General features: G+C 44.0%; 1 protein-coding gene across 2 annotated transcripts; it reads left to right on the forward strand.

The window, feature by feature from the left end:
- The first annotated feature begins 13,197 nt into the window (after positions 1-13,197).
- GRPR (gastrin releasing peptide receptor) lies at positions 13,198-35,982 on the forward strand. Of its 2 annotated transcripts, XM_033053087.2 has the most exons (4): positions 14,284-14,361; positions 25,232-25,314; positions 32,067-32,418; positions 34,912-35,982. In XM_033053087.2, exons 3-4 carry the CDS (start codon positions 32,089-32,091, stop codon positions 35,302-35,304), a joined length of 723 nt encoding a protein of 240 aa, XP_032908978.1. In that variant the 5' UTR covers positions 14,284-14,361; positions 25,232-25,314; positions 32,067-32,088; the 3' UTR covers positions 35,305-35,982. The 2 variants fall into 2 exon arrangements, with proteins under 2 accessions (XP_032908977.1, XP_032908978.1); XM_033053086.2 differs by lacking the exon at positions 25,232-25,314 and having other exon boundaries at positions 13,198-14,361.
- The last annotated feature ends 35,904 nt before the right edge of the window (positions 35,983-71,886 follow it).

The following is a 71,886-nucleotide window of genomic DNA, read 5'->3' on the forward strand; positions in this document are numbered from 1 at the left end:
GTGCTTATGGTTGTTCATTTGTGGTTCTTTTTAAGGAGAATAATCTTTGCTTCCAGAGTGGTTAAGAGTCTTATTCATTACTTCATTCTGTCCACTATATAACAGCACTTCACTACTATTTCTTTCTTTGAATCATAGAATCCCAGGATCAATCATGTTGGAAAAGACTTCTGAAATCACTGAGTCCAACCCACGACCCAACACCTGCCAACTAGACCAGGGCACTGAATGTCACATCCCATCTTTCCTTAAGATTGTCACCACCGTGACAGTGACTCCACCACCTCCCTGGGCAGCCCATTTCAATATCTAATCACCCTTTCTGTGAAAAAACTCTTCATAATGCCCAACCTAAACTTCCCCTGGCGGAGTTTAAGATCACGATTGTCCTCTCGTCCTGTCATGGGTCACCTGGGAAAAGAGGCTGATCCTGTCTGACCACAACCTACTTTCAGGCAGTTGTAGAGAGTGGTAAGGTCAGTTCCTCAGACAGAGCACTCTGGTGCTCTAAGAGAACATTTCTGCCAAAGGGAACATACCAAAGCTTGCCAATTGTCTTGTAGGAAACGGGTTTCATTCCAGCTGTGTCTCAGCTCATCCTCACTGTCTGCTTCTCTCTTCAATGAAAGAAAAGTGAGTAGTTACGTACTTCATAGGGCTCTGCTCCAACAGCCATGAATTTGCTGGATGATTACACTGATAAGGAGATGATTATCTATCTAAGGGCAGTGTTCCTATAAATTGTTAGTAACAGCAATCCCATGATTAAGCATTTCTCTTCCTTTATCTGGTAAGAATTGCATTTGTAATAGAAGGTACTTAATTTTCAGGACGTAAACCATTAGAAACCAGATGTTTACATCTTTCCATTTGCCTTAGGCTGTGATACCTAAACATAAAAGGAAGACAAAAACCAAACCCAAAAACAATGTAAAGGAATATATAACATATCCTGCCTGCATCAATGAAGGACCCCCATGCTGCTCAGGTGGGACCAATAGCATTAATCTAAAAATCTGAAATCCTTTCTGCTATTTCTAATAAATTATGAACTTGGGGAAGATGAAGAGAGAAGTAGTTTTTTTAATCCAGGTATCTATTACAGAAACGGTGGTATTATTTCATCCCTGACAGGCATCTGCAGGGAGTCTGCCAGTTTGCCAATTCCTCTTGATTAGGCCATTTGGGTCAGCTCCAGTGAAAATGTTAATTATTCTATTGAAGTAAGTACAGGAAGGAAAAGATGGATGGGTTGGCTGGAGCAATGACCGCTGCATTCAAAGGTGTAGAGCCAAAGGCATTACAAGGAGTGCAAGGCTCAAGAGAGGGAAGGAGATGAGAAGCCAGGTTGAGAAAGGTAAGGAGGGCCAGCTGTGGCAGGGGCTATGTGTGTGGTTTGTGTCCTCATTCTGGGAGGGAAGTGGGAGTCCTGCCCCACAAGAACATGCTTACCTTCCCCATCTTCCCACTTGTTCACTCCTTCAGTGAGCAGTGGATGAACAGCACAAAAGCGTCTGAGCTGGCAATGTGCCCTGGTGGCCAAGAAGGCAAATGGAATCCTGGTGTGCACAAGGAAGAGCATTGCCAGCAGGTCCAGGGAGGTGATCCTGTCCCACTACGCCGCCCTGGTGAAGCCACATCTGGAGTGCTGTGCCCAGTTCTGGGCTCCTCAGTACAAGAGAGACTTGGAGATCCTGGAGTGGGTTCAGTGGAGGGCAAAAAAGATGAATAAGGGATCTGAGCAACTCTTATGAGGAAAGGCTGGGGAAACCGTGCCTGCTCAGCCTCAAGGAGAGATGACTAAAAGGTGACCCCACCAGTGTTTATCAGTATCTGAAGGGACAGTACCAGAGGATGGAGCCAGGCTCTTCTCGGTGCTGGGCAATAGGACAAGACAACAACAAAGAGTAAGAGTCTTTGAACTCCACTAACAAATTGATAGGTGGTTTCTCAGAGTGAAAAAATTGTTGCTCATAGCTTTTTATTGGCTAGTGGTTTAGTTTATCCTCATGAAACATTGAATGAGCACTCTTAATAACATTCTGAGTGAAAGAACAGCTTGGGCGGTGAGGTGAAGTGCCTCCACCTGCTGTGCTAGCCCAGACACAAAGAGCACTTGGACTTGCCTTTATACACACAGAGCTTACTGTCAAGAAAGGTATTTTCATTTATCACCTCCCTCACAGAGTTTTCATAGTAACATTTTCTAGCTTTTCTGGTTCCTTGGTCTCAATTTAGAGCTATTCAGATGGGAAATGTAGGGTGCCTTCCCATGTACAAATATTTTGATACTTTTTAGTTTTCAGTTAAGTTAAAGTTTTTATGTCAGGAAAATGGCTGTGGTTAGACATTGGCCAAGAGTGTTCCCAGTGCAGCCTACTGGTATTAATGGAACACCTATTTGACTACTGAGGTTTGGAAAATAATCACAAAATATGTACTGAGTTTTCAGATGTGACTGAAACTATACAGCTGTGTTGGGTTGAGTCTGCCTCAAAATTGTTTTAGATACTGTTGAGGAATGGTTTCATTTTACCTTCATCATATTTAACGTGCCTGAAATTTGCATTTGCATTGTACATTACAGAGAGCAGCCTGAACTGTTACTGCTGTTAAGTTTTATCAGTGCTGCTGGGTTCTTTTAATCTAAGAGACAGAATGGTTTTCAGATTTGGATGGCAAAGCATTTAATTATTTCTACTCTTTCTTCCCCAGGATTTTAAATATTAATATGATATCTGTGTTTTGGCACACCTGAAAGAGCAGCCCAGATTAGGCAGAAAAATTTAATCTCACAGAAGGTGGGTGAAGGTGTTTCAGTCACTGCTCAGGTTCCTGGAAAGAATTTTCAGTGTGATAGTATAATTGGTGTGTTGCAGATAATTGTTGATAATTCAGAGTTCTCTGATGACTTTCATCTGTGTCCAACACCCCACTAGCATGGCTGTTCTTCTGAGGCTAGCTAATCTCTCTCATTTTACTGACAGAACCTTTGCAAAATAAGTGCCTGCTGAAAATCTTTTCTGTCAGATTTGTAAGGTGGAAGCTGAGGACCTCAATGTTCTTCATGTAGTCCACAATGTGTTCATATTGCCTAAGGTTTAAACTTCTTTGCTGAATAGAAGAGAATAATTTCATTTCAGCTGCAAAGTTATTGACAGCTGGAACATTCCTTTTGCCTTTCCTAGTGCTGCATATAGCATCCAAATTAACAATACAAGCACACTAGAAGAGAGCTAATACATAGATTTCAGGGTGGATGAAAAGCACCCCAAAGTTAAAAGAAAGGCACATGTCCAATGTGCATGTGTCCCAAGTAAAGGGATCAAAGCAAAGTGTCACAACTACAGCTCCAGTTGAATGACTGCAGAGTCATTCCTTGGTACAGGATCCTCAAAGCATTTGTCAGATGCTTTGTCTTTTCCATATTCAAATTTTCACTGAACTTCCAGGATGATGTACTCACTTCATACTTGAATTCTCCTCTCCTCTCTTCTAACAGTACAGTCTGACAGATAATAGGATTAGTTCCATGAAATGCAGAAAAAGCAATAGTTATACTTGTGTTGTTTTAGAAGTCTATTATTTGGGATTTCTATGAATAGAATGTTTGCTGAAGCACAGTGATATGCTAACAAAATATTCAAAAAGTAATTTATTTTTCACACACTTGTCTGTCTGCCCAGAAAACCAATAATTTGTTTACTCAGTTAAATAAGATAGGACACTGACTTGCCAAGACACAGAAATGGGTTCTGAGAGCTGTCAATACATTCATGAATACAGATAGTATTTTACACTGACTTTGATTTAATTTCAGCTGAGGGCTTATGCATCTTTCTGAATGATTTTTTCCCCCTATGGTATTAATGGTGAGAACCATCAGGGCTGCAAACTCCAAGGTTCTTCCAGCTCTCTCATTTCATATGGATAACATCCATCGTGGGAAGAAGAGCTGTATTTTATTGGAATGACATAACTGAATTGAGGTCCTAATAAATCATATCCATTGGCACATTCTCTACAAGCCTTTGGCAGTCTGATTTCTGAGTGACGTTTAGGAACATGTTTATCAATGTACTCTCCACAGATGGAGTGGGAATTGCACACTGTGCCTTTCTTCTCCACATAGGACGGACAGCTTTCTTCTCCTGGTTCAGGCTTGACTTTTCCAGCGTGCTCATAGTTCTGCATCTCAATTTTGTCTCTCCCTGCAGTTGCTATAAATGCAGAATTGAATTTGCTGAATGCTGTTATGTGTCTTTTTCTGGCAAATCAAGACAACAAATCACTGAGTCCAGGGAAGTTACGCCGTTAGAAAAGCAGTGTGATATCAGAATTGGCTGTCTGTCTCATCGCAAGCAAAGCAATGCTCCAAATCAGACTAAGCTTTACCTATTTCACACTTTCAGGTTTCCTTCTGATGCAGTATTTTTCTGGGGATAAAAGTCCAGTTATTTCAGCATTGCAAAGCCTTTTATCCCTCTGTCTTCATTGCAGCTAATAGAATTGCTTTTTGCAAATGATTGATTTCCCCCCCTTTTTCCCTTCATTAGTTTATCTTTTGTTAGATGCTCAGAGAATTCTGAACACCCACCTACCTGTATATTTTCAGAAGTTGTTTATATGAAGCACTCTTCTATTTTGTAACCTTTACTAAACCCTAAGTTTATGAAAGCTTTCATGGAGTCCGAGCACATCCTCATTTACAACCTCACTGACTCCTAACTCATGTAGCATTAGGTTTGAGGGCAATGGCTTCCTATGAATGTCGATTTTCCCATATTCTTTGTATTTCTTCGCATTCCTACTGATTTTATGGTTTAATATGCTATCTTCTTCAGACACCAGAAGCAAGGTGTCTGCCCTGCAGCACCCTAGCTTTCTCTCCACACTTTTTGGACATCAGTGTAACATCTGCATCACCTTTCCTTCTACCACCATTTGTCAGAGCAAAGTCATTACTTGGCACAAAACCAGCACTGCAAAATTCCCAGGAGGTGTTTTAAGACATGGAACTACACTGGTAGATGGCTTTTCTTTCAGGAAAACCCGATCCTTCCCTTGCTTCTCAGACATCGGCTGGAGTTAAGCAATGAAGACAGAGTCAGATGCTCTGTTGACATGGCAAAGCCACTGTAACAAATCCCGTGAGGGGGTATTGGGGGCAGCACACAAAACTAAAACCAGAGCTAAATTAAACTGAGAAAAGAGCAGAAGCTCTGCCCAACTTCTGCCTCTTCCTCTCCCTGCTGTAGGAAGACCCTCCGAGTGTGTCACTGTCTGTCACTCGCTGGCTTCTCGCCCCTGCGGAGGCCTGAGCGCAGCACAGGGCAGCTCTCGGTGTCGGTGCCCCGTGGGGGGGGGGGGGGGGGCAGCGGCCCCTCACGGCCCCTCCATGGTCCCTCCATGGCCCCTCCATGGCCCTGACAGCCCCTCCACGGCCCCTCCATGGTCCCTCACAGCCCTTCACGGTCCCTCTCGGCCCCTCCACGGTCTCCCACTGTCCCTCTATGGCCCCTCCCGGTCTTTCACTGCCCCTCCATGGCCCTTCACGGTCTCTCCATGGCCCCTCACTGGCCCTGACAGCCCCTCCACGGCCCCTCCATGGTCCCTCACAGCCCCTCCACGGCCCCTCCATGGTCCCTCACAGCCCTTCACGGTCCCTCCCGGCCCCTCCACGGTCTCCCACTGCCCCTCCATGGCCCCTCCCGGTCCTTCACTACCCCTCCACGGCCCCTCTATGGTCCCTCAGGGCCCCTCACGGCCCTTCCATGGTCCCTTGCTGGCCCTGACAGCCCCTCCATGGCCCCCCCATGGCCCCTCACTGGCCCTGACAGCCCCTCCACGAACCCTCCATGGCCCCTCACTGGCCCTGACCGCCCCTTCACGGACCCTCCATGGCCCTGACAGCTCCTCCACGGCCCCTCCCGGCCCCCTCCCCGCCCGGCCGCGCCGCCGGCTCAGCGCCGCCCTCTGGCGGCCGCGCCCCGCAGCGCCCGGGGGAGCGCCGGGCTCGGGGGGTTCGGGGGGCTCGGGAGCTCAGCCTCGGGAAGGGGCGGCGGGGTCCATCCCACCGGCCCCCAAAAAGCACAGATTTGCTCGAGCAAAACTGCCCTCGGAGCTTCCGCCAGGGTCCAGAGTCCCCCTGCCCCGCAAGCCCCGGAGCACAGTGCGGGGATGCAAGGCTACGGAGGGATCCCGCTTAACCCGGAGCATCACCAGGACCTCGGCTTGTCACAGCTACGGCCGCTCCCCCTGGGAACGTAAAAGGGAAATCACTTCCCTCAAATATTTGAGAGTTGCTCTCTTTCTCCTGAGAGGGAAGATAATGCAAAACAAATCAGATACCAGATGTAGACAAAAACGATTTGTTTAGACTTATCATTACTGCATGACTCTATATTGCATGATTTTCTTCTTGAAATATCCCTGAAGTACAATATGAAGATGGGAAATGGTAATATTACCTTGCTGTGTTTCTCCAGCACATTTCTTGGTGAGTTATGCCAGGAAGCTTTGGAACCATTTGTTAAGAAAAAAAGCTTTAACAGCCTTGTTGATGATGGGTTTCAATATATTTTTCTTCTCTAAAGTATGTATTTGACACTGAGTTGTTTCATTTGTTCCAGTATTCGAGAGTACAATTCTTATTATTAATAACAATATTTCCATTTTTGTGTTTTTCTCTTGGGTGGGGAACTGTACTTCCCTATGACAATCAAGATGGGGAAAAAAAGAGTGCATCTTACCTTATGAAAGGAAAAGAACAGCATGCATTCAGCAATAATTTATTCCACCAGCTGCTTGTCAGTGACAATATTGAAAGAAAAAAATGGTCCTACCCCAGGAGCCCAAGGAGGATGCTGGGATGATTCAGAGAAGGAAGGGAGAGAAATTGGGTGTGAATCCATCAGCACTGCTTAGCCCAAGGAAGGGCTGGCACATCCTAAATTATACTTCTGGCAAGCCAGAGGTCGGGAACAAAGATTTAGTCTCTTTAAATTGGCACCGATATTTCCTGTGAAGTGACACAGCTGGGATGCTGATGCACACAGGGCTGATGCTCACAATTCTAGGTCTCATCATAGACCTTCTGGCCTTTAGTATTCCTGCCTGGCCTTGCCAGAGTTAGTGTTTGACTAAATTCTCAGGCTGATTTTGCCCAGGTTTCGCCAACCAAGTAAAGTCTGAGGTACCTGCAATGGTCTCATTGGAGTTCAGTGCTGTCTGGCAGTAGGTCCTGAAAAAAAAAAGGGTGTTAGTAGGAAGGATTGGTAACATCGAGGGTGGTGTTACATTGCCTGTTTTGCAGTGTGTATTCCACTCCATGCTCTGCTCTCCTCAGCTGTCTTGCAGGGAAATGCTTCCACATCCCTGCTAAGGGCAGCAACTGCGGGGAAGTGCTGGCTCTGCTGATGGCCAAGAGCAGGAGAGCTTTCCAGGAGAGTTTGACCGAAGTGCCCAGTGCTATAAAGTGCCCAGTTCAAGGTGCTCATCAGGAAGAATTAGCAAACTCAGGACAAGCAAGAGTTATATGCACTTTTCTTGCCCTTCTAATGCTGCTGTCCCCAACCTTCTTGCACCCAGATCCTTTTATTCACCTTCTGTCTTGGAAAACAGACACATGGGAAAAGAGCATCTTCTTTTACAGCTCCAGCCCAAACTTTTAATCTGGTTTCCACAGCAGTGAAGTTTCATGCACAAATGTCTATAATTCTTTAAGGTTTCTCTAGCCCAAAGTGTGCTACTAGCTTCACCTAACTTGGACATGTAGTTACACAGGATGATGTATTTGATTACACATTTAACCAAAATCTTGGCTTCCCTTGCTTTTCTCATCTGCCTTTGCTTTTTCTGCATGCTTTTTCCCTTCTGCAGAATCTTTGATGGTTTCTTTTTGTCTCCCCTCTGCTGTTTGCAGGATGATCTTTCCTTTGTACCCTTCCTTGTCCCTCTGAGCTCTCCTTATCCACAAATGTGTCTCCTTTCCAGGCAGATGACTTTCAAATCTCAATGACTTTGCCTCCATCTCTCAGGATGGGAATCTAATCCTGCAATATTTCCACGGGAATTATTTGTTGCCAACATGAGCTCAGCATAGTTAAGAGATTCTAATGTTTTCTCTGCACCAAGGTGGCAGCACTTTCCTTGGCTGCTTTTCACTCAGTCCTGCTTCCTACCTGTTGCTCTCCCTGCATCCCCAGGTCTTTCTGTCTTGTAGGGTGTGGGGAGATGTGTGTCTGTATAAAGTATGTGAAATAAAACTTTTCCTACCTCTTTTTTAGCTAAGATTTCTTTCCCATATCTTGCCTGTTACAGCATTCTTTGCTCTCAAAAAATGTGTTGTTGCTTCTTGGAGGGCTGCCAAGATCGTTTTTCCTTGCATTTGACTCACATCAACACTGCATCTTTTCTAATGTGCCCTCCTTAAAAGTGGCTCACACAGGCAGCTCTCTACATTCTCAAGTCCCTTTTCATCCCTCATTTACCAGGTACAGGCTGGTTCCTTGCTTCTGCTGGCCTATCACGCAACCTTTACTTTCTCACTGCATTTTCAGATGCTGTTATGGCTGCATTACTCTTCAAGCCTGGCAGAAGATTCCTGTAAATATACATCTGCAAGTGTCTCTTTCAAACAATTCCTTCTCCTTGAGCACATACCCAGTGTGTTAGACAGTTCAGACATCCCTTCCAGCTGTGTCAGTTTTTGATGATTGTATGTCATGATGAAATGCTGGGAATAAGTAAGGGATTTGTGAAGCTAAAAACACACTGAAGGAGTTGCCTAATTTAGAATGAACAAGCTATTTTCAAAGTCACAGTGGGAGCACTTCACATTGTATGGCCTGCATCTTCATTTGCTTCACTGTAGGCTGTGCATCAACAAGGCTGCAGGATGGAGAAAACTTGACAATGCTTCATTTCCATTTTTACATATGCAGAAACCAGCACATTGTATCTTCTCAGGGGACTTTTACACTGTGAATTATATTCAGTTCCTTCCCCAGCCCCTCTGACCTCCAGTCATGCGGGTATGAGTACAGATCTTTGCTCAAGAAAATAAAAAGTTTATGTCATTTACTCTCTGTAAAAGCCTGGTATAAATCTGCTCTCTGTAAAACCCTGGTATAAATCTGATGCCTGGAATGAAATGGGTTGGAAAATCAGCTTTTTGTGAACAGTTTCTGTTAACTTTGGTGACTGAAAGGGAGTGGTGAACACAGAGAACAATTTGGGCACGTAGGGGTGACAGCAATAAAAATGAACAATTTGCTTGAAGAGATTATAGGCAGGATGCCTTACACTGCTTTGTTCCCTCTGGGAGATGAAGAGTTTGCAGAAGGAGGATACTTGGTAAATCAGCGGATGTTGTGCTCCACAAGCTCAGCAGTGAGTAATCCCTGGTTCACTGGTTCCTAGCCCCAGTAATCCAGTTATCAGGAAATAGCAGAACCCTGAGCACAGGGAGTCCTCTCCTGACTCTTGACTGTGGATGCAAGTTTATTCATCTCCTCTGACTTGGGAAGTGATACAAAGGCAAGTCACACAAGCAACCATGACACCCCTGGCAGAGAGCCATGCTCCAAGGAGATGATTCCCATCACCCTCACATTCCCTGCATGCTGCAGGTGCCTGGTGTGGGGGATGCTGCTTGGGCTGCCCACCCTGGTGCAGCAGGTTACTCCTGCTCTCCAAGGTGATGGCTGGGCCAGCCTCAGGGTCTGCTGGTGGCCACACCAGCATTCTCTGGCTCCCATCACCTGATCATCTCCTATGGAACCTCACAGGGCCTCAGAATCCTCTGTTGCATTAGATGTTCCAAAGTAGCCCATTTGGATATGTGGAACACATGATCAGTGTCTTTCAAAAGACCTCAGCTGGCTGTTAGGGCTCTGAATATCTTCCTGGAATTGTGATTGTGGCAGCTGCAGCTCCCCAAGCACCTTTGAAAAGTGTGCACTATTGTCAATGCAGGCTGCATTTGTTTGAAACTCTGGTTGCACTTCTGGTTGGTGAGCTCATAAGCAATTTGGAAGCCTAAATTTCATTACCTTTCATGTGGGTTTAAGTGCTTTTGAAAATTTTGCCCATCAAACTTTTACAAATCTCCCCACTGTGCACAGTTAAGGAGTAAAAGAAGGTTGTCCATTTGCAGCTGTCATTTGGAGGTTGGACAAAGTTGAGAGATGACAAAAAAAGCATCCAGTGAAAGTATGTGTGGAATCTCTCATTGTCCAACCAAAAACCATTATAATGCAGGACCAGGCTCATGAGCCCTGCATTATTCTATTCACAACTCTGCCAACAGCTTGTTAAGTAACTTTGTGCCAGTCACTTTTTTTTTTTTTAATATTCATGCAGGTTAGTCCAGTGGTGAAACAGGGGTGATGATGCTTACCTTCCTCTGGAGAGAGGTTTGGGATCTTGAAATGAACACAGAGGTGGTATGCATTACAAATGCCCAGACATTTTGCCTGCTCAGGGAAGATAAATGCTAGAGTGAAATGATTAAAAAGGTACACCATTTATTACAAACAAAACCTCTCAAATGCAATTTATGACGAGACAAAAACATGTCTGGGAAACATCCTCAGCATTTTTACTTCTGGGGTACATCTGGAGGCCAGGCAATTGTGAATAAAACCTGTGTCCTTCATCTTTCCTGAAGCAGTCTATTTATATTTGACATAAATAATGAATATTTTTTGTAATCTACATTTCAAACATTATTGGATCTGGTTTTGTTCAGTTTAAAGTTTCATTTTTTAATCTTTAAAAATGCTTCTCATTTCTTCCTTTGCTCATAGCTTGCCATATAAAGGGAACAGAGGTTTCAGTGTAGAAGAGCTCAAATGGTGAAGAGGGATGACTTGGTGGTTCTATTAGAGGATTTTTGTCCAACTGACCATTTTGTTCTCCATCTGGAAAAATAAAGGCTCGTGATGAGCGCTAGAGATGTTATGTCTCTGAGTGGTGGGTTCACAAATCCCAGTGCCAAGAAGTAATTTGAATGGGAAAGGAGACAAGAAGTCCCCACCTTGTACTCAGGTTAGGTCACTGCCAACTACTGACCAGGCTGCTGGGCACAGGGGTCCATCAGGATTACACCAAGTGCCTGCTCCCACTCCCAGAAGTGTCCTTTCCCCTTCATCCCCATGTCCAGAAGGCAAAGTGGGGGGAGGGAGGGGGAGGTGTGCATCCCTCTGTCATGCAGCCCCTATCACCAGGCTCCCAGATATGCTAGGGGCTATTCTGGGAGAGGTGTCCCACCATGGTGTGTGGCAGGGCTGCTTCAGTAACACCACAGCTCCTCTCTGTGCCTTGGGTTCTGCTGTGCCAAACATGGCATTGCCTCCAAATGGCATCCACCCAACCTGGGAGCCCTGCCCAGAGCTGGCCCTGACCCACAGAAGTGCCTGTGTGCCCTGATGAGAATGTGCACAGTTGCTCTGCATCCACTGCTTTTAATGGTGGTAACCTCCAGCCTATCCTTAAAAGCAGATTGAAAGGAATACTAGAAAATTTGGCTTCTCCTCTGCACTCTCAAGCTCTCAGCACAGCACTTTCATGGGTGCTTGGCTTGAAAAACATATGTAAGTAGCCCTACTTGAAGTTAAGGGTACACATAAGTCCTTTGTTGACTTAGAGTGGACAGCAGAAAAACAGCTGAAAACACTGACCCAGGTCACGAGAATGAGGCAGAAAAACAGCTATAGAAGCCTCCTGCTTCGAATCCCACCCCTGGGACACCACTTTCAAACCCCTGGAGGTTTTCCAGATTTTGTCCTGAAATGCTTCTTTTATGCAGAAACCAGTGATCACACTTTAATGCCTGCTTTGAATCACCTCCCCTCTCACTTCCAACTAACTCTAGCAGTTGATGTAACATTCTTTTGCATGCAAAAATGAGCAGTTCCAAGAGAAAGTGTCAAGTACAGCTTCATTTAACTGTGCAGGTCGGTTTCCAAATTGACTGTGTATCTCTGCAGTCCAGAAAGTCCTCATATATATTCATAAATAGCCTTTTGTAAAGCACTAAGGCATCAATAATAGCTGTATCTTAATTCAGTTCCAAGAAGGAGTTTTTTCTGGCTTTATAAGCCAAGCAAATTTCTTTCTGCTGCATCTCAATATGTGTTATCTATGGATGCCAGTATGATGGCTACCTCATAAATAAAAATTATTGCATGGAATGGTGACCTTTGTCTCTTGGCATTGCTACCTCCAAATTAAAAAATTAACATAAACATGTGCAGAGTTAAGGCTTTCCTGTATAACTTCAGGCTCACAGTGCTAATATTAATTTGCCTACCTTAATGACAATGTTGGGTTTTATCCTAATAGGCTTTATTAATTTCACTTGTCTAGGGAAGAGAGTGGAAAGTAAATTTGGCTTTATATCATCATTCTCTTTCATTGGAACAATTGAATACCGGAGTGCAAGGAAAATAGTTGTGCTTTTAAGTGAAGAAGGTGGGATGGCTTTTCTGAACACATCGTTTGCAGTGTGAAATTAACTGGGTTGGCTTTTGTTTGTTTGTTTGATTGGTTTGGAGAAGAGCTGTGGGGGCCTTGGGGCTGGTTTTTTAGTTGTTGTTTTTGGGGTTTTTTGTGGGTTTTTTTTGGTTTTTTTTTTTGGCAGGCTGGAGGTGGGTGGCGAGCCGGTGACGCACGTCGGGAGCCCTAAGTGAGCAGATGTGTATTTTTTATTTTTTCAGCTAAAGAGTTAAGGGCGGTGCTGGCCGCCCCCTCCCCGCGCGGCGCTGCCCGGAGCATCCAGCAGGCGGCCGGAGCTCCCCGGGGCTCCCTGTGGGCTCTGAACCCTCCCCGGGGCTCCCCGGTGCTCCCTGTGGGCTCTGAGCCCTCCCCGGTGCTCCCTGAGCCCTCCTCGGTGCCCCTCGAGCGTTCCCGGTGCGCTCTGAGCTCTCCCCGGTGCCCCCCGAGCGCTCCCCGGTGCTCCCCGAGCGCTCCCTGAGCCCTCCCCGAGCGCTCCCCGGCTATCTCTGAGCCCTCCCTGTTGCTCTCTGAGCCCTCCCCGGCTCTCCCCGGCTATTTCTGAGCTCTCCCCGGCTATTTCTGAGCCCTCCCCGGTGCTCTGTGAGCCCTCCCCGGGTCTCCCCGGCTATCTCTGAGCCCTCCCGGCTCTCCCCGGCTATTTCTGAGCTCTCCCCGGCTATTTCTGAGCTCTCCCCGGCTATTTCTGAGCCCTCCCCGGTGCTCTCTGAGCCCTCCCCGGCTCTCCCCGGCTATCTCTGAGCCCTCCCTGTTGCTCTCTGAGCCCTCCCCGGCTCTCCCCGGCTATTTCTGAGCTCTCCCCGGCGCTCCCGAGACGCCGCCGGCAGCCCGCGCAGCCCGTGGGAAGCAGCGCAAGGACTGACGTCCAGAACATCCTGCCTATAGGATCCGAGCTGCCAGCCGAGCCCCGCTTTCCCCCCTCGCTTTAAATCCGGCTGGCGAGGGCAGGCACGGAAAGCGGGAGAGATTGGCAATGCAGCGTGGCAGCAACTCCCGAAAGTTCGTGCTTTCTGTAACTCCCTGCTTTCGGACTCGGAGCTGCCGGGCAGACCTGAAGCTGGGAGTTTAACGAGCCCCGTTTGCGAAAATGCCTGCCACTTGCTGGGCTTTGAATTTGATAATTGGTCTTCCAGAGCTGAGGAATACTTGACAGCAAGAGAAGTCAAGAAGGAAAAGGCAAGTTTCACAATTCAAACCATGCTAAAACATGTTCTCCTTTCACCTTATGGAAACAGACTGTGGAGAAAGCTGCAGGTGCTTTTTGGTTTGGTTATTGACAAGATGTGTCACAAAGTAATATGACTTTTAAACTCTTCTCTTTAAAGCCAGCAAGGAGCAGCAAAAATTAAAGCAAGAAATTAATTTGAGGAATTTGAGGACTTTCAAGAAGAAAGCTGTTTTCCAAGAAGAGCAAAGTAGGACGATGGCATCTGGAGAGTGCCTTCTGCTAGACCTAGAAACAGATAACTTCATTTTCTATAACATCTCTGTCAACCAGAGTGCAAACGTCTCCCTCCTTGGGGAAGACTGGTTTTACCCAGCGTTCCTCTACGCCATCCCCACGATCTATGGGATCATCATTCTGATAGGTCTGATCGGCAATATCACTTTGATTAAGATCTTCTGTACTGTGAAATCCATGCGAAATGTCCCTAATTTGTTCATTTCCAGTTTGGCCCTGGGAGACCTGCTGCTTTTAGTGACTTGTGTGCCTGTGGATGCCAGCAGGTACCTAGCTGACGAGTGGCTGTTCGGCAGAACTGGATGCAAACTTATCCCCTTCATACAGCTCACCTCTGTAGGGGTGTCAGTCTTTACTCTCACTGCTCTCTCAGCTGACAGGTAAGCTTGGATGCTGTTGCCTTAAAAAGAAGCCAGCAGAATTATGACTCCATGAAATGCACAATTATAAATTAGTATTTTCAGGTAAAATGTTTCTTTTTAATGCAGTGAGGGAAGAAGAATCACTTCAGGTGATTTCTGGTGGATATTAGCATACAGGAGGAGGATGCAGACTGAACACAGGATACTTTTTCTAAACGAAATGTTTGTGCAATTTAGCTAATAGGCTACATTAATTCAAAGAGAGACAAGAGCAGAACAAGCTAAAGACCAGAGACAGAAAATGCCATTAATGAAGCTCTGTTAAAAGATAGCATGTTCATTTTTGCCAAAAAGATAATTGATCCATACTTCATGAAGTGTGAAGGCACTGGAGCAGCAATTCAAAATGCAGCGAGAATCAATTTTTTCTAGTGGCCTACTTCCTTAAAGTTAATAATATGTGAAGCAATATTTAATGAAATATTTTTCAAATATTCAAATGAGCTTGCCAGGAATCACAGTTGCCATAGCCAGTGTATTTCCCTTGGTTAAACAGTTTGCCCCTTATCCAGTCAAAACTGATCTGTGCTGTTGGTTGAGAAACTTCATTTTCCAATAATGTTGAGTAAAAAATAATGTGTAGAAAATATGCTGGTTTATTTTCTGAATTCTTCCAAAAGAGATTCAGGAATACATTGTCACCATGCTGAAGTGACACAGAAGTACTGAGTGAAAAATTATTTCAGTTTTGTTGTGAACAAAAAAGACATGGGGATTGTATCCTTGCTTACAAATAGTTGAAACTAGATTTGCTTTGGGTAGACTCTTGCATGCCACTGTCTCTTGCTAAGCTGCTCTAAAACATCAGACTACTTTTGTTCATATTTCAATGTAGTTCACACACATATTTCAATATACTTTTTGCAGTTTCAACGAAAGCAGATAACTCCTCAGTGTTTCAGACAGAATAGTCAATATGTTTGTCCTCTCCTCCATGTTGGGATATATAAAAATAGCACTGTCTGTCCCACTACCAGATGACAAACAGACCTATGTGTAGATAAAAGTCTTAAAGCAATATGCTTTAAAGTGCTGTGAAGATAGGAAAACTGCACTAGTGGAAGACCACATGCACTTTTGCTCCTGAGTTTGATGTGGTGTCTGGATCCCCTCTGACTGCTCTGAAGAAAATGCTGGGAAAACAATAACTATCTCTCCAGGAAAATACATCTTTCTAAAGCTGTAATGTAAGTTGTTTTAAGGGGTGTAAGGAAAGGAAAAATGCATTGTAAAGAAGTTTATGCTAGAGATATTTATTGCTATCTGATCACATGTTGCATAAACATTGCAAATGCTTTTACTGAGCAGCACATCAATAGCACTTTTTGCCTGAAGTGATAGAACAGAACAGAAAACAGCAGCTGTGCCAAGGTTTGGGTTTGGTGACTTCAAGTTCTGAACTTCAGCTTTATCAGGAACCTGTTAACCATCATGCTGCACTGATGATCAAGTGTTTCCATTTCCAAGGGATCATTTTACCTTCTACTAATGCATCTGTGGTCCATTGCAGAAGGAGATAATGAAACTTGTAACTTTGTTAGGTTTATGAATCTAATATGCTGTGCATTGAAACACAAGTGTCCCTTATCTATTAAGTTTGCTGAACTTTCTATTTTGATAAATTAACAGCTGTGCTGGGCTAATTTTGTTATAAAATCATACAGTCTATATTTTGTCAACTCACAGCCCATTAGTCTATTTCCTTAAAGCTGTCACCCTGAACTCCAGACCCTAGTATTAATCGTGTCAGAATCACTAGGGAAAGAACCTTAAAATGTAAAGGGAAAACTTCCAAAATGTGAGTTGAATGTGATCCAGCATGGTGATGCTGGCTGGGGGCTGTGGAGGGTCTGGAAGCCCAACACCCTGCTGCAGTGAGATGCTGAGCCTATCGGGGGGTGGTTTCTTGAACACCCATTTCTGATGACAGACATGGCAGTGCATGAAGGGAAACAGAAGAAGGGGGAGTGGTGGTGAGATGATTAATGTTGAGTGATGTGAATCCTACCTGAGGTGCTCACATGAGGCATGTGAATGTCTCTGTTCTCATTAATCTAAGCTATAGACCATGTGAGAGAAAAGCCTCCTAAACCTCCTGTTCTGAACAGCATTACATGGCACTGTCTCCAAGAAAAGGGAAACTTTGTCAGTGTACTCAGACCTTCTGTCTATAATTCATCATCTGCAAAAAATTATCATAAAACCCTCTTGGTTTCAGCATCCTTCCATTGGTGAAAGCAAATGGAAACAACTGCTGGCATTACTGAACATATCGTGGAGATGCCTAGAGAGATGTCCCAGGGAACAGAAGTCTGATGTGTAAAGAAAAGCATTGGAGTGTGATACAAGAGGGTCATTTCCAGGGACATGACCACAGAAACGCAAGGTGAAAGGCAGTGGGTAGGTGTGATGGGCAGATAGAGTATGTGAGAGTGTGTGAGACACTTATGCTACATTACAATGATGGTACAAATCATCCTGGCTGTGTGAGATCACCTTCTGAAAACAAGGGGTCAAGTTTCAGTAAGTTTTTGCACTCACATCATCAGTGCATGGGTATATGCCTTCTTGGGGTATACTTTTATTCTTTCCACCTTGCCCCGTGTTAGGAATCTCTCATCTGCCAGTGACTGCAAGCACTTGGCTGAGTGCCAGCCTCCAGCAGAGAGCACCAAAAGCTACTCAGTGGTTTGACCACCAGAACGAGAGGCTGTCCAGAGGATTGACTGTTTGCTTGCAGACTTCTCAAGGAGAAACAAGGGACAAACTGCTGACCTCAGCTTTTCCTGCATGGGAGCCTGCAAATGCTCTGTGTACATATGGACACAGCTGAGCATGCCTGCACAGGTTTGAGCAGGAAGGGGCAGCCAGAGCGTCCCTGGGTGCTTAGAATGGGTTTGCGTACAATCATGAGCTTTCCTTCAGATTTCATTATTTTTTCAGAAAATATGTAAGAAGGGGCAAGAAAGAGTTAACAATATTGCAAATTTGTTTCCTTTGGGACAGCTCCACTGACTGCACAGCGCTTGCATCTGTCTGGCTGCATTTGCAGGAGCAGTGGGAGCTGTCAGAGGACAACTGTTTTCCTGCCTGTCAATTTTTCAGAGCAGCCAGGAGAGGGTTAAGGCATGTCCTGTGCTTCCAGCCACCTTCCACGAGTGATAAGGCGCCAGTGCTGAGTATACAAGAGTGAAGAAACAAGCAGTCCATGTGTGTGTGTGATGTTTGTGTGTTTTAGAAACACTGTAAATGAGGTTGGTAGGGGAAGGACATCTGTCTGCCCTGCTGCTCTGAATTGTCGATCCAGTGGTTTCTTCAGCTACTGCTTAGTTTATCCCAGACAAAAATGGGAGTTTGGGTATTGCCCACCTCCTCCTTCTTCTCCTCCTCCTTCTCCAGTGCAAGGATAAGGGGTACAGAGGCACCTGTGAGAGCAGTGACACTTGGGCTTCTAGCCCAGGCAGAAAAGCCAAGGCTGCCTCAGCAAGGGACAGGAAATTAAGGAAAATCTTTGCACAGCAATAGGAAAAGCAACTACTTAATTGCCCATGTCATGGGAGAAGTCTTTATTTAATTGGCTTTCTCCCGTGACTGACAGGGTATATACATTTGCATTTGAATTAACCAGGCTGTCAAGCATTGATCATAGCTCCTCGCTGTTAGGCTGACATCGTAAAAGATCTAAATGTCCTGGTGCTCAAGCAGTGAAACCTTCCTGAAGCAATGCTGTTTTTACAAGCACACAGCAGAGAAAGTCTAAAATGTAATTGGAGTTTACAAGCAGCATCTTTACTTTAAGTACCTTGGATTAGGCGGATTCTAGTATTGGAAAACTGCAGCACGCCTGGCAGCCAGAGCTGCCTTCAGTCCTGTGGTGAGAGTGACAGTGTAGTGAGATATGTGGAGTGACATTACAGGGAGATTAGGTGACTTACGGTGGTAAAACCAGCTGCAGACAGCAGGGATGCAGTCATGTGGGACACCTGAAATGAGGATGTATTTGAAAATGTTGACCTCAGTGCCTTGGGTGCAGGGATGGATGCAGGAATGCTGCAGGGCTCCCAGCTCTGCTGGGTCCCTTGGAATGCGCCACGAACACAACTTTCAATGCTCCTCTGAACTCATGTGACAGTTTGTTTATCTAAGAAATTAAACTTTCAAACAACACTTCTAAAAAAAGCAGCAGTGAAAGAAAATAAACAAATCCAGAATGTCTACCAACACACTTTTAAACATGCAAACTTTTAAACTTTGTTTAGTGGACTCATCTCTTCTGTGATTTAGATGTCTCCAGCCCCTGCTATTAATATTACCTACAATACTACAGGAGGTGTAATATTCTGTGTGCCAGTTCATTTATTTTACTTTACAGTCACTGGTTTATATCTCCACCAGAGGACTAAGGGAAGCATGCCACCCTAATAAAAAGCTATGAAAAGTCAACCCAAATTTGCGTTGAGTTGATTTACATAATGACACTTTTTTTTTAAAACACTATCAGATGTAAAGTGCCAAGTCCACAGCAGTTAAGAATATATTTTTGGCATTCTAGTCACAGTATTAATGAAACACCTTCAGGTAACTAAGGCACTATTTTGGAGCATTTTACTTGTGCTATAATTTACTGTGCAGCCCCAAGAGGGTTTGAGCAGGTGGCAGAGAAAGCCATTCTTGAACGACCAAAGCAGCTTCTAACCCAGTCAATGCAAGTTGACAGAATGATACCCCACATGGAGAGTTTGGATCCACTGATAAAATCTCATGATCTCAACCAAAACATTGGTCCTTCCAAGCCAGAGAAGAAAACTGGAGGGACTTTGGGGCCCAGCCCAAAGCCTTCCCCTGCACTGAAGCATCAGTCAGCTCTATCTCCACCTTTGCCACTGGCTGGGTGTCTGTGCTGCTGCCCTTCACGTGCTGATGGATGCAGGGTGATATTCACATATCTCCTTCAGCTGATGTACAAGAGTCTTAGATCCTGGTTGCTGGCCACTGTGTCAATATAATATAAACACCCTTTACACCCTTAGTTTTAGCTCTCATTTCCTCAGCCCCTGAATCCATCTGCACCAAGAGCGACTGATCAAACAACGCAAACTTTCTGAATGTCTTGATTGACCAGAGCAGATGGCCAAAACACAATAGATGCATTTCTACAACCAGGAAGATTAGAGTTCCCATTAATAGCAGTGGGATGGAAATCTGAGTTTAGAGTCAGTGCTAATGTGCTGGAGACTGTCAATATTTAAGCAATCACAAGGAAGAAAAGTCAGATTACCTATTGTTTACATTTCAGTAAAACCTGAAACCCTCAATCAGTTGTCATGGTCTCATAGTATGAGGTGCTGTACACACTGTCATTAAGGAGAGCAGCCAGCTGCAGAGAATTTGCTGGCTGTGTGTCCCAGCAGTGGGCTGGGATTTCACCATCACTGCAGGGAGATGAGCTTAGGGTGGACCCATCACTTCATGCCTTACTATTTGATGTTCAGATGTGGACAACAGCCTGGCTGAGAAGAGTAGGAGGTAGCTGAGCTGTAAAAGTAGAAGCAGGCACAACCATACTGTGAAGCATCCAGTAACTGCTTTGCTCAGAGACGACCCTTGCAATAACCTGTTTTCCTTTGTTTTGAAAAGCCGGTTCACCACTGTCCCTATGGGGTCTGCTCACTTTGTTTTTCAGCAGTTTGACCCCCAGGTGCCCACCTCATCCCATACAATCCAGGACACCCACACAGTGTCTGCTGTGTAGGATCTCAGGCAGAGCAAGGGCTTTAAAATCCCTGAGCCATGGGGCAGAAATCGGGGACAGTCCATGGGCTTCTCACAGTGCTGAGGCACCTGAAGGCATCCCAGCAGCAAGCCAAGTGCTCTGCTGTAGAGAAAAGCAGAAAGCTGGAGATGCCTTGCAGAACTCCCCTCCCGATGCCAGGGTAGTGATCAGTTTAATGGGCTGCAGAAAACTGTGGGCAATCAAAGGGAGATTGTCAGAGCTCTTCCCGTCCCGTCCTCACTTGCCCTCTGTCCACAGTCAGTCTCTGCAGCTTTCTAGGAAGGCAGGACAGAAAACAGTAGCGTGACACCCTGAGAGAAAAATAAGTTTCTTCACACCTTCAGGCAACCCTGAAGCATGAGATTTAGACATGAATGTTCAAATGAGCTGGAAGAACCAGAGATGTGGATGTAGGGCTGGGAGATACCATCAGCTCAGCAGTATTTCTTGCCCACACCTGTGCACAGAGGCTACTGAATATCTCATAGGATTTGGACTAAAAAAAAATCTTTCCAGTGACATGAGGCTGCTTTCTGAGTATTCAGACTAAAGGAGCATATATCACTCTGTCACCTCTTGTGTGTCTGGCATTCTGCTACCCTCTCATTAGAACTCATGTCATGTTTCAAATTGAAATTTGTCTGACCTCTAACCACTGCATAATAACCTAATTCACAGCAAACCTGAAAGGCTCAGAGAGTTGGGGTTGTTCACCCTGGAGAAGAAAGGTTCTGGGGACACCTTCTTGCAGCCTTTCAATACTTACAGGGGTTTATAAGAAAGACAGAGAGGGACTTCTTACCAAGGCCTGCAGTGGAGAAGGAGCAATGGTTTTAAACTGAAAGACAGGGGTTTCACATAAGTTACACATAAGGAAGAAATTTTTTTATGATGAGGGTTGTGAGGCACTGGAGGGAGCTTGCCCAGAGAAGTGGTGAATACCTCACCTCTCAAAGTGTTCAAGGCCAGTTTGGATGGGTCTTTGAGCAGGCTGACTTAATTGAAGATGTCTTTGCTTATTGCAGGGGGGTTGGGCTTGTTGATCCTTTAAAGGTCCCCTCCTAAAAAAGCTATTCTGTGACTCTATGATTGGAGCAGTCAAGGATTAGATAATTAATTAGGATTAGCAGTAGATTGTTCAGCCTCTACATGCTGCTGAAGGTTCATACAGTGGTGATGATCTCTTATCACATCTATGTTTACTGAAACCACAGAAAAGACTTAAACATCATATAACTGGCTTAGCTTTATATTAAATTACACTAAAGCCATGACATGATGAGAATCTCACAGGATATGTCATTTTGTCACATGCAGAAGAGTCACTCTCATGTCGCCTTTTGTCTCTTCTTTCCTTAACAGAGTACTAATTTCTTGCATCTCCTGTTCACTTGGCTCCTGCATTTACTATTTTATACTTAACTGAGTTCAAATGGTTTATTTTGGACTATGGCCATTTACCCCAATGACTCTAAAACATTCTCAGTCTGGTTAGCCACTGTGTCATCTGCAAACTTTTCCAGCAAAGGTTTTATAGCCTGCTCAAGGCAGGTGATACACACAATAAATAACACTGCAGCTGGAGAAAGTTCCCAGGACCCAGGCTATGAATGGTTCCACACACTGCTTTCTACCAACATGCTCAATGCTCTGCTAGGGAAGCATGGGGCTCAGGGTCCTCACATGGAACAACCCTTTTCCAGACCAGGAGGCCTAATTTTAACCCTTTTCCTGTGGGAGTGAGAAACGAATTGCATGGATAGGAGAGGGAGGACCACATGTACCCTGGTTCACATATGTACATGTGTACATGTGCCAACATGCCCACAAAAGCTGCAGCTCCTCTGTGCACCAGCATGGCCCACATCCTATTTACATACCCTATCATGTTGTGACAAGACAAAAACCCCCGGTATCTGCTGTGTGTTAAACAAGACAGGTATATTATCACCTGTTAACAGGATTAACCTATCTCTTATTCCCACTACAACTGGCCTTGGGCAGTACAAATATTTGCAATTTTCTTGGTCACACCATCCAGCTTTTCTGAATATCACATACTTGAAGCCAGTTCTCCACTTCTGAGGAAATTCACCACTTTTTCAAGATTTGTAAAAAAATTAGCACCAGCTGTTCCTCAGCTGGTTCCTTTAGTACTCCTAGGTGTAAATTATTAGGCCTGTTGGTGGGAAATTCGTTTGTATTAGCAGATGTTGGCTCACATCTTCTCTAATACAGCTCACAAGTTTTTTGCTACATCTGTAGTACTGCACACATGGTATAGAACCACATACATCTCCTGCTCATTTGGTCCTGAAGACAACAATTGAATTATTGCTTTTCACTTCGTCTCATCATTGTTCATATCTTCACTATTTATGTGTATGCCCAACTTACTGATTTTTTTTATTCCTGATGTATTTAAAAATGCACATTTGTCTGTTACAGAGTGACCTTTGATAATTTGTTGGCTCCTTCAGCTCCCTTATCAGTCACCAACATTTTAAAACTCCAATACTTGCTATCATTTACTTTCGCTTTTTTTTCCCATCTGTTGCATATTGATTTCTGTAATTACTTCTTAGAGGTTTTAGCATGACTCCTCCTTTTCTGTTATACAGGGCAGCTTTTTGCCGTGCTTTTTTCATGGTAAGGAGGGAGACAAGGGAGCAGGCTGGAAGTCAGCAACTAATACATAGCTAGTGATGCCCCTTTAGATTTATGTTCTCAGTCAGTTGATTTGGAAGATGCTTTTAGCTTTAGGAAATCTGCTTCTCTAAAGTTAACAGAATCATAGAATCATAGAGTGGTTTGGGTTGGAAGACACCATAATGACCATCTACTCCCAACTCCCCAGAAGTGGGCAGGAACACCTTCCAGTAGACTAGGACGCCCAAAGCCTCATCCAACCTGGCCTTGGTTCTAAATATATATAGCTTTTTATTCTATTTCCACAAAATTAATATGAGCACACCACAGCTGCTATAGCTTATGGAAATGCTAATTTTTAGGTCAATGATGAGCTCTTCTTTCTCTGTCAAAACAAGGTATAATATTGATTTATTGTACTTCACGGGCAGGACTTTTTCTGTTGAGAAACTGCCATTTTTAGAAACTCTAATGCATTTCTATAACTGGCTCTGTGGGATACCCAGCAGTTATGCCACCTGTTTAGATTGCTCAGTGATTCTGTCTGAATGCATCAAAGGTAGTGCTTTCAGCAGAAATAAGGCAAGGGTCCATGTCTGAAGTCACAGCTTTAGTTGTCCTGGTCTCAGTTCAATCCTCAGGCATGTAGATCTCCCACTCCCAGGCTGCTGACATCCCTGGAGACTTGGGCTGAGGCAGTAAAGCCTTGGATGGAAAGCATCCCTGGGGCTTGCTCCTTCCCATGCCTGGTGGCCCCGGTGTCAGCACCAGTTCTCCCAGCTGCACTCCAGATGCTCACCACAAGGCAACCCCAACACCTGCGTGTGTTCTGGTGCCACATGGCACGAGCAGGCACATCCCTCTGGCTGTAGCCAGGCACTAAGCTCATAGGAATGTGTGCTGGGGCTGGAGAGCTGTGTGGGATCTCGCTGGTTTTGAAATTAAATGATATTTCCAAACTGTGTCTGGGGGGGCATCAGGCACAGCATGGACAGCTGGACAAGGGAGGGGATTGTCCTGCTCTGCTCTGAGCTGGGGTGGCCTCACCTCGAGTGCTGGGGGCAGTTTGGGGCACCACAATGTAAGAAAGATATTAAACTATTGCAGAGCATCCAGAGGAGGGCAACAAAGATGGTGAAGGGTCTGGAGATGAGGCCATGTGAGGAGCCTCTGAGGTCACTTGGTCTGTTCAGCCTGGAGGGGAGACCTCACTGCAGTTACAACATCCTCATGAGGGGAAGAAGAGGGGCAAGCACTGATCTCCTCACTGTGGTGACAGGGACAGGACCTGAAGCTGTGTCAGGGGAGGTTTAGGTTGGATATCAGGAAAAGGTTTTTTTCACCCAGAGGGTGGGTGGGCACTGGGACAGGCTCCCCAGGGAAGTGGTCACAGCACTGAGCCTGAAAGAGCTCCAGAGGTATTTGGACAATGCTCTCAGGCACATGGTGTGACTCTTAGGGTGTCCTGTGCAGGACCAGGAGTTGGACTCAATGATCCTTGTGAGTCCCTTCCAACTCAGCATATTCTGTGGTTCTGTCAATGAATGGGTCCCAGCCCTGCTTCAGACAGTGGCTCTCACATTTGTTCACGAGGAACCGTGAAGCTGGCCCCACTGACATCTTTCACTTGGCATGAGGCTGAAGGTCCCCTTCTGGGAATAACTACCCTGGGTGTAAAGGGGGTTTTCTGATGTCCATAGGACTCACACTATTTCCTGCAGTAACCTTTTAATCCATTGTTTTTCATATGTATAGTTAATTTCTGAGATATTTTAGGCTGTGAATGGTTATGATTAGTAATAACGCATTTACTGTCAAATTATTAGTGTTTAAGCTCTCCTTCCCCAATATTTAGTGCAGTTCAGTGGTCTCTAAAACACTCTGTCTCAATTCTGAATTTAGGCATTCCTAGACTGAGGTTCTTATTTGTCCATATTCCAGGATAACATAGCAGTATGCAGGTACACAGATTGAATTTTTAACATATGCTTTAAAAGTAAGAACTATGCCGCTTCCATCAATGCCTCCTTTACTTTTCATTTAAGTGTTAAATTAATAAAAAGATAAAGTAGGCAGTACCTGCCAATGTATTTAAGTGTTGCCCATTAGAGATGTCTTTGTGCCCATACGCAATTTACTGAAGATCTTAATAACAGATGTTCACTCAAGAATCATGCATAATAATGATAATTTAACTAAGTATGCAGAAAGCAGATAGACCCAGAACAGGTTGTCGGTGTGTGTTGATGGGTTAGACAGTCTAGCAATTTTGTGGATTTACTGAATTGTCTTCAGAGCTATAAATATTCATAACATACATGGTAGAAACAATAAAGAAAGTTTTTGGTATTGCATTTGTCATAAATTTCTTGGTATATTTAGTAAGACTGTTTTTTTGCTTTCCAGGTGGAGCTTCACACCATCTTCTTCATTTATGTAGTTTTTCCATAGCATCAATTTTTCTCTGTTGCCTGAGGCTTTTTTGCATGGTAATTGAGTCAATCCTTCATATTATGTGGGCAAAACAATAATGTGGTGCTCGTAGAACATAATTGCACAATCTTAATGAAAGGATTTTTGTTCAGTCTGTTCTCAGGCCAGGACCAGACCAATGTGCCATTAACCTTACAAAAGGGAACAGATGATTTGGGATCAGAGGGACTGCAAATTGCACTTTTCTCACTATATCAGTTACAAGTGGGAACAGAAGTATGAGAGACAGTATGAGAGGCAGTACTTCCATCATTACCACAGGAAGTCATGGCAATTTCAGGCAATCATTTTCTAGCACTGAGAGGAACTCAGTGTTTTCACTTCTCAGCAAGTTACGTGACTGTTTCTGCAAGACATCAGTCCATTCCAGCCAATCCCTGCTTTTTAATTTAAATTTCAGTTTAAAATTAGTTCAACTTCTCAAAATAGAGCACAGTTTAAACAGATTCAAAACTTTGTAAGTGGATTTCTCACTTCAGAGAGAAAAGTGGCAATATGTACATCTTCCTCCCAGACTGATGCAGTCTAAACAGTGGGACCAGTAATGAAGCGGGGGTGGGCAAGGCTTCTGAACAGGTTTCTTGTTTAAAAAGGTTTTAACACACTTGGGTTTTAAAACACACAAATTCAGGAGTGGGGCACAGATCTTTTTATGTAAATTATGTAGGGCATAGTAACAGATGATACTACTTGGAGGAAACTTCCCTTGACAGTTAAATACTCCTGCAAATTCATTTTTGGAGGGTCCCTTTACTCTGGAGGAAGGCTGAGCAGGCCTTTTTTCCCTCTTGTATTTCTTGGAAGTGTTAAGCTGCAGAAAGATGGATGTGCTTGGAAGGACTGAGATAGAAAAGGGCAGTACTCTGTGGCAGAGCCTTTTCCAGCCATTTCCTCTCCCTACATTCCTGGGTCATCTACATTAGCTTTCCTTGCTGACATAAGGGAAGGGAGAAGGACATTAATACAAAGCAGTCATAGAGGAGGAGGGCAGGCTGAGGCTGCCTATAGCACCAGCTTCTCCACACAGCATAAAGTTACTTCTCCCAAAAAAAACCCAAAAAACCAAAACCAAAGTCTTAGACATATGGAGCTAAATTAATTTAAAATGCCAGGGAAGCATCTGATTTTCCTCCGCATGCTTTAGTTGTTTTCATTTAACTTTTGTGGCTGTTGTAGCAGGCCTAAGTAAGTGGATGAAGGTGACAGAAAAAAGCTGTGAAGGAAGCACTGAGGTTGTACTCTTTGTGTATAATGTCCTTTCTTGCCTAGAGAGCAAAACTGCAGCCCTTCTATGCTTACAAATGTATGGGCAGTGTGGCTTTGAAGGCGATGCCTGTTTATATTTCAAGTGGTGTGTATTTTCTTGGCTCAGCTGAGGAGCACAAAGATGGATTAAATATTTTTGTACCAATAGAGAAACTACACCCAGGAACATTGACATCCACTTGGGGCCGTATTCTGGTTGGTATCTTTGGACAATATATCTGTAACTGTCTTTTTCATGCTGCAGCTACTTCTGTGTTTATATTTGAAGCTGCAGCTTTGGGGCTAAGTGGATGGTATTAACCAATGTTTGCATACTCCAAGCTTTAGAGTACATTAGGTGATACTATCATTAGTTACATTATTATTAACACAGGAACAATGACACAGTTTTCCTGTTTCCCTGGCATAGTAACCTCAGTGGGAAAAGTATTTACCACAGAAAGACCTTGGGTGTGCCACATTTTAGTGGTTTATGGTCATTTCAGTAGTTTCAGTTGTGAGAAACAATTACTCTATGAGCACAATAGAGATCCTAAGGGATGTGCAAAAGACGCTTTCAGGGATTCAGTGGAGATGCACATGCTCTGTGGGTTCATGCCAATCCACAAGGATTTGGGATTAGGTTAAGAAGTGATCAGGTGTTCTGGGTGGAAGCAATGCAATTACCAGCTTTCTCTTGGAGGCTTGGATTGACCTGGAGAAAGGGACAGCAACAGAGTCACAGTGGCTGGTGTGGGGAGGATTTCCTTAGCAGGGAATCCTCACAGTGCCTCATGAACTGCAACTATATTAAGCACACTTAGAATAGCCCCATGAGTTATTTCTTTTGAGGGCTTCTTTCAGGTAGACTGTGATCCATCCTGGCTGAGAGGTCATTGGCAGCTGCCAGGACACAGCAGGTTGCTGCTTCACCTGTGGGAACACAGAAATTCAAAGACTGAGCAGTAGTAAAGGTCAGCACTTCTTTTGTGTTTCCAACCAGATCAGCAACCATTCAGCATTTTCATCTGGGCTGTTTGGCCCATATGTTTTATTCAGCTGAATCTTCAGAAGGTATATTTTGAACAACTGCTTTGTTGCAGTGCATGAATTGTACCTCTATTTAAAAAAAAAAAAATTCTTGAAAAGCTGATAAGGAAAGGAGTTTAGCTGAAAAGAATATATATATTTCAAATAATAATTCAATAATTAGAGACTGAATTGCAAGCAGCAGAGGTGATCAGTCCAAGATCACTCTAGATGTACTGCAGACAGTTGAGCATGCAATGTGACACATAATCTCAGAGCCCGTGTTACAACCCAGGTTAAAACTAAAGCCGTAATAAGACCTTTGCATGAAAGCTCAGTTCCATGAGGTCCATGGCTCCTCTAAGGTGTGTAGGTATATTCATCAATGTCTCCTTCAAAGTGGATCGAAATATTCTCATGCTGGATATTAAATACGGGAAAGTTGCATGCTTCAGGCTAACTCATTGAAAAACAAATTGCAGGGGACAAAGCTATGGAAAGCTTGAAATATTATTTGACATACAAACTGAAAACACACGTCTGAAAAGCAGAACAAACTGCTACTCAAATCCAGTCTACCTTGATGAAGTTCTGAGGAAAATGCCAAATAAATTATATAACCCAGACTTGACCCTGCCAGGGAAATGGTATGAAAAAGTGAGGGAGTGGAGGCATTTCTGAGCTCCACTCAGAAGCCAACCAGCTTTTTCACACCCTGAACACCAGCAACAGGAAAATCAGTGGTGTCTCAGCCCAAGCACCAGCCTGGGGGTCCAATTCCTCATGCCCAGCACCTGCTGTGCCCTCAGCAGGAGCAGCCCCTGCAGCTGCTGTGCAGAGCCTGAGCTGGCATGCCAGAGTGGAGCTGCTGAAACACAGACTGGAGAGACCCACTGACACATCAGCAAGGCTGACTGGAGATGGGGAGTCCTACCAGATCAGTACTGATCAATCACACGTCAATACTCAGAGACCAACAGAGTTTACTAGAGATTTCTGCTTAAATTAACCCGCCAGCAAGGAAGTCATGCAGATAGTCAGCAAAACAATTTTATTTGATTGTCAGGCTGTTGAAATATCTACCTGTGTGTCTGCACCTGAGAATTTATATTTTCAAAATCTATTTTCCAACTTTGTTTCTTCTGTTTTATCTTTCTGTTCTTTCACTCCCATCCTGTGGGTCTACACTGAACCCCTTGCAAACAAAACCTCTCTCACATCTTCTCTTCCATCTGCTTTAGGAGGCTTTAAAAATACACTAAAGGCCTAGTAGTCAGTGCGAGCATTCCTAGACATTTCTAATGATGCTCTGTTCAAATTAAATTGTTTTTAAATGCCATCTATAATTAAAATGTACCAATACCTTGAAATGGAGTAATTTTCTGGCTCCTCCAACTCTGTTCGCATTAATAAAAATTAAACAGTTTCTCTATATTCTTTAACTTATTCATGTTCCTGGAACATAATACTAGAAAATATTCTCTCAAATGTTTGTGTTTTGTAAGACAATCCCTGAAATAATCATGCTAACATGTCATGTTGATAAGCATACAGTAAACATCTGCAGAAAGACCTTTGAATCAACTAAATTTGCTAATACCTTGATATATTATTAATTTCCTTTTGCATTTCTCTTCTTTAAATTTTACTGAAGACTTTCAGTGAGCTCGTGTTTCTGTCAATAATCTGTATCTGGTCAATGAGACTATAAATTGTGCTATTTCAATACCACTCCTTTAGTAATCTGCCTAGCACTTCTGTTTTATGGCTGCAATAGGCAGAGCATCATATTTGTTTAAGAGCTGTGACGTTCTTTGCCTGAGTTTATGATCTGGTCCTGGAAGATTGTGCTTTGTGGTATGACGCCACTGTGGTATGACCCAGTTTTCAGAGTGCATGTTAAAGAGGTGCTAAGCAAGCCTTAAAAATACTGTGTCTGGCCACTGCAGCTGGAAAAAAGGAGAGCTGCAGAGCTTGGAAAATAAGTGGTTAAACAGCAAACTACTGAGCCCAGTGTTTGTAGTACATGAAAGGAAAAGTCCTCTGCACAAGACATCTGTATGAAGAAATACCTGCAAATGACAAAATGTCTAGATACAGTCTTCATAAAAATAAGTTTCTAACTGTGCATGTAGCTATGTATGCATGAATATACATGCATATAAATATGTGCATGTATTTAAAATACATACAGAGTTACATAGACACATACATACCTACATGGAGGCAAAGTTAGGTGTGCTGAGCAGGATATTGCATATAATCAGAAGTTGAACGCATGCTTACCCTGCAAGTAAAGCAATTGCCCAGGTAAAACAGTGCAGGACTGATGGACTTCTCTTTCAGATGTTGAGCTTTAGGATAATGCAGGCTGTGGCAGGTGGGGGTCACAGGGTGTCCTCAGAGTGTCCGTGTCTGTGCTGCTGGATGGAGGGGCCCCAGTGCCTCTGCTCCCAGCCCAGTGCCCAGCTCAGCTGTCTGGGGGAGATTAGAAATGGACCCTGGAGCAGCTGATGGGATGCACCCTGCCATGCCAGAGAGGGCTGGCACAGCCCAGGACCCAGGCAGAAGTGACCAAGGGGAGCCAAGTGCACCGTGGGCAGAGTGGGCAGATCCTGGAAGAAATATCCAACAGTTTGTAACTGTTATAATAATTACAGTAATTTCACGATTATAAGCCGCACCATTTTGACTAAAATTTTGGTCCGAACCCAAAGTGCAGCTTATAATCAGGTGCGGCTTATATATGGACAAAGAACAAAAAGTTGCTGTTTTAGTTTGGAGGACAGGTGTCTGCTGAGAAAGGCAGGAACTTCTCTTTGAAATGGAGAATGTAAACCCCCTCTCTCCAAATTATTATAATTTGGAAATCAAGGGGCTTTCAGGCAAAAATATGGAAATTAGGAATAACAGTTCTTTGCTAGGGAAATTAAAATAGAAATACAGTACTACAGAGAAACAAACTCCAAACCCTGACAAAGTCAGAGTACAACCTGACACCCCGTCAGGCAGGGTGTTGGTGGCAGTCCCATTAAATGGTGGCTGCATCCTCCTGCAGTGACAGATGTGGCTCAGTTGGAGCAGTGCTCCTGTAGAAGGTGCAGTTTCCCTCCGGAGGTCCAGTGGTGATGTGGAGAAATCCCGTTTTCCACTGGAGTCCAGTGGAGAAAGGGGCTCCCTTAGTGTCCCAAAACCTCTGTTTTTATCTTGGTAAGAAATGTTGGGCTCTTCCCTCTGGCTGGAGCAACTTCCAATGGGATGCAGTAATTTTATCAGTCCCACAGTGGGACTCAATGGGCCATTAGCAGAAAATGACTCGCTGGAGGAAGGATGGGTTGTGAAAAGATAAAGAACAATGCCCTGCCTGGTTTCAATGGATGGCCCATTAGCAGATTATCTACCATTGAGATAAGGATCACTGTCCTCACCCTCAACAGATGGTGATAGAATAGATACCTTTTATCACACTCTGTATTGTAACGTGCGGCTTATAATCAGGTGTGGCTTATATATGGACAAAAAACCATAAAGTTGCTGAAATCCAGAAGTGCGGCTTATGCTCAGTGCGTCTTATAATCGTGAAATTACTGTACCCTCCAGGCTAATTTGTGAAACCTGTAGATACTCCTTCCTAATTACCTTTTTTTTGTCTTCTACCATGTTCTTTAAATGAATATGTGAGTTGTGGCTTGCTTGGAGTGTCAAATCCTGCCAGAGCAGGCTCCAACATATATGAAGCTCTGATAAGACCTTCTCCACTTCTCTCATTAGCCACACCAATTTAAAATAAGTTTAATTCTTTGATATTCTTGGATTCTAAAGTAAAATTTTCTGAATGGCTGAAATCATGAAAGACAAAATTTCACATGAAAAAAATATCTATGCGTATCTAGAATAGCATTTCTGGCTGCTTAACCAGAATGCATTGAGTTAGGGAAAACTCTCAGCTACACCACCAAACAGCAATTAAGCAGGCAACATACTTTTTGTAGCTTGAGAATAAATAAGATTTGCAGGAGACCACTATTCTCACAGCTTGAAAAGTATGGCAAAATCTCAGCCCAGTTTCCTTCAACACTATTCTGTGAAGGGGTGTAAGCTGCTGTACACTTTTGAAGAGAAGTGTATAATTGCACTTCCTGTCTTAATGCTATTTGGATGCATATTAATGTCATTAATACTAATTAGCATGAGAATGTCACAGAGCCCTGGGCTTTGTCAGGTCAATTACAAGTTAAATGAACTCATAATCAATACACATGAAACTGAATGAACTGCTGACAGGTGGCTCTGGTTTAAATTGAGAAATCTATTGAAAATACTGAAATTAAAAACACCAGAAAAAAATCCGGTCTTGAGTAAAGAATGATTTTGTTTGTGTTTTTATTTCTGAATGGAAGGGAAAAGCAGGAATACTATGCTTAAATGTTGAGGTCAATAAGCTATTTCCTTTTTTTTTTGTTTGTTTTTTTAGGTATAAAGCTATAGTAAGGCCGATGGAGATCCAAGCCTCGCATGCACTGATGAAGATTTGTGTGAGAGCTGCTATAATCTGGATTGTATCCATGTTGCTTGCCATCCCTGAAGCAGTATTTTCAGATCTGCACCCTTTCCATGACAAAGAGACTAATAAAACCTTTATCAGCTGTGCTCCTTACCCTCATTCAGATGAGCTGCATCCCAAAATTCACTCAATGGCATCATTTCTCATATTTTATATTATTCCCCTGTCTGTCATTTCAGTGTATTATTATTTTATTGCTAAGAATTTGATCCGGAGTGCTTACAACATCCCCGTGGAAGGAAATGTGCATGTGAGGAAACAGGTAGAGATTTGGCTTTCTTCAAAAATCCCCATCCTCTATGAATCTGGGAGGAGAGAGGGAATACAGGGAAATTTATACTGTGACAGATCATGTCCGTCACACTGATTTTAGTAGATTAGGTGGGGATTTAAAAGAATTTAAATGGATGAAAGAAGTCATGATACATGGCTAAACATTTAAAGCCTTTTAAAGCCTGTGTCTCCTCCTGTTTGTAAGTTCAGAGACTTTGGCAGAGTGGTTTCCATGGCAAGCATGGCAGGAGACCCTTGCCAAAGCCTGGGAAGGGGAAGCAGGGGAAGGGGCAGCGCAGATACAGTGTTTGCAGACTGAAGCAAAGGGGTGATATGGGAGATAATCAAAACTTCACAAAGTTGCTTTGTCAGAGAAAGAACCTTGGATAAAGCCTTGCCTGTTTTATTTAGCTTGATGTATTTATCTTATTTGCCTTACCTCTTCTTTTTGACTGAGGTGTGCTTCAACCTCCGCTAAACTGACACAAGCCATTGGTAGCTGAGCAATTGTCCCCTCAATTGCACCCAGCTGACACCTCCACCTCAGGCTGAGCCAACACAATCATCTTACATAGCCTGCAGGTGCTATGCTGAAGCAGTAAGGCTGGAAAGACCTGGGTTTTGCCCATCAAATGATGTGCAATCCCTGAAATCTTCATCCTTTTTCCCTCCTGAATGTGCGTAAATCTTTTCCCCTGCAGGCCGTTTCTCTGCTGATTCAATGGCTGTTTTGATTAGTGGCAATAAAGCGAGCAGTACAAGCAGCCCTTTCCCCTTTGGTTTTGGGGAGAGAGCTCTAAAGAAAGCAAAAGGCCAGGCTGGTCTAGAACCCTCCGTCCATCATTCCCATCTGCAGTGCATTCAAGGGCTATATGTCTCCATCTGAGATAACTGGTATCGATTTCTTTATTGCATTGCTTCCTTTCTTTATAGTGCAGATGTGGCCTCAATAGCCCTATATCAAATTAAGAATACATTTTGAAAGAATATATGGTTTAGCCAAGGAGAGCCCTTCTCAAAGGATTTAATTTTCAGCCTTCTCACTGGAGACATTATCACCTGATGCATGTCAGTCCTTCCTGAGCTCAATGCCTGATTTTTAGTCAGTGCAATTAAAGGGGCACGAAATAAAGTCAAAATGGGCTTGCCATGTCTCTCGTGCCTGATTCCTGCTTGCAGCTGTCCAGAGAATGGATCATCCTGTGTGAGATGCTCAGTTTCTGATTTACCTGTGGAGCTTGGCAGCAGAGTGAGGATGGGGCAGTGTCCTGGGAGCCTGGCCAGGTGCTGTGGCTGCACTGGGGTAGGAGCAAGGGCAAGCAGGGCTGAGGCTAGGACCAGCTGCAGGCCATCCACATCCTACTTAAGTACAAGAAGTGGGATGCAGCTAATTTCCTAGGAGTGTCTGGGGAGCATTAGTGGGATTACAACCTAGGAGAACACTGGAGAGCCCTAAAAGGTCAGCAGTGTTACATTTTTCAATCCTGCAAACTCTGGCTGCACAGCCTCTCCCAGGGAGCAGTGCATTTTGGCAAGCTTTTCTGGGCAACTCCGTCTGTCCTCTCACTTTGGGCAACCTCCTTCACAGCTTTTGCATTCATTAGGAAGAGAGATGTGTTTTTCAGTGGCTTTGTTATCTTAATGTGCAGCACTTGTGGACAAAAGACAAGGTATGGTTTACCTCAGTTCCCCTCAGTTAAGCAATACTTTTGGGCTGACTCCAAGCCTGTAGAAGTAAGTAAAACAAAAGTGTGGCCGGTCTGTATGAAGGTTATACTGCATGCTAGCTGGTTTTGTGAAAGCACCTTTCCCTGACAAAGCTCAGATTATGCCATGAGGTGGCCATCCATCTATTCACCACCTGAAGCTCTCTCCTGGTGGCTCCAGTGCTTTCAGCTGAAGGGTCCACCTCGCTGCTGCCTTGGTGTTCCTCCAAGTACAGAATATCCTTTCTGTTTCTCCATCTGCTTCAGACTCTGAGTGCTGCACTTGGTCTCAAAGGGCTGTGAGCTGTTGACAGCACTTTTGTGTACATACACCACATGGCCCCATGGCAGAATGTCCTGCTTGTGAGCTCTGAAATATCCCAGACTCCTACACGATAATTAATTATAATAATAGTAATAATAATAAGGTAATTTATTAAAATTATGTATGATTGTATATATTATGTGTGGATAACTAATGTAGATTGTCCACACTTTTGTTGGGATTTTGCAAAGTGAAAAGCCATTGGAATTTAATCTCTAAGCAGGAAAGAAAAGACTGCTTCTTATGTAATAAATTTTCAGAATTATTTGTTTATAAGGGAAAGGGGTTGAGGAGAGACAAGGAGAGCTCTTGACTGTTCACCTGCAGTCCAGATTTCCCTGCTCTGGACCTGCCATATGTTAGCTAGAAAGCTGCAGCACTGGCATAAATAGTCAGCCCCTGGTGTGAGCTAGGAACAGCAGCTAACCTGTGTTTCTGTTTCTTGGTGCAGATTGAGTCCCGTAAGCGCCTGGCCAGGACCGTGCTGGTCTTCGTGTGCCTCTTTGCCTTCTGCTGGCTGCCCACGCACATCATCTACTTGTACCGCTCCTACCACTACTCCGAGGTGGACACCTCCGTGCTGCACTTCGTTGCCAGCATCTGTGCTCGGATCCTGGCGTTCACTAACTCTTGTGTCAACCCCTTTGCTCTCTACTTGCTCAGCAAGAGCTTTCGGAAGCAGTTCAACAACCAGCTGCTGTGCTGCAGGGCCCGCCTGCTCATCCGCTCGCACAGCATGGCCAGGAGCACCACACGGATGACCTCCCTCAAGAGCACCAACCACTCCCTGGCCACCTTCAGCCTGATCAATGGCAACCACGTCTGCCACGAAGGCTGTGTCTAAAGGGCTCAGTCAGGAACATCAGTGCTGAGCGTGGCTGCTGGACTTTGCTCCCTGGGGATGGTGAGCAGCGCACACACGTGTGCACACGCACACGCAAGGAGGTGTAGTGTGCTCAGAGAGCTCCCAGGAGCTTGAAGCATCCAACATTTCATCTTGGGCTGAGACTGAAGTGTCCTGCATTTCACCCTGGACTGAGGCATTGCTGGAGCATCAGATCATTGAACACCATTGATCTCGCTGGGAAGTGCTGCTGTGCTTCCAATGAGGGCAAAATGAGCACCTTAAGATCAAATTGTTATTGGCTCTGCAGAATGCTCATCACTTTCTGCTCAATCCCAAACTTATGCAGACTTACAGCAGTGATAAAGATCATATCAGGTGCACACAATTTGTCAGAACAGTTATATCCATCACTTCATGGTGTAATGTATTTTGACATAGAAATAAATCAATTTAAATGAGGTAACTACTTTTACAGAAAAGTTCAACGTAGGTCATTTACAGACTTTTCAAGTATTTATTAATGTTCTGAGTACAGTATTAATTCATGGTCTAAAAGATATCAAGAGTTTACTGGGGCTTGTCTGTGGCCCCATCTGAAATGAGCAGTATCTTGCACCACGTCAATGTGAAAGCAGTAATGTGAATAAATGTGAGTTGGAATATGTTTACAGCTTTCAACTGTGTCAGCTTTTGCTGTGTCGTGGAAGAGATAGCAGGGCAATTTCCAAGCATTACTGTTTAGTTCTTCCTGTCTTCAAAGGTGTGACGTAATGAATCACGTAAGTGGTACCACAGAACTTTAGTCAGGTTTAACTAAGGGCAGGCAATAGCAAAAACTGTACAGCTATTTTCATGTGGTAGTGCTTTGTAAAACAGTAGATTTTCAGCAAAAGCTGTCAGCAATGCAAGGTGTGATCTTCAATCTACATTTTTTTGTAATGTCTTCACAGAAATCTGTGGAGAGAGTGCCAAAACTGGCTAACAGATTAGCGAAACAGGTCTACTGTAATGTTTGCCCCAGAACAATTCCTGTTGCAGGTACATCTATTCTGGAACAGGAGCACAGCATCCTGCAGATAACAAACTCCTGAACCACCTGGTATAAGACATGCAATGAAGCTGCACACCTGATAAATAAAACTGCTGCCAAATGAAGCCATAAACCAAGCACTGTAGCAGAATATTGGGTTTTTAATGGCCCTTATCCTCTTTGATGATGATCATTTTCATCAGCAAACCAAAAGATAAATGAAAGCTGGTAAAACTTTGTCTGGGTTTGCTCTGTGTTTGCAGGAAAAGTCGTGTGTGCAGTGTAAAAGCACTCAGCCCTGCATCTGCAGCTGTTTTGGGATGCTGGGGGGAGCTGCTGTCTCCACGGCCTCAAACAGGTTCTGATGCCAAAGGCAGAGCTCTGAAAACTTTGCCTGACTTTCTCTTTTGTCCTCTGGATGAGATTGGACACACGGGTACATCAGCTCAGGATGTGCTGCTGGGGGTGCCACTGTGCTGGTGTGCTGCTGAGGGTAACACAGCCCTGCTCCCCCACCAGCCCTGGGCACTGCCACCTCTGTGTCACCCCTTCCTGCAGTGCCCCCACATCCCAATCAATCTGAAAACTAATGGGATAGGGTTATTTTACAGATGAGTCAATTCCCTTCTTTGGCTGACTGTGCCACTATGATGTTAATTCAATTTACTGAGCTATCTGAGGTCCTTATTTATCAAAATCTACAGTGCTTTCCTTAATCTTTACTATGAAGCCACATACAGTACCAGAAGCTCAGTCTGCTACAATTTCAGAGAGTTTGATTGGGTTATAAGCTGTTTATGACATTTCAAAATGAGAAAAAATTATCTGGCCTTAGGTATCTTTATTAAATATTTTCTTTAGCCTTGTAAGAATCTACCCAAGGGCAAGCAGGAATTACTTTAACAGCAAACACACCAGGTGGTGCTACACAATGTCTCCTCCTATTTGGTAACAAACCAGAGATTACTGTTGTTCTACAAGAAACTTCAAAAGTTTTAGAATTTTTGTTTCTGAGGGAAGGGGCTAAAATCATAAATCATGAATCATAAAAATGAGAAAATCATAAGTATGGGGAGAAGAGCACTGTTATAACTCCCTTAGGGCTATGCTGAATGAACCACCCTGTCTCCCTGAGAAGGGTGTTGTTTTGAACACAGAGAGAGCTATGAAGATTTAGCACTGTAGATTTAAATAAGTGCTATTGATTACACACTTTCCTTTGAAACAGAGCTAGTGACTCCTCCAAGGACAGGAAAGATGGTTATAGCTCTGGTCTGAAAAGTGCTTTCCAGAAATGCAGCTGCAGGTTGTCCACATGTCACAGCCTCACGCCTACCTAAGTTTCTTGGTGTTGTTTACTGATGGACTTGGCACTGCTGGTTGAACTTGGTGACCTTAGAGGTCTTTCCAGCCTTAATGGTTCTATGATTCTATGACTCCTTTAACTTTGTTTTTGTATCTGATAGGCATAAATTTATGGGGAGCTCCATGCAAAATGCAGTCTTTTCATCAGAATCTAAGATACATACAAGTTATTTTCATATTTAGAAAATTAGATCAAGTATTTTCAAATGAGATGTCAATTTTTATTAACATTATTCATTTTATTGAGATCCCTGGTTCCCTGTTCAAAATTTTTGAGACAATTCAGTGGGTCTGTAAAAAAAATGCACTGAAAAAAGCTCCTTGCAAAAAGTATTTTGAAATGTATTTCACAAACTTGCACTCATTTTTTAATACCATTGAAAGAGCAAACCTAAGTTGAAATTGTTTCTATTTCCTCCTTGTATTAAAATAATGAAAAATATCCATTCAGCAGTTGAGGTCAGGGAAGGAAGGAAGATCCAAGAAAGTTTTCTGAAACATCCCAGCATGTAACTGAAATATCTGTAGCCACAATTTTTTATGTGAGTGTCTCACTCCTCATCTCATTACCTTGGTTTCAAAAACACGATGTACTTTACACTGTTGCAGCAGCCTGGTCCCTTATCTAGGGCTCTCTTTGCCATGTTTGCTGGCACAGCTGCAGTGCTGATTCTTTGAACCTGGAGCGTTGTCTGCAGCGTTTCGTTTGCTTGGAAAATTTTCAAAGTGCCGGAGATAAAACCTGTGCCCAAGCATAACCCAAGAAAACCTGTGCCCGAGATAAAATGCTGGCAGGCGATGCCAGCACTGTGCACTCAGGTACTGCCCAGTCCTGGGAGGTTTTGCAGCCCCTGGCTGTGACTGGGGTGGCTCTCCATCCTCCTTTCAGCTCTGCTCTCTCTGTCAGCACTGGGGGCATGGCAGCAGAGCAGACTCAGACCATGTTGTTCGGGAAATGCTGTGTTTTAATGTCCCTGAAATGCCTGGTTCCTGGGCCGATGAGGAATCTTCCAAAATCTACATCTAAAAGCGGAGAGGTGGAATTTTCCACGTCTGAAAGTGGAGAGGTGAAATTCCCTTTGAAGCAGGCAGCCCTTTGGGTTCAATCTGCCCCATCCTGTGTGACACACGGCAGTTGTGTCATTTCAGCTATCTCTGCAGGGTAGGGGTGTGGGAAAAATGGTCCCTGGGTCAGAATGTGTGTGTGACACAGCAGGGCAGTGTTGCTGTTCCCCACAGTGCAGCTGTGCTTTCCTCCTGGCTCTCAGGTGCTGCCAGCTGCGTCATTAAAAGTACGTGGCTGAAACATTGTGAAATGCAAAACTAATGTTAAACAGGGACACACACAGTATCTGAAGGAGGACTGCATGGAAGCTGGAGAGGCACTCTTCATCAGGAGCTGCAGTGATAGCACAGGGCTCAGACTGAGAGAGGGGAAATTTAGGTTTAGACATACAGAAGAAATTATTTACTGTGAGAGTGGTGAGGCACTGGAAGAGGTTGTCCAGAGAAATTGTAAACACCCCATTCCTGGAAGTGTTCAAGGCCAGGTTGGACCTGGCTCTGAGCAACCAGGTCGAGTGGAAGGTGTCCAGACCCATGAGAGGGGGGTTGGAACTAGATGGTCTTTATGGTTCCTTCCAAACCAAACCATTTTTTTATGCCATATTGAGTTATGTTCATGCTTTTATTATGTCCATGCTTTCTCAGGAGAAATTAAATAGGATAAAGCATTGTTCTTCTTTAGGAATTTAAATTTTTCTGAGATTCCTGCATTCCCTTCCTGAACCTGGTGGGAGATGAAGAAGCCAAGTAAATTGCAGCTTTCAGCTGTTCTTGCTTTACTTTAGGATTATTCCCTGCAGTTTGGCTCTAAAAGTATTTATTCTAGGTTTGAAAAATCACCACAAAGGATCAAAAATTATAGAAACTTGCTAATATTGACACCAGGTAAACAATTCAGATTCCTTATCTCTGTCTTTGAGAGGCATTTTTCTTGCAGTATTTCCAAATACTGCCTTTTAGAAAATGTTTAAAGATGAAAAATCAAAGGTGTGTGACTCTGCTGCATGGCAATAGGTGCAAGCAAGAAAAAATATCAGATGGTGGGAAGGAACAGTTTTTCTTTTAAACACAAATATTTATTTATGAAATTATTTGTTGAACTCAGATAGTTATTTTTAAAAATCCACCAAACCATATATAAGGCAATGAGTTTTTCTTTGTTTTAAATAAAGAACAAAAATTCAAAGCATCTTTATTCACCTAACAAGAAAACAAGAAACCTGTTACTGATATGTGTAATCCCGATTCTCCAATTAGCTTGATTTGTGTGGAATTAATGTTATAGTTAAAATCCAGAAAGATTATACTTTTATGCATGGCTTGGCAGAAATAACATACCTTCTTCCTCATTTTTCTGGCAAAATACTTTTTTTAACAGTAGAAAACCATCTGTGTTATTCAGTTGGGAAAAAAAAATCCCTGCATTTCAGCCTTCTTTAAAGGCAAGAAACTCAGTGCTGCTTATCTGAGCAGTGAGAAATCCCCTGAATGTTAACTGCTCATTGTTAGTGCTGGGCCATGATAACAGAGTAGTTTATCCTCTCCATCTTAGGAAGCCACAGCAGGTGATGGGCCTCTACCATTCACCATAAATCATTTGAGATTACTAATATTGCCCTTTCCAAGAGGAAGATGGCAGCAGCTCAAGGATGCAAGGAATTATTTAGGTGGCATTGTTCAAACCTGAGAGTTTTCTGCACCTTACTGAAATATTTGTGCTACCCTCACTTCATTTTTTTAAAATTAAATTTTTATGACACCATCTTTGTATGTGATAGTGTCTTTCAAGCCTGAAAATCATGGATGGAAGATAGCTGATTTTAGCTGATTTGGGTCTTCTGTAAATTGCTCTTTATTTAGGAACAGAAAATTGTTGTTAGGCTGTAACATGTATTTTAGCTTGGGTACCTACAGACACCCTTCCCAGGGGATCTCAGCCAGCCCACAGGGGCTCAGCAGATGAGCTGGACAAGCTGCTGTTGCTGCAGCCCTCCCTGGCACAGAGTCTCTTGCAGGGGCTGTACATCTCAAGTCAGCCTGGTGCTTACACATTCCTTCTGCTCACACCACCTTGCCCCTGACCCCTCTCCTCTCAGAAGGGCTGGCAGGGTTCCACCCTGTCCTAGTTTGGAGGACAGGTGTTTGCTGAGAAAGACAGGAGCCTCTCTTTGAAATGGAGAATGTAAACCGCCTCCCTCCAAATTATTATAATTTTGAAATCAAGCAGCTCTCAGGCAAAGATATGGGAATTAGGAATAACAGTTCTTTTCTAGGGAAATTAAAATAGAAATACAGTACTACAAAGAAACAAACTCCAAACCCTGACAAAGTCAGAGTACAACCTGACACCCTGTCAGGCAGGGTGTTGGTAGCAGTCCCATTAAATGGTGGCTGCATCCTCCTGTAGTGACAGATGTGGTTCAGTTGGAGCAGTGCTCCTGTACAAGGTGCAGTTTCCCTCTGGAGGTCCAGTGGTGATGTGGAGGAATTTCATTTCTCTCTGGAGTCCAGTGGAAAAAGGGCTACCTTAGTGTCCCAAAACCTCTGTTTTTATCTTGGTAAGAAATGTTGGGCTCTTCCCCCTGGCTGGAGCAACTTCCAATGGGATGCAGTAATTTTATTAGTCACACAGTGGGACTCAATGGCCATTAGCAGAAAATGACTCGCTGGAGGAAGGATGGGTTGTGAAAAGATAAAGAACAATGCCCTGCCTGGTTTCAATGGATTGCCCATTAGCAGATATCTGCAGTTGAGATAAGGATCACTGCCCCCACCCTCAACAGATGGTGATAGAATAGATACCTTTTATCACACTCTGTATTGTAACCCAAGACACACCCCTGCCATCCTTCCTGAAGCTGGGACAGCCTCCTGCTGCACCCCTGGAAGGAGAGGCACTACACCTCTCCAAATCGTGCTTCAGGCACCCCAGGTGCTGTTTGCTTGGGCCCAGGCTGCAGATCTCCTGTAACTTATTTCTCCATTGTAATAGCTTCCCTAGGAAGCCTGAATTTTAATTGTACAGGCCACCTTGAAGGGCTCAGCATCTTGAAATTGGTGGAGTTTCATGAGGATTCACACTTAACAGGTAGGGCAGCTGTGCAGGTCATGCCACAAAAGGGATGAAAGAGCTCCCTCTGGAAAGAGTCCTCCCCTTGGAAAGTCCCTCAGTGCTGGTCAGTTGCAGTAATATTAAGTGTCTGTCTTGCACTTCATAATAATTGAGCAATTGTAAAGTTTTAAAAGAAAAAAGACTGAATAGCATTCTTCTTAATGCTAAGATTACCAATGAAGACTATGTCTCATATTAGAATTACATCTAAAACTCATTTTGTAAGTGCCTAATTGCTTGTTTATGGAAATAGCTACTTCAAATGATTTCTGTGATTAGCTTGACTGTTTTACTATAAGTGGATATGAATTAAAGAAAATCAATCCTAGAATTCTTTTGAAATAAATGACTGAATCTATCTTAATGTAAACTAATTCCACAGAATGGCAAAATGCTTGCCTTATGCTGAACATCTCTTTGTAAGTGCTACTCTGTGTTTTCAAGGCAAGTCAGGTCCACCCAGTATGTTGCTCTGAAGTGAATGGATCTGGGCTGTGTGTCAGCACTTCCAGCTGTGGAGTCAGACAGTGAATTATTCACACCAGCATCTCCCTGCAGCTGGGTTTTGGTGGGGCTGAATTTGACACCAGGCTCTGTGCTGAGGCAGAGAAGGAAGGCTGTAACACCTCTCCATTGACTGAGTCTTCTTGCCCAAAGTGTTTCAAAGGGTTAAAGGGAAAAAAAAAGTTGTTGCTTCTATCTGTGTTTTATGATTGGCCTAAACCCAAGTCAAAGCAGGTAGAAATGGGTCAGTGGTGACCCACTGGACCTGGAGGCCGGCAACAAAGTTGAGCATAGTTCCAAAGGTGTGGGGTGCTGCTCTCCTACCTATAGCACTGATAAAAGCAGGCACCCAGCCTTGTCCTCACCAATCCATGGAGATGGACAGACACATCCAGTGCACATCATACTCCCTCTTTTGGACACCTCCCTTTGCATGAGGCCCCATTTCCCATCTCCCAGACCAACTCTGGGACCACATGAATGCCTGACTTCTAAATGGCTGATGTTTGTCCAGCTAAGTCCCACCACACTTACTTACCTCAGTCTCTCTGCCCAGGACCCCTCTCTTGTCCAGCCCTGTCTCCCTGCTGGCCAGCAGAAGGATGCACCTGGTTCCCCATTATTCTATTCTGCTGCCCTGTCACCACCATCTCATGTCACCCCAGGCAGGCTCATAGGAGGGTTTAACAAAGAGAAGGGTCTTCTGCTCCCCATAAATCATCTTAATGAGGCACATAGGAGACCTCTTCAGATGGTGGTTCAGGTCTTTGCTCATTTGTCCCTCTGGGGTTGTCAAATCCCCACTGGCATGATAAAGGGAATTGGCTGTGAAAACACTCCCAATGGCCACAGGGACCGCTTTAGACAACTTGCTCAAGCTCTCTCCCGTGTACCATGTGGTTACTTATGTAGCAGACTAAATAGGGAGGAAAAGTCGGAATAAAAATATCTATTTGCCATAAATTCATTCAGAAGAAGGTAATAGTAGATCCAGAAAGTTCTCAAGCCAATCTCATTACAGTACTACAGTACTTACAATTTTGCTATCTATGCCAGAGCTGAAGGTAAAGAGCAAGAGCAATGGTCCTTGGCCTGATAAACACCCATATGTGCTATGAAAGGAACAATCTGTAGGAAAAAAATGTATTAATTGCCAAAAAGAAACTTGGGAAAATTGTGTGTGTTTCTCCCTGTAAGTGTAGTGCTGTGTTCCAGGGAAGAGGCAACCTGCATAATACCATCTCAGGGATAGAGTCCCTGTTGAAAAACAGTCTGATTTTATGCCCTCACTCAGCAGTTAGCAGTCTCCAGGCTGAACTCACAAGAAGTGGAGCCCTAGTGGTAAGCACTGAACTCCAGGAGGGCATTTCAAGTTCAGTTGTTTGTTCCTGGAGGAAAAATCATTGAGCACTTCTAATCTTTCTAAATGTGCATTCAGGATCAGTTGCTGACAATCCAGAACAAGCCAGGAATTGATTCAGGAAGGGTGCAAATCCATTACCGTGACATGCACTTAAAAATTTCTTAAAGAGACCACACAGTATTTGCTTTTTATAAAAATTATAACAGCAAGGTGAGAAACCACAGACTGGCTTTATTAGCAGTGCACTCTGGAGACACAGCCCACTTCATTTCAGTTTCCAAGTGCATGTGTGCAAAAGTTTAGTTACAAACTACAAGATTGTACATATTTTATAAAATGTGTGTAAATTTGGTATCTCCTATGAATACTATTTATTGCTTTGTAAAGTAACATATATATGCATTCAGCCATCTGAATAGAATGTAATTATCTTGATTGCTGTGCACAGAGGCAGTGCAGCTTATTTTATCTGAAACACGCTTTGCTTCCCTTTTCCAGAGGCTGTATAATCTGCTATAAAAAACAGTGAAAAATAATTTCCCTATTAAAAGAAAATTTGCGTTAATGTCAATGTCTCAGCTTTCTTGAAATAACATTCAGAAGGAAATTTAGAAGAAAAGAGGGCAGAAAGTGAAAACATGCTGCAATTTGGGTTTTTTTCTGTGACTTTGATCTACTTTCTAATTTTATACACTACACTTCTAAAATTTCTCATGAATGGCCTCTACATAAATATGGACTCAACTGCAGATTGTCAAATATGAATATTGAATTGCACAGAGCTTACAGCTAATAAAGCATGAAAGACAAAATAAATAACACCTGTTGCTTTTTAGTTAGAAGAAAACTCACAAGATTAATGCTTTTGTTTCAATTTTGAAGCATTAGAAAGGGTTATCTTCCAGTCACCAAATAGCCCACACCAGAGGCTGTGCCACCAAAAGTCCCGCTGAGAATCCTCATCCCAGGTCCAGTTTGCTCCCATGGGCAGCACTGGACCAGCAAGGTGCAGACCCAAAGGGCTTGGCAGAGGTTTGTGAAATGTGTGAGGTTTTGAAACTCCCACTTCTGCCACCACTGACCTGCAGCAGTAGTGCAGATGTGGATGCAGAACCAGGGGGCCATGAAGGGAGCAGGGGAGAGAGGAGGCCACAGGCAGAGCAATGAAAAGCTGCAGTCAGCATTGCCTGTAAACACAAAGGGCTCAGAGCAATTGCATTAGAATAATTGGTTACATCTAAGTTATTGGCTGTGAAACCCAGCTGCATAAGGTTGATTAATTAATGGAAAAATACAGAGGCATGTTGAGAAAGTTCTCCTGTGATTTGTTGGCATTGGTGGTTTTGTGTCTGGCTCACTGGAAAGAAACTGTGGGTGACCTTTGCTTCAACATCCATACCACTTTAAGCATCTGTTACACAACAGTTTTGGCCCTCTAAGAATCAATTGCAGCTCACGGCTTGAGGGACATGCTGCTTTTGTGGAGAGTTATTGCACTTGAGGTCATCAATGCAATCCACCGAGTCTGTGGCTCTTTTCTATCCTTATTACAAACATTGTGAGCTGGATGCAGATACTAGGAGTGTAGGAGTGCTGCAGGAGGCAGAATGTCACACTAACTTCAATTTCTTTTGCTTGGCATTGTTTGGTTCGGATTCAAAATGCAGCTTGCACTTTGTTCCATGTTTGATTTACTATTAATAGTATTATTTAAAGCTTAAACAGTATAGACAACTGACAAAAGATTGTTTATTGGAAAGGTTCTCTTTACATATTTATGGCATCCCTCATTTAAAACATCAATTTTATTTTCTAACCTGTTGGCTACAGTTCTGTTATATATTATTATAAAAAACTGCTTCTTACATTGGATTGTCTTGCAAGTGGTCTGTGTATTATAATATTAAACACTATGAAATAATCTGAATACTGCATTTGAGTAGGTATTTTTCACAGATTACATGTATCAAAACAGACCTTTCACTGTGCATTTAGCATGAAAAGGTATGGAGTACAGTAATATCCCATCAGTTTAATTTTTTTTAGTGTAGCACTTTACACAAATTGGAAGATCCCTGATACTCACTGGAAAATCTATAGAGGAAGGTGTTGCAAGACATCTCACAGCACTGCACACAATGAAGTGCCCAGAGGTTGCAAATTCTCCAAGTCTGCAGTCTGGTTCCTTTCTGCTCAGGCAGACAAGGCTAGTATGAGTTGTGCTGGCACATCAGCAATCTCACGACTTGAACACACGAAGGAGTAAAGAAATTCTCTGGGCAACCTGTTCCAGCACCTCACAGTCAAGAAGAGCTTCTTCCTGGCATCTACAGTAGTTTCACGAATACAAGCCGCACGGATTATAAGCCGCACCCCCGGTGCCTCGACAATGTTGCTGTCTTTGTCAATAGATAAGCCGCACCCCGAATATTAGCCGCACTTTCGTTCGTCGCGAGAATCCGTGCGCAGCTTTCACAAATTGGCCAATTAGTAACAGGATCGCGGCATAGCGGGCTTTACTGGCTCGGGGCGGGGCCAGGCAGGCTCGGCCCGCTCATGGTTGCCGACGGGGCCGGGTGGCCCAGCTCAGCGCCACGGCTCGGCGGGGCTGGCCGGGTGGTGCTGCCGCCGCCGCCGGGCTCGCTGGCCCCCCTCTCCCGTCAGCACCGCCCCGCTGCCGCGTTCGCTCGCCCGGCTGGCAGGGCTGCCGCCGCTGGGCTCGCCGCCCGCCCCGCTGCCGCTTTCGCTCGCCCTGCGCCGCGCCTCGCGAGCGCCGCGCCCGCCCCGCGCCGCGCCCGCCCCGCGGCGCTTTCGTGGCTCGCGGTTCGCGGCTCGCGGCTCGCGGCTCGCGGCTCGCGGCGGCGCTTTCGCGGCTCGCGGCTCGCGGCTCGCGGCTCGCGGCTCGCGGTTCGCGGCTCGCGGCGGCGCTTTCGCGGCTCGCGGTTCGCGGCGAGCGGCGGCGCTTTCGCGGCTCGCGGCTCGCGGCGAGCGGCGGCGCTTTCGCGGCTCGCGGCTCGCGGCTCGCGGCTCGCGGTTCGCGGCTCGCGGCTCGCGGCTCGCGGCTCGCGGCTCGCGGCGGCGCTTTCGCGGCTCGCGGTTCGCGGCGAGCGGCGGCGCTTTCGCGGCTCGCGGTTCGCGGCGAGCGGCGGCGCTTTCGCGGCTCGCGGCTCGCGGCTCGCGGCGGCGCTTTCGCGGCTCGCGGCTCGCGGCTCGCGGCGGCGCTTTCGCGGCTCGCGGTTCGCGGCTCGCGGCTCGCGGCTCGCGGTTCGCGGCTCGCGGCTCGCGGCTCGCGGCTCGCGGCTCGCGGTTCGCGGCTCGCGGCTCGCGGCTCGCGGCGGCGCTTTCGCGGTTCGCGGCGAGCGGCGGCGCTTTCGCTCGCCGGGCGGCGCTTTCGCGAGCGCCGCTTTCGCTCGCCCCGCCGGCAGGGCTGCCGCCGCCGCCACCACGCTCGCCGGCCGCCCCCTCCCGTCTGCACCGCCGCCGCGTTTCCTCGCCCTGGCCGGCACTGCAGGCCCCCGCACCGCCGGGCTCCCCCACGCTGCTGGCCCCGATTATGCTGGGCTTCCCCCGCTGCCAGGCAGCCCCACCCGCCGGCCTTCCTGCTTCTGCCATGCTCCCCTGCACTGCTAGCCCCAGTTCTCCCGGGCTCCCCCGCCCTGCTGGCTCAGGCTCTGCCGCCCGCCCCCGACACTGCTGGCCCCGCCTCTGCCAGGCTTTCCCACCTCTGCCGGGGCCGGCCGGGCTCCAGCTTGGCTTGGGGCTGCCGCGGGCTCTCACTTCCGTGTTGGCAGCTTTTAGAATTTTGTTAATAGATTAGCCGCCCCGGAATATTAGCCGCACTTCCGGGTTTCCACCAAAATTTTGGTCAAATTGGTGCGGCTTGTATTCGTGAAATTACTGTAATTTAAACCTGTGCTCTTCCAGTGTGAAGCCATGCCCCCTTGTCCCAGCACTACAGACTTTGTACATAGTCCCTCTCCAGCTCTCTTTTCAGCTGCTTTAGGTGCTGGAAGGCTGGTAGCAGATCACCCCAGAGCTCTCTCCTCCCCAGGCTGTGCTCATAGGAGGGGTGCTCCAGCCCTTTGTCCTTCTCATGCTGGGTCCCCAGAGCTGGATGCAGAACTCAGGTGAGGTCTCATGGAGTGGAGTAGAGGGAAGGAATCCCTTCCCTCACACCACCTCTGATGCAGCTGAGGACAAAGGTGGCTCCCCAGGCTGTGAGCACACGTTGCTGGGTCACGTCCAGCTCCTTCTCTACCAACACCCACAATTCATGGAACAGCTTTGTCATATAATACAAAGAATGGTAGAAATAATCACCCTATGCTGCCTGGCATTACTTTCACACCGTAGAGATGTTCTGGAGCAGAACCGTGCTTCTCTTTGTTTCTGCTGCATCTTCTCCAATGTTGACATTAATTACCAATTTTTATTTGCATGGGAGATCTTGGGAACTCTCTACCGGAAAAATACATTTCTTTGCTGTTTCATATCATCAGACTTAGGGATTTATTAAGATATTCATTAAGAAAATATGTCAAGTCTCTTACCTAGTAGGTTTTATTAAGTATTTTGGGTTTATTAACTTTACTGGGCTTTATTAAGTTTTCTGCCACTGGCTTAAGGGACACCCTCACCAGGAAATGAAGTTAATGAAGCTTCTATTTCCATATTATACTTATATTAGGAATATTATTGCACCCTCATTCAGAGCTGGTCAAATGTAAATAAGGATATCTTTATTGAGAGTTGCTCTAGGGTCCCTCAGGCCACTTAATTCAGTTTAATCAATATGATTGAGAACTCACTCTTAAGCTTTCTTGTGTAACCTCAATTTCTTGCTACTCCTCCTGGAACAGAGATTATTGGCCTTTGATTAAGGTAGATTATTATTTTCTTTATTATATTTTTTTATTTATTTGTAGTAACCATACTTGAATTTGTTAAGTTTCAGGAAACACTCTAGTAAACTTGTGAGTGCAGTTTCAATGTAAGAAGGGAACTGCTCTGTTAAATCACTGTACATTCACATAAACACAACAGATCTTGGAAAAGGCTCTAAAACTCAAATTAAGGCAGAGGATGTACTAGCACATTCTCTTGCACTGAAAAATGAAATAAAGCATATGGTATTGGGGGAAACAAATAAATGTTTGCTGAGAGAAAAATGTGCTTCCCCTGCTGCCTCACCAGCCCAGGATAATTTTCTGCAATGACACTCTCCAAAGTCTGCCCAGTAGATCTTTTCCAGGAACAAGAGGTGCAGGAAGGACCAAATGAAACATAACTGCAGCTGAGTTGTGGTGTTTCACCTGTTGAGGAACTTGAACTGAAACCTTTCTGATGCTGGAGATGTTAGAGAAAGTGCAGCAGCGCAGCACTGGCTTCTTTGCAGACTTTTTCTAGGTGCCATGTGAAAATAAGGCTTCAAGCAAAACAGCAAAGATGGATGGGGTGAGTCTTCTCAAGCAATGCAAGATGTGTGCCTGGTGAAAAGACGGAGAGACAACTGAAAAAAAGGTGATAGACATATCTAAGAGAGAGACAAGTTTGAAAAAGTGACTGGCCATACTGGGTAGCATTACTTTCAGTGTAGAAAATGGAGTTATACTACTCTTTTTGAAGATCAAAACATTAAGACACTTCTCCAAACATTTCAGACTCTGCTATTATCTCTAGCATGGGCACTGCAGAGAGCTAGAGTCTCGCCTAGATTAGGCTGTAGTGTGTTCATTGTAAAGAGGCAATCACACTGATTTCACTCCTGCTAACCATTTAAACCCTTTTAATTACATTATTTTAAAGAGTATAATTGTTATGCTGACTTTTTCTAAGAGCACATGATCAGTTTTTCTATCTGAATATAGGTGTTGGCAGCATATGGAAGATATCAAGGTGAGTGTAATCATAATTTCCAAAAAAGCTAAGGCACATGAGTACAGACAAAATAATGACTCTTTGTTTTCAGATTTTGCTTATCAATGCAGTGTTTCATAATTAAACTAAATGCAGCATAGAAAAAGTGCAAACACCAGAAAAAAACTGATCTGTACTTTCATAGACAGCATTGCCATAGAAGCTACATCTCCACAGGTATGAGGGAAACAAAAAAATAAATGAAGAGTTGTAGGAAATCTTGACAGCTCCTCTATAAAGGATTAAGGATTTGATTGAGCATTTATCAGTGTTGTCAGTCAGTTTAAACTGTAATCCCTATGACAAGTTCATCTTCTCCCTGTGTGCTGCAACGATTATGAGCTGGACACTCAACAGAACACAGAACACTCCTACCTTGCATTGAGGCTTCAAAGAGGCTGTGAGAATCTGTTAGACTCTTCTTGCAGAAAGATACAGGGAGTTAGGTGTTGGTTTGGGTTGACCATAGCCTTCTGCACCTTCCAAAATGGAGAAACAAGCCTGTCTTCAACACTGGAGAGGTATGTGAGTGTGTGCCTTCTCCTGGCTGTATATGAATGGTACTTGCCTTCTGATGGTTGTTCTTGTGTTTGTCTGGCATGAGTGTGTGGGTTTAGAAATGCTTTTGAAAAAAAAGGTTCTAAAAAGTGTAATTTTTAATTGTCATTTTAGCTATGTATGGGATGAGTCATTCCTGTGAAAAAATCTCCCCTTAAAGGGAATATTCTTAGCCACAGATATTTGTTTCAAACCATCCTTAGTCATCCTGAGGCAGCTCCCATTTGAAGTGGCAGATTCCCACTGAAGCCCTTTCTAATTTTCGGAAAAGATGTCCCCAATTCTGAAGAGTCAGATCACAGGTTCACACTTCTTTCCAACATTGCTTTGGTGAGCACATGTCCCTGATAGTGCTTAAAGGGCAGGGAGCAGCATTCAGGCTTGATGGGGTACAAGGCTGTCAGCTGCACAGGCTTGTTGCAACTTTGAATCTCTAGCCTTTTCTAGTGTCTGATTCTAGTACTGTACTCTGCACGAAGTTTGGATCTTTGGAACACTTCCATGTAACTGTGGCAATTGTTTTGTCTCACAGCGCTTCCAGTCTGCCTACAGCTGATGGTGCCATACCTGCCTTTAGAGCAGAGCCTAGCTGGTACCAGCACATTCCACAATACTCCTGAGGAAGGTCCAAGACTTGATTCTGTCAGCACCTAGGGGAATGCCTTTCCATGGGAAGCTGCAAATGCAGCACAGTCAGATGTGGACAGCAGGTACAAGCTCTTTGCCCAAGAGACATGGCTCTGCTGCATCAGAGCACTGCACACTTACACTCCAGGTTGCCTTGCAGTAACTTGCTTGCAGGGCAGTTTTTGTAAGCCAAGCAGGAAACACTGGTTGAGCTGAGAGATTCAAGGGCATCTTCCAGTGGAGACATGCTTGTGTTTCAGATTTATAGCACCCTGCATAAAATCATGACTTACTGCTTATGCCATGGAAATTTCAATTCCTGTGATCTTCTTCAAACCTAGCTAAGAGATGCCTTATTGTAGCTCTTGAAGTAGATCACAAAGCCTGAAATTCCCGTTAGATTAATTAACGTTTTGAAGGCACGCTCCTAATACATTTCATCATGACACCCACTGTGGTACCACCTTCCAAAATGCCCAAACCTTTCAGGGTAGCTCATCACTCATGTGCCATGGATGAAATGTTTATTAGATGCTCTGCATCTGTCCCCTTGTCTTTGCAGAATGTTTTCTTGAATCTCTCTAGACACAAATTCTATTAGTATTTTTAAATTGTCTTTCAGAACTTGTTAATCTTCTCTATTCTTCAGTAGTTCTGCAATGTTCTCTGCATTCTTGAAAGATTATTTTAGTATCATAGGTATCAGGATTTCTTTTTAAATATATGGTTTAATCTGTAGTTTAATATAAATCTTATTATCAGCAGGAAACGAGGATAGCATCCAGGCAATCAGCAGAAAACTAGGACATGAGAAACAGCAGTGAGCAAGAAAGCTTCAATAAGTGTATAACTGCAAAATAAATATTTTGGGAGTTTATTGCTTATTTTGATTATTTACCATATTGGTATCTCTGGAGCTGCTGAAAAGAAGTGAGAGAAAAATCTGTTTTGTTATGGTTTTGTCTGCCAGAATATGCTGGTTTTGGCTGCATAGAGTTAATTTACTTCATAGTAGCTGGCATGGTGCTATGTTTTGATTTGCACTGAAAAGAGGGCTGATAACACATGGATGTCTAGAATCATAGAAAAAGAGGGAAGGAGGGAAGGAGGGAAGGAGGGAAGGAAGGAAGGAAGGAAGGAAGGAAGGAAGGAAGGAAGGAAGGAAGGAAGGAAGGAAGGAAGGAAGGAAGGAAGGATCACCACTCACAGCTTCAGCTTTGATCCAGCTGATGGCATGCCCAGTGTCCAGGGATGTGTGCAAACAGGTTTAACATGGACACCAGTTTACAGGTAAATTTTCCCCATTCTGGGGCTAATTTTCTTGCTTTCTCTGCAAATTAGTTGTCACACACAGTTTGTTCTTCTAGACCTTGCTGGAAATGGGTCAGAGTGCTTCAGGGGTCTCTGGTGGTCTTTCTTGGAGATGGCAGAACACCTGCCTGCCCATGGGAATTGGCTGCATGGGCTGAGCTGCCAGCTGGGGGTAAAGCAGGACACAAATCTTGCTGTCATTCAGTGACCTGCAACAGATGGAAGGGTAGACCCAACTTCCCAAACTTGTCATATGCTGCCAAGCCACAAATATATATGGCTTTTTTCCCCCTAGTGGATGTTTCTACTTGTGAAATTAGAGGGGATGAAACAGGGATTCATTTCTTCTATCTGTGCCAGCTGAAGTAGAACAGATGATTTAAAAGATTCTCCAGTGTTCTCTTTAGTTCAAAGGTGCAATTCCCACCCTGGCCACCCCCCCCCCACCCCTGCAACAACCCTTCCCCAAAAGCTAGAAAAAGAAATAAAAAAAATATTTGTTTTTTATATTTTGGACTACATCCCTTTGGACAGCCAATCAAACATCCAACTTTGCCTCTCTCTAGGAAAAGTTTCTCTGCTAAAAGCTATCCAGTTTGCAAGGTATGACACCAACTTCTGGAGCTTGCACACCCCTTCACACTCCTCTTCAGCTCTCTCTGGGGTCACCTGCACTTATGGTTCCCTTCAAAGAAAATTGGTTGTGAGAGTTGTATCTGAAGGTTTTTGCAGCTAATAAAAAAAAACCCCTGGCTTTTGGTGATCTGTAGTTCATGCCCTGATTCCCAGAAAGGTCTAGTAGTAAGTTTTTCTGCCTCACACAGTGATGAAGAGTGACTGATGTTTGAGAGCTCAGTCAGCCTTTCACAAAAATTTCATTACTCTGTTTCACCAGGTCAAAAGGCTTAGGAAACAAGACACTTAAAGAGCTGTGACAGAGGGAGAGGTGAATGAGCAGGAAATGAAAAGGGCTTGTTGCCTGCAGCAGTTCCCACTGCACTGACTCAGGAGGAGCTGTCTGAGAAGGGACTCTCATTGTTCTGGCCTCTCCATTACCAGGGACAGGAATGAATTCTTTCCTGCAGCACCTCACCCAGGAAACACAGCCAGTGCCCATGGGTTGGGTTGTCAATGGGAGCAGAGTGTCACACTGCTGTTTCAGCATGTACCCACTGCTCCTCCTCCCTGCTGTCCTGGGAATTCATTCCTTCTCTCCTCTTAGAAGAAAATACTGTGATCTGCATGTATTAAGTATTTGATTATCCATGTGCAAGTTGTACCACCATTGTGCATACTTTACTGGAAATATAAATTATGCTCTGTTCTCTTGTGTACTTTTAAAAGATACATAATTGCTCTGTGTAATATTTTGGTCTGATTATTCCAGCTGTTTATATATTATCTCTGACCAATTAAATTACGGCAAATGTAATGGAAATATACTATAGAGAATGGAGACAGTCTTTGTTGTTGACTGCAGGGATGAGAAGGGAAGAGAGCAAATCTGACAACACAGGACCATACAGTCTAATGTAAAGAGCTGTAAATTGTGGAGAGCTAGAGGTGAACTATGCTGAGTACTCAGGAGACTGGAATGGGGAAGTGTCGAGGGGTAAAGTCCTACTCAAGCAGTTTGCTGCTGCAAATAATGGTTTGGCTTAGTGAGTTTGAGAGTGGTAATTGAACCTTCCTCAGTTATGTCTTGGCTTTGTAGCCCCTACCCCACTCTCTCTAAATAGGTGAAACCAACAAATACACAATTTTAGCTGCTTGTGTACTTTGCTACTGCTAGATAAGACCCACATGCTTCAATTAACAGGATTGCTGGGGCAGTGGGACAAGAATTATCATGTTGCAAGACACATTGACTATCATGATCAAGGATTTTTAACCGTAGTGACTTTCTATTGCAGTGACTGGCTCAACTGAGAAGTTTAGAAAACAGGACAAGCTTCAGAAAGATGCGTGAAGGGGTCTGAGTAGCTTCTCCGTCACAGGCATGAGCCAGTGCTCTTTCAGGTGGCTAATTACAGAGATTTTGCCAGACCCCTTTCTGAATCGCTCTTTTCTATTTCCAGCCATAAGTCTTTCCTTGTGATTTAGTCCTTGCATAGCTTCATTCAATGAAAGATTTCATCTGATCCACGCTTCATCCTGCTCCACTTTGTAATGCCATCTCAGTCATCTTCTGGAAAAGAGGGAGAGGTCTTTATGCTGAGGGCTTTTCTCACCACACCAAACATGGGGAACACCAGTCCCTATACCAAATTCCTGGGAGAGGTTCATTCTGACTCTGCTTTGTCAGGGTAATGCCTGTACAAATGCCTTTGACAGATATCCCAAACAAACACCCCAATTAACTTAGCTGTGATCCTCTGTCTCTTGCACCCAAGCCATCACTCAGCCTAATGTCCTCCCTTTAGGACATGAGCCCAAGTATATCTGCTCTGTGGAAAGGGATGCATGCTCCATCTTCCCTGAGTGTTGTGAGTGCAGAATGTGAGGACTTTGGTCAGCAAACAGATAAAGTGAATTCCCAAAGTTTCCTAGAGGGATTTAGGCAAAGCAAAGGCTTAATGTAGTGCCATGTCCATGGCAGAGCTTCATCAATAGCAAGTGGACCTTGGAAACCATGGCTCCAGTGGCCTCCATTCCCTTCATAAGGAGGTAGGAGCAGCCCACTGTGGCATTCTGGTTGCCCCTCTGTGTGCCCAGGCACCAGTAAGAGGTGGAAAGCCATGATGGGAAAAAGGTGCAGAATTGTGCTGTTTCTTGTACCCTGATTCCTGGCTTCAATGTGACCTTTTTTTCCTGCCCCATCTAATGGAGTGGGGGAAGTCATGCAGGCAAGTATCTTTATAAAAGTACTGTCATTCCTGATCTGTAAATACCACAAACTGAGAAGAAGAGAAAGAAGTAACAAAGCCATGAATGTCATCCTTCCTCAGTTGCCCAAGGAAAGTGAGAAATTAATGCTCTTGTGGCTGGGTACTCCCACTGAGACCATCCCGTTCTCTGTGCAGGGAGGATTTCAGAGGCCTAATGATGCATGTCACTTCTTGATGCTGCAACTGAGACTGTGTCCTGCAGTGGCACCATGCCTGGGGAAAAGTGTAATTGTTGAAGCCTGGCCTCAGATGCTGAAAGAAAGAAAGAAAGGAACTGCAGGTGTCTATGTCTTAGAATAGATATTGAAACTGGGATATGGTTGACTGTACACCAGGCTCCTGGTTAAAATACCAAGCTATTGTATACAATGCAAAAGGCTTGGGAAAGCTGAAAAGCTGGTGACTACAAATAAGCTGATTAGGAAGCCATTAACAAGTGGCCTCTGGAAAGTTCTTTATTGTGCACTCTTTTACTTGATTCAGGAAAAAGTATGGTGGTGGGGATGGAGACACTCTCATTGTTCTATGGAGTAGTGGAGCAAACTAAAGGCATGATGTGAAAGTACAATTGATTGTGCAAAATTGGTTTGAAAACACTGTGGAAGGGCATGAGTGTAGCAAGATGCTCTGCCCTGGAATGTGAGAAAGCAGCTTGGACAATGTCCTCTTTGCAAAGCTATCAGTAGTGGATTGAGAGGGGCTGCCATGTGCTGGTTTTGCTGTTCTGAATTATGCTAAAACCCAGAATTATCATCCTGATAGTGAGGCAAAGATTTGGCAGAGAAGCTGCTAAACTCACCTGAAGACATATGATGGGCAATCAATCACTTTGTAGTATAAAAGGCCAGTCCACTTCCATAGAATTATGTTCTTCCAGCACATTCCTGCTTGGAGTGTGTGAAGTTTACTCCCTTGGGTAGGGGAGAGACACCCCCCAGATACTCCTTGAGGTTAAGAGAAAGAGATCTGCCCACAAGCCCTGATATGGTGAGTTACATCAATCTCTATTTAATAATTGTTTCTTTTTGCTAGCTTAAATATAATTTTGTTGATACAGTGCACTATACTATACTACACATTGCTTGTAGTTATAGCTTTTTATACTGTGTAGTAACTAACTTAAGATCTTTTGTCTAATCATTTGTCATAATAAATAATTCATTTTATATGAATATATCTGATTTGCATTATTAAAGCCTGCAGGACAGAGTTACTTAAGCCATTGGCAGTCTGTGGCTGAGATCAGATCCACCTGCCCCCAGGCTCCTCTCTGAGAAAGAGTTTAATGCACAAGGGGGTCCTTTGTGCACCTCACAGCTCAGTGGCAGGGCTTCTCTAATACACTTTTCCTGAAACTCCCACAACAATGACTTAAAGGCTTCTCATGCTGTGGTATTGCTGATGTAGAGTGCAGGATGAAGATTAAAAACACCTCTGTATCAGATGATGAAAGCCTAAGCACATTACAGCATGAAGGACCAGCAGCACCCATTGGGTGGTGAGATCTTCCCTGATACAGAGCAGAGCACACTATTGTCCAAATGTACAACCAATACAATAGCCAAAAGAGTAAAAGGCAGAATCTTTAGAAATATTCAGTGGTATTCTCTGTAGGTATTCTTCCATCTGAGCCCCCATAGCATTATTAAAGGCAAAAAAATACCACAGGGAAAGATGGAGACACATCTACTCATCACCTATTGAGAAATCAATTTATTTTGGCATTATATGTCCTTAAATCATTAAGCTAATGGACAAAATTTGCACTTTGTAGCTCTTTGAAAGGATGTGTGCTGGAATTCATGTTATCCCACATGTTCATATGTCATCTGGAAAAATGAAGTAATGAAATTTTCTGATGATGCTCTATTATTTAAGGCAATAAAATGGAATTCAACTGTGAAGAGTTGCAGCTGGCTCACAATACCGAGTGATTGTGAGAAAAATGGCAGATGAGATGCTGATAAATATGAAGTATTGCCCATGGAAATAAACATTCTTAACCATGCATAACAGTGATGAGCTCTAAATTAGCTTTCAGCAGACAGGAAAAGAAAGATTTTTGAGTTGCTGTTGACAATTCCAATAAAACCTCAATGCCATGCTTAGGAGCCATCAAAAAAAGTAAATAGAACATTAAGAATTCTTGAGAAAGGAACAGGGAACAAACAGAATAATAATCCTCTGTCACTGCATGATCATATTGTGAATGTTATGTGCTGTTCAGATTCTTTCCTCCTCCAGGAAAACAGAAGTAGAATATATATACATACAAAGGCAAGAGCAGTCAAAGCCTTGTGTTAGCTTTTGTATGGAGGTTACAGGGTTCAAAATGTTTTCATCTTTGAAAGAAAAGGCTCAGAAAGGAGCTTGTGTATTTTCATGTGTATACAGCCACGAGTGGCATATAGCAGTGAATAGGGACTCATATTCACTATTTCTCACAAAACAAGTAAAGGTCAACTGATTAAATTCTCAGGCAACATGTTTAAAACTTTAAAAGAGATGGGGGTTGTCTTTCGTGTGGAGTTGCCAGGCATTTCAGGCCAGGAAAAAGGCCATAAAATCATGCATTTTGTCTATCATTCAAGCAACATTAGAGATTGTTTCTGGACAAGCAATGTGAGCAGTCCCAAATGCAACCTGAAAGGGGCTGAAAGGGGAAGTTACTGAACAGAACAAAATGTCTGCTGAAATATATTGACAGAGAAAATTCCTGCCAACCTGGGAGCTGTGAGCCTGGGAACCAGGCCTGAGAACCAGAAACACACTTGAAAAATGCAGCAGCTGGTCTCTTTGAAATACATCCAGAGATATCCTGAGATACCACCAAAAAGTGCAGAAACAAAGGACTGTAAAGACCATTTATTACCTGAAAAGGTGAAAAAGAGTCTAGAAAAATATAAAATTATCAGAAAAAGTCAGAAAACATCATCTATCATTCATTATATGTGAAAACCAAGTTGTGCAACACCTATTGGCTGCTTGAAGGGATGATGCCTACATACTCTGATGCCTCTGTGATACAAAAAAGACTTAATTTTTATGCAAAATTAGTAAAACAACTGAGAACAATGTATGAAGCATGCATTTTTTCATCCCTAAACAGGCTAAATCCTCCACATTAACTCTTTACAAGATCTTGGACTCTCACTGGGGATCTGGCTGCAAGCTCTGTGATGTGAGATAATCTCTGAAGTGAGAGCGTCTCTGTCATCCTGCTAGACACCATTTGGGCCCACTTTTGAAGTCAGTTTGGTTTGGCTGTGGGACGGTTTGGCCCCTTCTGCAATCTGACTACCTTATTTGACATGGGTATTTGTTGGAACCCAGAAACCTGGGACTTTTGAGCTTTCTGGCACTGACCCCCAGGAGAACACTGCTTTTGACCTAAGGCCTTGGAAAAGGCTTCCAAATTTGAGTGATGAAGTTAAAATCATGGGTGTGTAGTTAAATAGAAATGTATGAGTTCACATGGTGGAGGGTTTTAAATTTGAAGATTTTAGAACATAGTAATAGGTATGGGACGAGATGGAGGATTTTGGGTGCTGTTTCTTTCTGCCTTCCTCCTCCTTCTTCATGATTTCAGGTAGTAGTTTCTGGTCAGGTAGTTAGTGCTGCTTTGCAGATCACAGGAGTTTGGTTATTGGGTCAAAAGTATAAATAATATCAGTGTTAATTCTCTATTGAACTGTTTAGCTTTAAAAGACCTTGTAACTAGCTAGATTCACCTCCATTTTGCTCACTTTTAGCTGGTAGCCAGAAGTGTTGCAGAACTCTCTGTACTTTAGATCAGATTTAATAAACAACCAAGCCTGAACATGAAAAAATTCATCTCCTTCTTGTTTTTAATCCTGACTTTGAGTGAAGACAGAAGAAAATGAAGGCAAGCCACTAATTAAGTGGTGCAGATACCACATTTACAGATATGTAAGTAATCTGTCATAAGCATGTGTGATGCTTATTGTTGATAAGCTTGTTTCACTAGTGATGAGAGTGTAGTAACCTGTAATAGTCCCTACACCTGTTACTGATGGTTGGCTATTGGTTTCTATCATATCAATTGTTGTTATACAATTGATTGCTGCTCTACCACTGGTTGCTGCTGTATTGACTGCTGATGGTAATTTGTAATGGCTAGAGAGATAAATACGTAAACTTTATTGACAATATGTATCCTTGCATAGCATTTGTGGTGATCTGTAATAAAAATAGAGCAATTTAGAAGATAAAGCCTCTTGTGTCCTTGTGTATTAAAAAATCCTGCAAACCCACGTCATGATCTGTATATACCCATGGCTAACCCTTTAGGCCATGACACCAGTGACTGGCCCAGCTGGACCTGGGAGAGCTTGCACTCTCCTGGAGAGCTCCAGGTCATACCTGATGAGTTAGCACAGGCCAGGGAACTCTCTGTTTACCGCCAGCTTTAGAGGGTAAAATAGTTGCACAGTGCAAATGTGCTCACATTGCTCTTCTGACAGCCCCCAATTGGCCTCTATCTTCACTAAACCACAGTGCCCAAAACTGGACACAGTATTCCTGCTGGGCTCTTACTGACACATTGGGTGTTTTGCCAACTCCACGTGTGTTTATAGATCATGGTATGTTGTTTGCCTTTTTCATAACAGTACAGTGTTGTTGTGTTCTGCTCATGATCCTTCTCCAAAACAGCAACCTGGCTACTTGTTAAATGTGCTGTGCTCAAGCAGCTGGGTGCTCATCTCTTGGAGCATTCCCTTGCAATTTTCCTTGGTTTTCATGCCCTTTTTCCATATTGCCAAGGTAACTTTGAGCCTTGAACTTGTGCTCCAACCCAACTTTGTGTCATCTGTAAGTGTGTGGTTGAGATCACCAGCGCAATCTCTGGGAAGAACTGCAAGAGAAAGACCTCTGGAAAAGCCCTTGCTGACAGTTTACATTTTGCCATTGAAGTACAGTAATTTCACGACTATAAGGTGCACCCTTTTGACTAAAATTTTGATCAAAACCCGGAAGTGCGCATTATAATCCTGTGCGCCTTATATATGGACAAAGTTGGGAAATTTGCCAACCCGGAAGTGCGAGCCATGAACCGAGTCACGAGGGATGGTGGCCACGGGAGCCAAGCCGCAAGCTGAACCATGAGCCAGGGGCTGGCAGGAGTGCTGGGGCCTGCGGCACGGGAAGGGCCAATCTGTGAAAAATGTTTGCAGATTGAGCACCTTCCAGTAAACCCCGCAATCGCACGGTTCTGTTACTAATTCGTTACTTTGTTGTGCGTGGATCCCCCCTGCAAAAAAAAAGTGCACCTTGTAGTCCGGTGTGCCTTACATATGGACAAAGTTTGGAAACTTGCCAACACCCAGAAGTGCGCCTTATAATCCGGTGTGCCTTATAGTCATGAAATTACTGTAATTTTCAGTATAGATACAAAACATGTTTTGGATTCATCATCTAGTGATTTAATCCATTCTGTATTTCTTTTGCTGGCTTATAAGAATGTCATGTGAGATCAAATCAAAAGAGTTCCCAAAGTGAAGTTTTATAGATTAAGTTCTAGATCTTTTCTGCTGCAGAGGAAAATTAGATTTTTTGTAATACAATTTGCTCCTTACAAATCCCCACTGCCTCCTTAACTTTCTTTATCTTTCAGATACTTTCTAAATAGTTCGTCATTTGATTTAAATAATTTCCAAGCTCACTGACATGTAATTCTCCACATCCTCTTTTTTCATGATTATTGGGAGAGTCACTACCATTGATCTGAGATGAGTCCTTCAGAAGAGGAGGGAAATGAAATGATTGCTATTGAATTAATATCCTGGACTAGCAGATCAGGTCTAGTATAATAATGAGATGCTCACCATTCCTAGGTGGCTTCCATAACATGACATGACAATTCTGAAACACATCCTTCAGAAAAGGCACAGAGTAGCAATGTCTTTTTACAATCTGCATTTTAGGCAAACTCCTACCAAGTCCTCCTGTTGTGGCAGGTGGATTTAGTACAGCAGTGGTGGAAGTCAGTTGTGTGGATAGGCTGAGATCATCACAGAACCTGGATGCAGTGGGCAATAGGAAGAAGAGAAAGAAGGAGGGTGCAGAAGAGCAACTGTACAAGAGCTGACTTAAGTTATTCCCACTTTTTCTGCAAAAATGTGACCACAGACTTGACTAGACAGGGTTAAGCTGATATGAGACACAACTCTGTGGTACACGGTCAACATGCCTTTCTGCTTCTTTCACAAGTTACTGCCTGTGGAAGGAGAGAAAGCATTGAGTGAGGGAGGAACAAGGCACATGGTGATCAGGGCACATCAATATCTCAGCAGCAAAGTACTTCACACTGAATAAAACACTTCCTTGTTCCTGTGTCATGCTGTGTGCCTGTGCCTTCAGCACATCTACAGGGTTGTCACGCACTGTGGGGGCAGCTGACTGCCTCCCATTGGTTAGGAGGAAATAAAGTAAAATTAGCTGTGACATAAGCTGAAATGTCAGGCTCTGACTTGCTGACAACCCTTAGCAGCTTTTAAGATGAGTAATGACTAAGATTGCCTGCCAGCCTCCGGGGTCAGCCTGCCAGGTCCAAGCCAGGGTCCCAGGAGAGAGATGGGGAACAGGAACCAACCACAGTGCCCTGTCTGAATCTGTCTGTGCTTGCCACTGTGGGACTGAGGTCAGCTCTGACGATGGTCACAGCTGTCAGCCAGTGGAGAATGCCTTGTGGGCTTTCCCCAGATATGACATCATTCCACCTCAGGCTCATCCAGCATTCCAGGGCTGGCCCAGACACCCTGATCCCCAGTACTCTCCCAATATTCCAGCAGGGTCAGGCAGCTGGGTTCTGCAAGATGTCCCAGATCCTCAGGGAGCTGAGCCTCAAAGGGGAGCACTAGTGCAACATGCACCATTACTGACCAGGAGCCTTCTGGTGAATTTGGTAGGGTTGAAAGTCATGTTTCTCAACAGGACACATGAAAAAATTCAGTTGAATGTTTAAATTCTTGGCTTATCAAATACACATTTTACTTAAAATTGAGAACAGCCAAGAGGTCCAGAAATGTGCAGAGTTCTTGCTTTGAAAAAAAGCAGGTAAGCAAAGTTATTGAAAGTGTTTGAGCTCTAAAAAATAAATATTTGAGTGAAAGCAGGGTTCCTTCCAAGAAACTGTTATACAGTAATGCATCTAAATAAACAAATATAAATCAAGATTATTCATTAATAATTCAGTTTGGGGATTTTCTTGGCAACTTTCAAATATAATGTATTTTATCAGTTCAGCGCTCTGGATTTTCATCTTAAGAAAGGAAAAAAATATATTCTTTCATCTATCCTTGTCTACTTTGGGGGAAATAACTGTATTATTACTCAGCTATTTTTCAAAAGTTTCTCAGTTCTTATAAATGGATCGGGATCAGCTTGGGCAGCACTGTACAGAACAAAGTTCCTAATAGTGGATGGGAGAGGACAATCTCCTGTTTTCTCCATCCACGGAGCATTTTTCCATAGTCCAGCCTGACATAAATTGTGGTTAAAATACCAGAAAAGCTAATGTAAGAGTTTGATTAAAAATACCCCTAAATTATAGGAATATAGTTAGTGTTGCTTATCACAATGTCCCGGATAACAAAAATCTCATCAAATAAATAATGATTTCATTCTTCAATAAGATTACATATTTAATGATTAAAGATAACTTCTCTGATATAATAGTCTGTGTAAAAGCTTTAGGAGATGACAACACTCTGATTAAAAATGTAAAATTATAAAAAAAAAAAAGCACAGGCTGGAAAGAAAAATAACTGGTTGATTGACAGACTTCAAGTTTCTATCAGCAGGGAGGTCACTGAATGAGGACATATTCATTCCTCATGGACTGCCCCAGGTACTCAGTATCTTCATCAGTACCTGCAAGCAGATACGCACTCACTTCTGGTAAACCACAGGCATGACAGAGGTTAGCAGGGAGGTCAACAAACACTAGGGACTGGGGCAAGAGAGCACTTTGAGAAAAGTGCATGAGTGTAGCTAAATGCCAGTTATACATCAAGGCAAGAGGGGGGAGAGGCGTTCCTGCCCAGAAAACCAGCATGTCTGGAAGATGTGTTGGTGTTTCAGAGGAGAAGCAATCTCTGTGGAAAATACTTTGGCAAAAATAGTAAACAAAAAGATTATCCTGGAGAATTAACTGGGAAAGATCAATATTCAGTTGTTAGTACCACAGCTCTAGGGAGAAAAGTGCAGCAAGAGCAAACAGCTGGAGAAAAGAGAGCTGGACCCAGACCTTTCAACTGGGAAATCAAAGAAGGACATCACTGGAAAATGACTACTGAAGTACCTGGAAGAGCTTGTCTTGGCATCAGGGTGACACTGACATGAGAAGAAGCACATAAGCTGTTTGTGAGGTTGAGAAACAGGTGTGCAGATACATGAGAACCAAACGGCCTGTACAGCTTCAAAACTAGTCAGAGTACTCAGGCTGAGATCTTCTCTTATACTGGGACTTGATATTACCTATTGGTCCTGCAGAGGTATTGGGTTCCTGCTATATGGAGGGTATTCAAGGCTCTAAATAGCAGCAATAAAAATTTATCCCATTGCCTGTGTTTCAAGTGTACAGTAAATTCACGAATACAAGCCGCACGGAGTATAAGCCGCATATCCGGTGTGTTGGCAACATTGATGTCTTTGTCAATAAATAAGCCGCACCCGAAATATTAGCCGCACTTTAGTTCGCTGCGAACTTTCACAAAGTCGTCATTTAATAACACAATCGCGGGATCGCCGGGGCTTACTGGCTTACTGCCGACCTCGGAAACATTGTTTCCAAGTGAAAAAAGACACACCCTTTATTTACAAGCCGAAAAAGACAGGAACAATAGTGTGGTCACTTTGCGAGCATTCCCAATGGATCCGCGTTGCCTTTAAACAGCCGCTCAGCCGCGCGGGCAGGCAGCTGAGCTCCGAGTGGAGCCACATCTCCGTGCTGGCACAGGAGCGGCCGCTCTGGCCCTCGCAGCCCCGCGGGGGGAGCGGCCGTTGTAGCCCTCGCGGCCCGCGGGGCAATCGGCCGTTGTAGCCCTCTCCCTGCGAGCCGAGTGGCCATTCTACCCCTCTCCCTGCGGGCTGAGCGGCTCCCCCAGCCCTCTCCCTGCGAGCCGATCGCCCACTTCATCCCTCTCCCTGCGGGGAGAGAGGCTCCCCCAGCCCTCTCCCTGCGAGCCCAGCCAGCCCCGTAGCCGCACAAGACTGAAAACACTTTAAAAAGTACAGAGAAATATCACACACTTTTATCGAACTGCCGAGGTAACTCACCCTGATAACAACCCCCGCCCCTCAGTAACGCCGCCATCCACAGGCAGGCAATAAGCTGTTCTCTGATTGGTTCATCGTCGGAACAACGGGAAACCATGGATTTCAAACTGTTTCGGCTCGGGACTGGACTGGTATGATACTAGGTAAGGGCAGATATCACATTTTTGTTCATAGATTAGCCGCACCCAAATATTAGCCACACTTCCGGGTTTCCACCAAAATTTTTGTCTAATTACTGTGGCTTGTATTCGTGAAATTACTGTAATACAGATTTATTATTTTATTATTGAAAATTATACTGGGCTTTGTAAATGTGTCTGACTCTTAATTAGTTAATTAAGAGTGCTCATCTTCCTAACAGTCATCACAAACAATTTGTGAAGGTAGATGGCAGAGGAAGTGCTTTAGGGAATGACAAAGGTGTTTGGAAGCCAGGCGGAATTAACTGTTAAACTCTGCAAGTAATGAAGTAACTGCAGTGCTTGGTGACTTCCAAATATAGTTTGTGCTTCCCAAAATTCAGGCTATAAGCTACTGTGAATGAACTGAACCTTCCAAGACAAACAATTGCTTCGTGTGTCTGAATTAATCACAGGGATACAGGATAATGTTAGCTGTGATTGACATAAAGTAACTTTTAGTGGAAATACAGCTTTAAGTTTTGTGTTGGTGAGAAATGTGGACACACTACAGAAAGAAACAGACACAGCATTACCTCTTTCATCTAAGCAGCCAGACCACCAAGTAAAGCAGGCTGCCTGATTTCTTTGAAGTTAATGGTATTAATTATGCTGATTGCAGATGTGCCATTACAGAGGCATCTTCTGTAGATGTGGCTGCTGTCATCCCAGTCCCCACCCCATACACCTGTGAAGTCCCATGAGGGGAGATGTGTCTCTGAGCTGCACACTCCCAGAGCTGTCATCCTCCAGCTACTGGGTGTGAACACCTTCCCCCAAGGCTGCTCCCACAACCTCATTGTGAACATCTCTCACAAGAGAGCCAAACACAGAATGGCCACACTGACAAGTGGAACCATGTCCAAAGTGTCTGTTTATAGGGACATACAGAGCCCACACAGGACATGACAGCCAGGCTGGATAGGAGACAGCAGTGCAATAATTCACTGGAGGATATATGAAGTTCTGTTTCATATGAAAATATATGCTATATACTTTGATTCCCTTTTCTTCTCACACTCTTAGATGCAAATCACAATTTACAAATAACATGGATTTGATTTTCTGATTCTGGTCTAAGGGATACTTTTCATTTCACCAAAGAGTCTTCTCTTTTTTGGTAAGTAACAAATGCCCTAGACAAAAAAATATTTTTCCACTTGATCTTTTAAATTCTGATATTTTTTTATCATGCCTTGCCTTGGTACGTTCCTCCTTCTTGTTTAAATTCTATACCAAGCAACATTCTAAAGTTGCAGGTACTAAACTCCAACTGCAATCTCATACATTATTCTCTTGGAGTGGGATAAAAGACTTGAGGAGTTAATACATTTGAGCTGACTGGCCCAGCAAAGGCAAAATGTGAGCTGGTTTTTGGTTGGTGTCCAGTTTGTGTCTGCTGATTGCATTAGAAATCAGCAATTGCTTTCAGTTGGCAGAGCTTTCTTTCTTTCTTTGCTTAAAAAGATATAAACAGAACCTGAAAGAGGCATCTTGTGTTCTACAAGTTTTGACAAAAATGTGGAAATAGAGGTGCTTCGATTTGTTGATTTTACTTGATGTGCAGGAGAAACAAAATTCTGTTGACAGAAAGCAATTAATCCAGGAGTTCTCTAGAGGTGCATTAGAAGTCAGACTGTGTTTCAGTGTTACCCCCAGCAGTCCTTAACAAATTGGGAAGGTGTGTTGGTTTTGCATGGTCTGGTTTTGTGAGGGCCACAGAGATGGCTCTTGTGAGAAGCTGCTGGAAGTTTCCACCATGTCCAGCAGGGCCAATCCTCTTCAGATGGATCTGAAGATGGACATGCTGCTGGCCAAACTGGGCCAATTAGAGATGATGGTAACACCTCTGTGATAACATATTTAAGAAGAAAACCAAAACAAAGTGTGCAGTTTTCTCTTCTAGTCAGAGAAAAGGAGGAGGTGAGAACATGTGAGGGAAACAACATGGAGACACCAAGGTCAGTGCAGAAGGAGGGGCAGGAGGTGCTGCAGGCACCAGAGCTGAGATTGCTCTGCAGGCTGTGGTGAGACCATGATGAGGCAGCTGTGCCCTGCAGCCATGGGGATCTATGGGGGATGCAGAGATCCACCCACAGCCATGGAGGGCACAGGGATGCAGAGATCCACCCACAGCCCATGGGATCCGTGGGGGATGCAGAGATCCACCCACAGCCATGGAGGGCACAGGGATGCAGAGATCCACCCACAGCCCATGGGATCCATGGGGATGCAGAGATCCACCCACAGCCCATGGGGATCAATGGGGGATGCAGAGATCCACCCACAGCCCATGGGATCCATGGGGATGCAGAGATCCACCCACAGCCCGTGGGGATCCATGGGGGATGCAGAGATCCATGCATACCCTGTGGAGGAGCCCCATGCCAGAGCAGGTGGATGCATGGAGGGGGCTGTGATGCAGTGGGAGACCTGGTGGAGAGGAGACCCTTTTTTCCAGGCTGGACCAGCCTGTTCTTGGAGGGCTGCACCCCGTGGGAAGAGAGACCCACACTGCCGCAGTTTTGGGAGGGCTGTGTGCCCCTGGGAGGGACTCACATTTGCCGCAGGTGCAGTGTGGTGGAACCACGCTGGGGAAGGTCACAGAGAACTGTCTCCCATGGGAGGGACCCCACGGCCTCACAGGGGAAGGCTCCTCTCCCTGAGCAGTGGAAGAAAGCCTTGGGTGACAGACTGACCAAAACCCTCTCTGCCTGCACTGTCAGTGGGAAGGGGGGAGGGTTTGGGGGAAAAAGGTGTTTTAAGGGCTTATTTTTCTTTTCATTGTCCTCCTCTGACTTTGTTAGTAATAAATTAATTTCGTACTTCTAAATTGAGCCTGTTGTACCCTTGGAGTGTTTTCTCACAGTCCTTATCTCACTCATTAACCCTTCATTAATATTTTTCCCCTCTCCTCTCCCTAGCTGGGGCAGGGGGAAAGTGAGTGACTTTTGTGGGGGCCTGCCCTTTGGCCGCTGTCAAACCACAACAGAAAGAAATTTTAATAAAAGGAAAAAAAAAAACCGAAAAAAGCACAAAAAAGGCATATATACAACACGAGACTGCTTCAGAAAGATGGACAGAGAGAATGTATTCATGACATGAGCTTCCCTCAGGTTTGCATTCTGTATCCAGCAGAAATGCAGCTTTGAGTCCAAATGCACTGAGCCCCAAAGAACAGTTAGTCATCCAACTCTAGGTACACTGTATTCCAGAAATGCAGGAACAGGCCATTAAGAATAATGGTGATACAGACGGCCAGAGTATGAGAATATTATTCCTCTCCACTGGCCCTGCAAATTTGTTCTGTGGGAGGTTTTGTGTTGAATTATTTCCCTCAAAGTCCCAATGGCGCCCTCATAACAAAATAACCATAATCCTTTTTTTTCTTCCTGGTGTCATCATCATGCAGTCATTTAACTTCTTTGACAGGAAAAAGGAGATTGAAAATATCAGTAAGAGCTTGGAAGAGGCTCAAATATGTGACATAAAATTTCACAACAACTTGTTGGACTTTTAATTGAAAAATATTACCTTTCCCTTCCTTTCCAAGGACAGTAAAAGCAGATGAGTGGGTTAGAGCCCCAAAGAAAATTGTGCTCATCTGGATGCACTACAACAGTCCAAACTTCCTCTAGGGGTGACTAAATGGGCCAAATGGGAAAGTAACTTTTATATTTGTTCTCCAGTGAGTTACTCCAAATCTTACTGCCTGCAATTATGGTATATAACATATTACCATAAGAGTCCCTGAGTCACAGATGCTCAATAAATATTTTGCAGTTTTCAGCCCAAGACTGTAGTCTTCAAAGAAGGCAGCTCTGAGCAAAGAACCATAGAAACAGAGTTCCTCTCCCCTATGATAAATCCTCATCTAACAAAATGCCCTGGAAAATAAGATACACTGGTAAGTTTTAATAAATTTCTGTCTCTGTCCTCCTGTTTGAAAGCTTGTGTTAACAGGCTAAATGAGTTCCTAAATTTCAGTCTTTCCAAGAAGATGCATGGAAAACAATACTGACATGCCATAGGACTGTCAAATTGCACCCCTCATCTGGAAACCTGCAGGACACTGTGTGTTCATCTATTCCCAGTGCTTATGCACTCTCCAATCTACACTGTACCTGGACTTGGAAAGTATCAATTCTTCCAAAGTCTTGTATCTTATGTGATTTCACTTATCCTGGTGCTGGTCTTCAGCTGTTTTGAATAAACATAAACTCTCTGGATTTCCAGGGGAACAGCCACCCGTTTTCTGCACTTAAGAACTGCCAGAAACACCGGCCGGCTCTTTACCATGGCTGTACACACTGAAAGGCAATTTTGACCTGTTAACAAAGTTAAATTGTTGGGAAAAGTATGCCCTTCTTACAACCTGTTAGTGGGCTTCATCATGCTGGAAATCCCTAGACGGCTGAATATCCAGATATCCAGTGGGCTGCTGTGGGCGTTCTGTGCCAGAGGTTTGGGACAAAGAAGAAAGCAATAATACAGGGTTGAGAGAAAACTGCATTTTACTACATCACCAATGCTAACACAGCCTGAGATCTTCAGCCCTGTGTTCCAGGAAGGAACAATAGCTACAAAATAGGTAGCTTTGGTGAACCAAGTGTCCAGGACAGAAATACAGGTAGGCAAAGACAATCCAGATATTCTTCAGAGTTGGCAACAGCTTTTTACAGATTTTGTGTACAGAGAGCTGAGAAAACAACTGAAGACACTGTAAGAACCATGAGCATTAGAAAGGAAGTGGATTCAGAATGAAGGGTGACCACATTCCTTAGGACAGAAAACAAAACCATCTGGCTTCAAAAAGTCAGCCTTCTAGAAAATTATCTGGTTCAAACCTGGAAGGAAGAAAGGAGCTTCAGGGAGCTAAAATGTCCTCAAAGTAACAGATCTCACATATGTGCTTTGTGGCTAGCCAGATACTAGGCAGAGTCAACAAGGAGAAGAAAAGATTAGGTGATAGGTAGCAGCAGATATACCAGATCTCTCTGTAGTGGAAGGGAGGGAAGGAAGGAGGGAAGGAAGGAGGGAAGGAAGGAGGGAAGGAAGGAGGGAAGGAAGGAGGGAAGGAAGGAGGGAAGGAAGGAGGGAAGGAAGGAGGGAAGGAAGGAGGGAAGGAAGGAGGGAAGGAAGGAGGGAAGGAAGGAGGGAAGGAAGGAGGGAAGGAAGGAGGGAAGGAAGGAGGGAAGGAAGGAGGGAAGGAAGGAGGGAAGGAAGGAAGGCTAAGTTAGCATAACTCAAAAGGAAAACCAACCTTCCAAACCAGGCAGAAGTTGTGAGCAATTTACAATAAGCAGTTTAATTGTCTCTAATCCTCCCATATTTTTCATCTAAGTATTTTCTTTTATGGTGTTCTTGTAGTAAATCTCAAGATAAAAGCACTGCTGTTTTCCAAACTGGAGAAAATAAGCCATAGAGCCTGGAATAAAGAAGCTGCAGTTCCATAATAAAAGGTAATTGCAACTGAAATATGTATCACAGACCTGTGAAAACAGATAATTGAAAATATGGGTCATGAGGAGAAACACGTGATGGGGAAGGGTTTTATTAAGTGGAATTAGCCAGAAGAAAAGGTACTTGTACCAGGCATGGGTAATGGTGTGGATTAAAGTCAACCTCGAAGATTTAAGATGTCTAAAGTGGGATTGATGATATATATGCACATCATCATGATGTATGATATATCATATAATATTTGATGCCATAACAAATTGCAAAGATGCAGTTGTCAGGAAGTGAGAAGGAGTTCCCAAAACTGTGGGGCATAGGATCCCAGGGAAGTGGGGATGGGACTGTTTGAATGATGCCAAGGAGCCTCTCAGACTTGCTAAACAAATTGAAATTCCCATAGCTGAGATGGTTAATGGAGGAAACAGAGACAAAAAATCCCACTAACAGGCAAGACTGAAAGAATTGGGCTGTTAAAGAAAAGCGGTAACAAGAACAATGTGGGCTGGAATAAACAAGTAGTTAATTACACTAGCAAAGGGGAAGAAAAGGGAAATCCTTAAATATATTGCTTTTTCTGTCTGGTTTCTTCAGACATTGCTTGTTTCTTAAGGAAAGACCTTCCAGCACCTGTTCTGATTAAAAGCTATGGACTTCTTGTAACAAGAAAAAGTCTATTAGTATTAATCACTACTTCCCCACACAGACAAACAATACATTGTTAATACCAAACATTGTGTTAAATAGCCATGTTAAAAACTCTAGGCAAAGAAATATTCACACATGAGAGATTATGCAAATGCAGACTGAAGCATGTATAAACTTCACAACAATCTACACAAGCCCAAAAGCACTTCTGCCAATTACTGGAGTAATAATTTCCAAGGATATTGGCCAATACCTTTCCTTCATTTTCTTTGGATATTTGATAAAACTCTCTGGCTTTGGATTGTGTCACAAACTGAGATTTTTTCCTCTTCATTGTTTCCAGTAATTTCCCCTTTCTCCAATCTTCCATCACTCCTGTGAAGGCCATGATCACAATTCTTTTTCTCAGCAGAAGACAAGTCTGCCACGTCATGGCACTGAGGACTGGCCTTCAAAAAGTCCATATGCCCATGGGTAGCCAGGCTGAAAGGACAGTGCAGGAGGGAATCTTGCCCAATGACTTGCAGCTGAACTGATTACCAAGGAGTGGAAACATTTGTGTCTCCCAATCAGTTTGGGGGATAGAAAAGAGTGGGGAAGCTGGCCACCAGTAATAGGTACTTGCAGTTAGAGCATGAGACTGAAAGGCTGCTGGAGTAGGTAAGGGACATGTGGTCATGTAAGGGGCAGATATGGTGAGAAGATGTGTGAGGGACAGACAGGGCTAGGTAGCTGGGAATGGGACAGCTTGCGTTTAGCCAGTCATGCAGACTGAAAGAAGTTAAAGCTGTGCAGAACTGCCTCTAAGACAAAGAATTGGTACTGTGTGGAGCTGATGTCTAGAGGTGCTGGAAGAGACTGGACAGAGTTAAGAGGAATAAAATAGATATTTATTGAGAGACCTTCAAAGGCCACACCCTGGCAGTGCCAGTGCCACAGCTGTGCCCTGGCCTGGATGGCTCCAAGATAGAAGCAAAAAAGGGCTTGGTCACAACATCTCACACTTTATTCCATTTGCATACAGGGGTCAACTGTCCAATTAATAGCTTCAAATAATGAGATTTCATCCTCCTTGACTGCTTGTCCACCCTCCTCTTTTCATGTTGTTTATGCTTATGGCCTGAAGTTTAATGAGATTGTCCTTGAGTCCTCAGCTGGAATAAGACTGTCTTGTCTTCACCACCCTATGAAAAGATCCTGGTAACCCTTAATATAAAACTGAAAGCTGTGCACCGAAGCAAAACACAGAAACTTAA

Source organism: Catharus ustulatus, chromosome 2 (genome assembly GCF_009819885.2).
Source record: "Catharus ustulatus isolate bCatUst1 chromosome 2, bCatUst1.pri.v2, whole genome shotgun sequence".
Classification (NCBI taxonomy): Eukaryota; Metazoa; Chordata; class Aves; order Passeriformes; family Turdidae; genus Catharus; species Catharus ustulatus.

What these genes read in the sequence shown, in the direction of transcription:
- GRPR (XM_033053086.2), top strand. Translation starts at nt 13,943, where the DNA reads ATGGCATCTGGAGAGTGCCTTCTGCTAGACCTAGAAACAGATAACTTC. An exon ending in ACTGCTCTCTCAGCTGACAG is followed by an intron (nt 14,362 to 32,066) that starts GTAAGCTTGGAT and finishes TTGTTTTTTTAG; the next exon opens with GTATAAAGCTATAGTAAGGC. An exon ending in ATGTGCATGTGAGGAAACAG is followed by an intron (nt 32,419 to 34,911) that starts GTAGAGATTTGG and finishes TTCTTGGTGCAG; the next exon opens with ATTGAGTCCCGTAAGCGCCT.